The following is a 68,696-nucleotide window of genomic DNA, read 5'->3' on the forward strand; positions in this document are numbered from 1 at the left end:
CAGTCAGTCAACCAATCTATCTATCTATCTTTTCATCTTTCCATCCATCTTTCCATCTATCGGTCAATCATTCATTCATTCATTCATTCATTCATTCAATATCCCTTTTCGTCTCTCACATACTCACTTACTACCTCTTTCGTACTAGCGCACATCTATCCATGCCCTGCTCTGTTTCTTTCCCTCCCCCTCCCGTCGCCCTCGACTCGAGACAAACTCGACTTTACATAACCCATCTCCCATCTCCCCATCTCCTCTCCAACACCACCCATTCACCGTCACAGCTACCCGCTCGTTAGACTCCACTCCGGCACAATACTTATTATTTATTTCTAAAGCTCGCGCCCTCTGATCCGACCAGTCCTCGTCGATCATTTACCTCTTGCACGCATCTTCAACTTCTACCCATCCGCACGCTGCTTCACGGACTGACCCAGCCGTGCGCTCATAATTTTCTCTCCACGTCCACGCCGTCCCAGACACCCGCCCCTCATCCATCACATCACCCCGACTGCCAGGTCGTCGTGGTCGTGGTCGTCGTCGTGGTCGTCGTCGTGGTCGTCGTCGCTCCATGAGCTGCTTCATCTCTGCTCCCGCGCCCGCGCCCGCCCAACTGCAAGCGAGCTGTCGATCCCTTCTCGAGGAATCGCTGAAGAACTACGGTGACGGGCAGCAGACGAAGATCCGAGCCCGAGCGAGCCAGCCAGTCCCGAACTGATCAACCGAGGACCTCCTCTCGCCCCTCCGTGCCCTCCATCATCAACCCGGAGAGGGCTCCTTCCGCCGGGAAACGACCAGCTCCCCCCGATCCGCTCCGAAGCGAAGCATGACGACGACCATCGAGAATCAACACTTCGGCGGCATGACTTTCGACCACATGTCTTATCCCAACCCGCCCCAATTCACGAACCCGTGGACGACAGCATCCTCGCCCGCCCAGAACCAGAATCTCTACGCCTCCTCCCACCACATCCACGCCGGCTTGGGACTCGACATCAAGCCAGAGCACCAGCACCCGCACCCGCACCCGCACCCGCACCCGCATCAGCAGCAGCAGCACCACCACCCGCAGCAGCAGCATGCTCCCCGCCTGCACAGCAATGCCTCGCTGGCCGGATCATATGGAAGCGCCGTCCCCATCAACGCCGCCGCAGTAGCAACATCAGGGAGCCCGCTCTTGGCCGACGTCTATGGCTCCCAGGATGTGCTCAACATGTCGCAAGATCTGCTGAGCCCGTCTCGCGTGATCGGCCCCGGGTATGGAGAGAACCACCCCCCCCAACACCAACACCACCACGCCTACTCGAGCGCGTCGTCGCCGCCGCACAACGCCTACGCCCCGGCCCCGTCCCCGTACCAGAACATGGGATATGCGCCCGCGCCCGTCCGGTCCACCTACTCGGTTCCCCAGGATCACGCGCGGCGACCGTCCCAACCGTCCGTACCAGCCCCGCCCTCGTTCTTCGGCCGCGCCGAAGACGCCCACCGCCCGCGACTCTCGCTGGACGACTCCCTTATTGACTTCGATGACAGGGGTCTGCAGGGCGGGTCCCCCCGGAGCTTTGGCGACGCCATTGATGCCAGCCGGGGCATGATCGCCATGAGCCAGACCACCCCCCGAAACATCTACGAAGTCCAAGCCGGGCGCGCCGCCAGGGGATCAGGTGACGCGTACGGCTTCCCCACCACCCACTCCAGCAGCTCGTCCATCTCGTCGCCGGGCCACACCTACCCCCCCTACTTCGGGAGCGGCTCGGTAGACTCGTCCGTGAGCGATTATTCCAACGCCGGCTCGGACATCGAGTCGGTCTCGTCGCGGACGTTGCCGCGGCCGTCGGGGCTGCTGACCGGGGCCGGGGGGGGGATGCCGCCCGCGCCGGCGTCGATGATGGGACAGTTCAGCTCCAAGGTGTCGTCGAGCACGCAGAAGAAGCACAAGTGCAAGATCTGCGACAAGCGGTTCACCCGCCCGAGCTCGCTGCAGACGCACATGTACAGCCACACGGGCGAAAAACGTGAGTCCCCCCCAGCCCAGCCACCCCTTCCCCTGACCGCGCTCGCATCCTGGGAGCCGACGGGCAAGACTGACTCGCCTAGCGTTCTGCTGTGAAGTCGACGGTTGCGGACGGCACTTCTCGGTGGTCTCCAATCTGCGTCGGCACCGCAAAGTCCACAAGGGCGAGGCCCGATCCGATGCGGGATCCGAAGATCATCACTCCGACGACTAGAATCGCCCGTCGGGGTCTACTCCTACCCACCACCACCACCACCACCACCACTGTCCCCGTGGATGCCTTGGCCTTGCGGCTCTCTTCTTCTTCTTATTATTATAATTTTTTTTTTTTTCATAAAATTTGCATACACGAAAAGTCGGTCAGATGTTGGAGTACACTGCTGTTGTATACTCTTTTGTGGTAATGGTCGTTGTAGTGGTTACTGCTGTTATTGTTTTTGCTGCTGCTGCTGCTGCTGCTGCTGCTGCTGCTGCTGTTGTTGTTGGCTTACGGTATCTGTCAGCGTTGATATCCACTCTCGCAGGACCCCCGTCCACGTTTTGGGACCGGGTCCTGACTGTTTTGCTGCCGCGCTTCTAGAATGACGGAAATACTTTCTAATACCTTTCACCGAGAGGCTGCCACCCCGAGTGGGTTGGCGATATGGGAACTAGGGCCACTCGATCCCCGAGTGTTGCGATTGGCGTTTGGTGGATGGGGGGAAGGAAACGGGCTGCCAGATACCGCCACGGGTTTTGTGGCGAAGGTCGGGTTGTACAGTACAATGGTTGAGGCTGCAGATACCCCTCGCAGCCGGGACATGGCGACAGGCGACAGGACAGGACGGTACAGTCACTACGACTAGATTAATGATGGAATTGAGAATGGATACGAGAAAAGAAAGCATGTTCGTGACGCCCCTCCACCTCTCTTCCCGGTTTGGCAAACGCCCTCCCTTTCCCCCCTGTCCACCTGTCCAACTCGGACTTTCCAATATGAAAATGCTCGGACAAGCCCAGTCTTCTACCGCAATTCGACCCACCTCAGCGATACCCCCGCGGTCGTCTTTTCTTCTCTTCACACCCAACCGCAACACCCAAACCATAGATTTTTGTTGTTCTTTTGGGTAGTCGTCTCGTCTCTCGTCTCTCGTCTCTCGTCCCTCGTCTCTCGCTTCTCGCTTCTCGCTTCTCGCTTCCCGTTTCCCCCCTCTGCCAAGCCCAACCAACGCCAGACGACCGAGACCGACGCAGAGGGGCGTCGGCGGCGTCTGCGGCGTCTGCAGCCCAGGCTGGACTCGACTCTGGACTCGACTTGATGGCAGGGAGGGATATGGAGAGGGGGAGAGGGAGAGGGGGGGGAGAGGGAGAGAGCAAGAGAAAGGGGAGGGGGGGGGGGGGGGGGGGGAGAGGGAGAGAGCAAGAGAAAGGGGGGGGGGGGGGGGGGGGAGAGGGAGAGGGAGAGGGAGAGAGGGAGAGGGAGAGAGAAGGAGAGGGAGAGGGAGAGGGAGAGAGTAAGAGAAAGGGGGGGGAGAGAAAGAGGGAGGGAAAGAGAGGGAGAGTGTGGGGAGAGAGTGAGCAGAGAGTGTGTGTGTGAGAGGGGGAAAAGAGAAAGAGAGGGGAGAGAGAAGAGGGAAAGAGAAAGAGAGCGGGGACTTCATCTCCGTATTACATCTAGATTGCCGGGCTTGAAGGAGAGGAGAGTAAGGAGAGTAAGTAGAGTAAAGGGTAGTAGAGTAAAGTAGAGAGTAGTAAAGTAAAGTAAAGTAGAGAGTAGTAAAGTAGAGTACAGTAAGAAGAAGAAGATAAACGATTCGATCTGATTTGATTCGATCCGAGCTGCTTCGAGAGACTCGGGGCTTTTCATACTACATTATAATCGTCGGCTCGCTTAGGTGGGCCTCCTTTCAGCCTTTTAGTCTTAGTCGGTATAAGCGACTGCGGATCGGAAGCGAGTGCGGATTTTTTATTTTACTATTAGTTTTCGTATATAAAATACAATTCACAACATCACTTTTTAATCTACAACCGCATAACTTAATTGTATTTTATAATTAATCATAGGCCGAAAACGCACTCGTTCGAAAAAGCTTTTAAGGATTTATCGATACAAAAGCTACGCTCAACTAAGTAATCTTAATGCAATTGAAGATCTTTTGCAAAACAATAGCGAATCGTCGATAAGCTTTGAAAAGAAGAAAGAGATGCTGAATATCGTAAAAGAGTCGATTCACGCAAAGCTAAACGCGAGCGTAAAGGAACTATACGAAAACGCTTTGCTGCAAGTCTAATTATTAAAGACGACGATACAATACTCACTCTAATTCTCGATTCGGAAGAGATTTAATAGATATAACAACCTCTTGAACGTCAACTTTTGCGGCTTCGTAAAAAAAGTATTCTTCGATCAACTCTTTTTCAACTCGAACTTTCTTACGATAACGATGATCTGATAATTATAATCGATACTATTAAAGACCCTTTTTTAAAGCAAGATGTTTTACCTTTTTCTAGTATTAATATCGATAGCGATAGTTTCAATTCTAATAATAGTAAAGAGTTAAACGATTCGTTGCGTAAAGTAAAAAACGAATTAGATTTTAAAAATAGCAATCGATAGTTAAGTGATTTATTAGATAATACGATTTCGGATGTTTCGAGAGAAGATATAATCGCAGATTAATTATTTATATAAATATTTTTAAGTTATAGTAATAATTAATTGCTATCGTATATAAAAATTTCTAACACATTCGAAAAATCCGCACTCGCTTCCGATCCGCAGTCGCTTATACCGACTAAGACTGAAAGGATGAAAGGAGGCCCACCTAAGCGAGCCGACGATTATTCCTTTCTTTCTTTTTCTTAATCCGTACTGGTATTCGTACTCGTACTCGTACTCGTACTCTGATATGTCTATCCAGGCTCTTATCTTTTGTCCGTTGTACTGTTTGTAGCTAGCTACCTTAAAGGGTAATAAAGGGCCATTTCAACAGCCCTCTCATCCCTTTTTACAAAAGACGGCCATGAAACCGCTTAAATTCAGTCCTAAGCTCTTTTCCAAAATCATTCATCGAAAAGACCGTCCTGTTGAAAAAGACATCGTTTTTATCGCCGTCTTATAGCCCTTCCCCGCTCATATATATATTTTTTTTTTAAAAACAAGCTTATCAACAAGCTCGCTTTTCAAAAACCGAAAATAATCCGATAACCATTTTTTTTTAAAGAAAAAAAAAGATATATAGTTATTAAGTGAAAATTATCTTTTGAGTGAATGAAAATTGTTTTCATGATGATTTTAAAAAAGTTCGAGGCTAAGATCTTTCGAGATATTATTGCTACGGCTTGTGTATTAACGCTTTGATTTTTTTTTTAGAATCGAAATCGATGGGTTGAGCAAAAGTTTATCCGCGTGCGACGGCCGCTTTTGCAGCTTTTTATCAGGCGAGGGTGTGGTAGCTTCAGGACGGGGTGTGATACCGGTGGGTGGGTGGTTTAAGTAGTAAAAGGGTAGATTAGCACGCAAGTAATAAAAAGAGTATCTGCTTATTGATTTATCTTTTCAAAGACGGGTTTTAAGCTGAAAGACGGCTGGCTGTAAGACGGCGATAAGACGGTCTTGAAAACGGTTTTTTTTATACGAAAAGACGAGTATTTTCCCCGAAAAAAAAAAAACCAAGAAAAAAAAAAAGATTTCATCGAATAGAATAGTTTTATTTCAATTTACGATGTGAATAGTTTAAAATCGTTTGTTTTTTTCAAATTCTATTTAATCTTAAGGATAAGCTTAGAGTGATCTACGAGCTATGCGCACTGATTGAAATCGTTTTTGAAAAGAGATGGTTGTCGGACGATTAGCTTAGCTAGCTGATCGTTTAAATGCTTTTTGCATTCCTTTTTAAGGGAGCTAGCTAGCGAGCGGTGTTTATGCTTATGCTCAATTACTTATTTACTTACTCACTAACTCACTCCTTTCTTTACAATTAAAAAAGAACCAATAAATAAATAACCGATTATTTCGAAAGAATTTTTTAAAGAACTTTTTAAAGAATTTTAAGAATTTTTTAAAGAATTTTTTAAAGGAATTTTAAGAATTTTGTAAATTTAAATAAATATTAAGAATTTCGTATTTAATACGATTGAATAAGGGCATTTACTACAATCCCTTTTCCTTTCCCACCTTTCTCCTTTCCTTACCCCCGGGACTTAAAAAGAAAAGGAAAAAAAAAAACATAAAAAAAAAACAATAACACTATTGCATTATTGCACTGCTTACATTAAGCGACTCTTAGCTCGTGGAGCTCGAAAGATCTCTAAGGCTGCGCGTCGCTAAGAATATAAGTTGGTAGATCATCTGTTTGACTGTTTGTTTGTTTTGTTTATGACTATAGCTTTGCTTCTTTGAAAAAGAAGAAGAAAAGAAAAAAAGGGAGAAATAAAATAGAAAAAAAAAAAAAAAAAAAAAGAGAAAGAAAAAAAAGAAAAAAGAAAAAAAAAACAAAAAAAATAAGAACTTCTTACTTTTCCCCGCTACTCCCGCCGCAAGGTCATTCCTTACTGTAAAGTTGTATAAAGGTTAAAGAGTAAGAAAGTGCAAAGAAGAACGAACGTACTTGGTTAAGGTAAAGAGAAAAGAAGAAGGGAATAAATAAAAAACAAAAAAAAAAAAAAAAAAAACAATAACACTATTATACTATTGCACTATTGTACTATTGCATTGCTTACATTATGCGACTCTTAGCTCGTAAAGCTCGAAAGATCTTTAAGGCTGCGCGTCGCTAAGAATGTGGGTTAATGGATCATTTGTCTGATTATTTGTCTGTTTGTCTATCTGTCTGTCTATAGCTATAGCATTGCTTTTTTAAAAAAGAAGAAAAAAAAAGAAAAAAAAAAAAAAAACTCCCTTCTTCTTCCGCTGCTCCCGCCGCAAGGTCTTTCCTTACTGTAAAGTTGTATAATCGTACCCCTGGTCGGAGTACTAGTCAGAGGCAGGAATGCGGTTCCTAGTACCCTTCAGTAATACGGTCAATTTTCAGTAATACGGTCAACTTTTTCGTGATTCTTCTTTTAATATATATATCTATTACAACTTTTAAGAGAAAAATTATTTTTAAAATATAATATTATTCTTTAAAAATAAACCTACTTTAAGAAAAAATTTAGAAGCTGGTAGGATTTTAAAACGCGGTTATATCTATATATTAACCTCGTCGGCGGTATCTAAATAATTTTTAATTAAGTAAATAATTAAATAATTAAGCAACTACAAATAATTATATGTAACCTTTTAAAAAATCATAATTGATAGCTTTTAATTTACATTCTCTCTCAATTTTAATAGCTTAAAGCAATAATAGATCGATCGGTTAAAGGTTGTAATAAAATGGGCGGCTATTTGAGTAAAGATGCGAGGCTTTTAAAACGGTCGGCGCACTTTAAAAATTTAAAAAGTACGGCGAATTTGCAGAAACCGATCGAGCTATTATTGCGTTAAGCTATTGAAAATAAAGCAGAATAGAGATTCGAAGCTAGCGATTATGATTTTTTAAAAGGTTACATGTAATTATTTGTAATTGCTTAGTTTTTAGTTGTTTACTTGATAGAAAGTTATTTGAATAGCGTCGACGAGGTTAATATACGAATATAATCGCGTTTTAAAATCCTATTAATACATAAATTTTTTCTTAAAGTAAGTCTATTCTTAAAGAATAATATTATATTTTAAAAATAATTTTTCTATTAAGAATTGTAATAGATATATGTATTGAAAGAAAAATCACGAAAAAGTTGACCGTATTACTGAAAATTGACCGTATTACTGAAGGGTACTAGGAACCGCATTCCTGCCTCTGACTAGTACTCCGACCAGGGGTACGATTAAGGGTTGAAGAGTGAAGAAGTGCAAAAAAGAACGAACATGCTTGTATAGAAGAGGAGAAGAAAAGAAAGGAAAAGAAAAAAAAAGAAAAAAAAGAAAATAACACTATTGCACTACTTAAACTGCTTACATTATGCGACTCTCAGCTCGTAAGGCTCGAAAGATCTCTAAGGCTGCGCGGTGCTAAGAATGTAGGTCAATAGATCATCTGTCTGACTATTTGACTGTCTGTCTATAGCTATAGCATTGCTTCTCCAAAGAAGAAAAAAAAAAGAAACCCTCCCCACCTCCCCTCTCCAAAAAAAAAAAAAACATAAGAACAAAAACAATGACACTACTGCACCACTGCACTGCTTACATTATGCGACTCTCAGCTCGTAGGGCCCGAAAGATCTCTAGGGCTGCGTGGTGCTGGGAATGTGGGTTAGTGGATCATCTATCTGACTGTCTGTCTATGGCTATGGCTTTGCTTCTTTAAAAAAAAAAAAAAAAAAAAAAAAAAAAAAAAAACTCCTCCCCCCCTCTCCCCCGCTGCCCCCGCCGCAAGGTCATTCCCTACTGTAAAGTTGTATAGGGGTTGAAGAGTAAAAAAGTGCAAAAAAGAACATGCGTATATAAGAAAAGAAAGGAGAGGAGGGGAAAAGAAAAGAAAAGATACTGTCGAGAGCAGGATGCTTGCTTGGCTGCGGGCGTACGTAGCAATGTGCCGTAGCCCCTTACTGCAAAAAAAAAAAAAAAAAAAAAAAAAAAAAAAAGGAAAGAATTTTTTTTTACCCTCCCCCGAGGGGCACAGCAACTCAGACTGCCCCCTCCCCCCCCCCAAAACCCTTGTTCTGCTGAGCCCGGCTGCCAAAATCCCCTTCCCCCCGCCCGAAAGAACAAGACGCTAGGCGAGGATGCCTCTGGGAAAGAAGGAGGAACGACATGGCAGAGCAGAGCAGGGCAAGATCAGACCGACCGACGGAAGCAGCAATACGCACGCACGCAAGACTACAGTACGCGTGTGTGCCGTACGCCTCCAGCACGGAAGCACGGAAGAAGAAGAAGAAGAAGAAGAAGGAATGCGTCAAGTACCGTATCGATACGCGGAATGGTGGCAGTGCCGTCGACTCCGGGCCGAGATGAGAGACTCAGCGGAGGAATGAACGAAATGCCCGCTCGCTTCGTGTCAACAAATGCAGATGGATTTGAATCCGCCAGGTCCTGCTAAGCGTCCCGCACACGGCAATCAGCGGACACAGAGCGAGTGCGTTCGCTCGCTCTGTACGCCGGTTTGCTTTGGGGCTGCAAAGAACCCACGCTGGATGCGATGCCGAGGCCGAGCTCGAGGGCTGTACGGTGCGCAGGCAGGACCTTTCCCAGTTGAGATTGGGTTTGACGGCCTTGTTGCTGGTCGGACGGATGCGGGGATGCGGGGACGCGGGGACGCGGTTGTCCCTGGTACATTCGTTGTACCTTATACCTTGTACCTTGCACCTTGCACCTTGTACGGAGATGGTGGCACGGCAGGCCGGGCCGGGTGATCGGTTGCTTGCATTGCCTAGAGCACACACAGTCTTCTATTGGGAGGGGCAGGAGTTGCCTTCTCTTCTCTCCCCCGTGGGTGTGACGGGGACTGACGGACTAACGGACGGACGGTACGAAGTGGAAAGAGTCAAATCATGGGGCGGTTTGACGGTGGCTGGGAACGTCATGTCGTGGACCACCGATCAGGCCAGCTTCCGATATGTGCATCTCGGATGGCAAGCAGAGGCGCGGTGCGTTGATCTGATAATGTGCGGACGTGGGAGCACGAAGGACGGAGGAGGTATGCAGGAGACTCGATAGACTACCGGTAGTCTTGCAGAGAGACGTGTGTTACCGCCATTCTGCCCAGCAGTGCCTCTCTGATGCAGGGCTGTGTTCTGGCATTGGTGGACTGGTGGACTGGTGGACTGGTGGACGAAGACGATGGTAAGTAAGTAAGACAGACTTACCTCACGCATATGTACCTCGAGTCTTTCTGACTCAGCTGGTAATGGCTTTTCTGCACTCTGGGGCCGATGACTCAGGCAAGCCAGGCCAGACCAGCCAGCCCAGATCTACAAAGTAGGTACGGGGAAAAGGGCAAGTCTTACCTCTCGGATCTTCCTACCTGGACCCCACCGCTCAGCGTCCATGTCCGTCGGGCTAGCGAGCAGTGACTTTCAAGTCCCCCGGCTCGGGCCAGAACCAGAGCTCTAAGCTCTGAGCTCTAGCACATCTGCCGTAGACCCCGGCTACACATGCGGTCACGTAGAAACTGGCAAAATTTCAGTAAGCGTCTGCGAGAAGATAATACTTTGATTCCCTGCACTTCCCCGTAGACTGCTCCCCCTTCCCGCATGATACACTTGACTTGAGCCCTGCTAATGTACACCCAAAGGATACCGTCCCATACCCCCCCCCCCCACTCCCATTCAAATGAAGATTGCCAGCTCTGGTCTGTGCATCTTCTCGTCATCCAAGTTCGGGTAGTAAGGGACCATGGCATCTGCCACCTGGACGTAGGTGGATCGGTAGATCTTCCAGTAAGGCTCCCGGACCTTGCGTGCTGGGTGCATCAGTCCGGCGTAGATGTAGTTCATGACGATTCCGGGCCCAACCGCCATCCGGATAGCCTCAATAGCCTCGATGATGCGGTCAATAACATGGGGACTCGTCTCGAACAGATTGGGCCACAGGAGATTGAGGAGATGGACCATCGCATCCTCGCATCCGAGACCCACGACCCCGAGAGCGCAACTCTTGACGACCGCGGCAGCCGTTTGGCGATGGACCTGGTCACGGTCGATGAGAGCGTCTTCGAGCAGTGGTGTAACAGCATAGACGTAGTCTTTGGCCATTTCTCCAATGTATTCGAAGAGGAAGGAAAGCGACTTGAGAACACCGTTCTGGACGTTCAGTTCCGGCACTCGGTATTCGTTCATGAGCGCCGGCAGAACTGTGAACGGCGCACACGTCTCCGCAACGATACCAATGGCAACAGCTGTGCAGACTCGAGATTGACGTTCCTGCACACGGAGATTGTTGAGGAGGGTAGCCAACACATCCTGCGGACCGATGGCCTTGGCGATGAAACCGAACGTGTTGTTCGCTGCTCTTCGGATACCCTTCTTGTGAGCCTTCAACATGTCCAGCAGCTCAAAGCAGATTCGCATCCATTCGCGTGCGTTGACACTCTCGGGGCCACGGTCTGCAATCCGTCCGACCAAGTCGACGCAGTTTTCCTGGCACTTTTCGTGTCGATTTCGGAGGATAGGGGTCAGGCGTGGGAGGAGATCCTTGATTGGTGGTTGCATCTGATTGATGCCGACGACCGAAACAATGGACCGCAAAGCACCGAGGATGGACCCCAGAACCTCAGGATACTCTTCTCCAAGGTATTCGTACAGTACAACACCCAACTTGGCCATCAGCGCATCTTCGCCGCATTGCTTCATGACCATAGCGATTCGTGAGATCAGGTCGGCGGATTGCTGTCGAACGGTTGCGGATTTATTATTGAGGCGGTAGAGAATGGTGCTGACGATTTGAGGAAGATACTGCTTGCACCGGGTGCCCAATGCATTGACGACAGTGCCAAAACCGTTCAGCATCACGATATCTTCCACACTCTGCTCCTGGAACGAAACTAGGATTCCATCGATGAGACGTTCCTCCAACCGCTCCCCTATGTCAGCCGCCCCTAAGCTTGCAACGACTTTTTCAATGGTCTCCACGGTCATTTTTCGATAAGCCTCGCTTTCATCTTTGAGGTTGTTCACGATCCTTTCCACGATCTCGCTGACTCCAACCTTCTGACCCAGGTCTACCGTGGTCTCGACAACTTGACGGTAGTTGCGCTTGTCTAGCGCCATTCGTCGTACCCAAAAGCACTTAAAAAACTCGTCCAAAAGATTCTCTTTGAGATAACCCGATGTTACCCCATCGGTACTGGAACATTGAGACACCACCTTCAGAACCACCTTTTTCATCTCCTCGTCCGGGGATGAAAATTCCCGTAAGAGAATTTCCAAGATTTGGCCAGTGTAGTAGTTGGCAAATTCTTCATCCATAAGAGGTATAATGTACCCCACAGCTTTGAGGAAACCCGCAAGACCTCTCCCGCGCTGTCGCCTAGAGTATATGTCAGTGACTGCCCGGACTTGACATGGAGGGAAGACGAAGGGAAGACTCACTTGGCTCCGGTCCATAAGGGGTGCAGAATGTCCTCAAAGCTCTCGATACCGTAAGGGCTGGCGGCCTCAGCCAGCGCTGCGATAGCCAAACTGGTCACAGTTCGTACTTTAGTCTGGTCATCATTGAGGCAGCCACCGATGCAATCAACGAGGCCTTTGAGATGAGGGAGCACTGCACAGCCCATCAAAATAGGAATTTGCTGAACGATCTTGACTCCTGTGTGTCTTGCTTGCCATGATTTCTTGCTTCGACACACAGCTCTCAGGAACGGAAGAAGGGCGGGTATGCCAAGAGCGGAAGCGACGACAGCGAACGCTCTTGCCGTGGTGTTTCGAACATATTCGTCAACGTGATCGATATCCGGTCGCATTGTACTAATCATGTATGCAAGACCAGCGGCTTTGCTGAGGTTGGAAATGATTTCTCGTCCTTCCACTCTGGCATAGTAGTCTTGATCGATGAGCAATGGTTCTATGACGACCAGAATCTTGTGGACGTAAGGCCGAACAAGCTCATCAAGCTTGTAGAGCACGCGATCAATGACCTTCACAAGCAAATGTCTCTCTTGATCCTCCAAGGTTTTCTCCATAAGTAGCGGGAGAATTTGGTTGAAAAGGGGTCCAGCACCAAATTGGCGAGCGTTGTCCGTGAGTTGACGGAGGGCTGTCTTACGCATTGGTGGGGTGCCGTTCTTAACCTTCAATAGCAATCTCATAATTTTTCGCTCCTTTAGCTCCTCCACTGTCATGGTGTTCTCGTCGCTTCCATCCGTGAGTTTGCCAAAGTAGGCCATATCCTCGGCCTTGAAGAATTGAAGATCTCCAACCCCAGGAATCTCGTTAGGAAGCTGTTTACCACCGGTTCTTGCACTGTCCGGATCCTGCATCATGAATCCTCCGAAACCACCTGAGCCGGTTGCTGGAGCCGGGGTTGCCATGAGCTTTTGGGCGGCAGTTCTAATGGGTGCATATCCAGGCGGGGGCTCGAGAATCTTGTAGCCTTCGCTTGGTAGCATCAAATCCAGTTCTTCGTCTGATAGCCAGGCATTTCGCATTGAAATATCGGTTCCGAATGCGTTGGGCATAACAGGGCCCCCAGTCTGGGAAGGGTGCATTGGAGTAACCAGTCCCTGATTTCCAATAGGTGTTGCAGCAGGGGCTTGATCCCAGCGAGATCTCTTTCTGGGCGTCTCTTCCACAGCTGGTATTCCTCCAATGCTTGGTGTTTGGTCCCATCTTGAGCGCTTAGTCTTCGTCTCTGAGGGTTGAGAAGCAGTCTCCGTGGGTTCAGAGGCAACATCCCAACGTTGTTTTCTCTTGCGGCCAGCACTGACAACATCCATAGAGCCAGTTTCCCTGTTCTCCTTATCGCGTGGTGAGCCACTTCCATTTTTATTGAGCGTAGCCTCGTGGTGAACCCCTTCCCCGTTTGCCGCCTTTTCCTCGATCGCTCTTTGGACCCGCTCCTCCTCTTTCTCAAGTTCCCTCCTCGCCATGACCTCGCGATAGCTATCGCCATCTCCCGCGTCGCTCGCTTGTCTGTCGGCTGCGAAAGGATCAGCTCTGGTTGGGGTGAGGGCTCGATTGAACCGTTTTTTCTGGTAATCGGATTCGCGATCGGCGATTCGCGCGCTTTTCTCCCGACCCAGAAGGATGTCCTCTTCCTCTACTCCATTTCCGTGGGAGAACTCGTTCATCTGGCTGCTTGTAGCTGTATACTGGCCGACCAGCCGCCTGCTATTATCCTCTGCCCCTTCCATATCCTCATCATCGTCCCCATCAGCCACAGCAATAGAAGTATTGTAGCCAGCAAATTTGTCACCTCCATCGCGTTCGTAGATGGTGGTATCGAAGCTTTCCGTCAGGAACGCCTTGGTAGAGCCATCAGTTCGCTGATTCGAGGAGTCAAACGCCTTCGATCCCTTCTTACCCGCAGAGCTGAGGTTCCGCTCCGCCTGAAGCTTTCTAATCGTATCGAAGTCGGCGTCGGACATATTGGCTTGCGATTCGGGTTTGACGTTGGCTCGGGATCGAGTCGCGTGTCGTATGTCAAGGCCAATTTTGAAGTGGCAGGATACGGCTTAACCGCATATCACGTGCGTCTCAGATGAGTCAGATCATAAGGTACCGACAGTCCAGACTCGACCGAACAAAGTGTGTTTGGAAAGGCAGTAATTTTTATAGTTATCTAGCTCAATCTCTACATCTGAAAATTCCATTACTTTGTAGCTAGAGAGTCATACATAGTCGTCCGATTCATGGATTTCGATAGCAAGCTCCAAGGAATCTTTCAGCTCTCTTTCGACCATTAGCTGCTGAATCCCAATAGCTACATTTCATATAATCAATTAGAAGTTTACATCCAGGTTATTTTCTGAATGCTTACTTGGTATGAGGCATCCCCACGAGCTACCAGTGACAATCCGGATACAAGAAGCAACAACCATCAAAGCCCTTAGCCAGACATTACCCGACAAAACATGGCGACATAATGATATGTCACTGATAATCCTAGAATATGTAAAATCGGAAGATTCTTGGATGACCAGGAGTGCAAATTGAGATCCGGTAATGGTACCCGTACAATAAAGCACACTTCTGGAAGGTAATCTTAGGGTCACTGACCACTGCCCCATAATTGATTTGCAGAAATATGTGCCGAGGGGGATATACTCAAAGAGTGCCTTGGACTTCCATGCCGTCAAAGTTCGAAGCATTAAGCCTCGCTTGGTAGGAAGACCCCTCTATGTACTTGTAGATCAAACCTCGGTCATGCGGATCGAAAGGCAGCGACGTAATAGCAGATAAATGCCAGCAGGTCCCTTGCCGAGCAATATCTTGCATCTACAGCTTAAAGGGGACTTCCTCACCGTGAAGATAAAACGTAAAATTCCAGATATGAGCATAACAATGAAAGAGCAAATGGGACTCACAGCAGTCGTTGGACATCTCACACCAAAAGAGCAAGAGGCAGAGACGAAACGGCAATGGAAATTCACAATCAAAAAAGCTCGAAAGTGGAAAGAAATGAAGCAGAGAAGGCAGCAAACAAAGTCAAGCCACGGCTAGTGAGTGATCACCGAGGTCCGGGATAACTCTGAGACTCACTACATGTTAGTTCCGGCACCGGACTACAATGTACCAAAAGTCTGATGGAGATGCTTTTCATGTAATTTTTGAGGGATCTGGGTGTTTTGGCGTCACAAGTAAGGCCTCTTTGCTCATTCTGGTTGACAATCGCGTGAACCAAAGTGAAGTTGCAAAAGGTTTTGTATTTTAGGACGTCTCATTATGATCATTCATTCGTTCAACCCTGCTTGAAAGTTCTTCCGCTGGCGGTCTTCCGCTCTTTCTCCTCATTCTCTGGGCGTGCTCTACGTAGAACTATCTGAAGTTAGCAACATGCAAGACCGAGGGACAAACAAGACTTGCCTTGCAAGAAATCGGCTGTACGTCTGCGCATTCTGGAGTGGATGTATGCCTGTATTTGGTTAGAAATTGCAAAGTCGAAGTGTCGAAGTGGGAGTAGTACCTTAGAGGCCTTGATGTGATAGTGGAAGTAGTCTCGGAATGTTTGAATGTGGGAGATAACATCATCTCGTCGTTGACGAGTCAGGTGTCTTGGGAATAGAACTGCTCCAAGTCAGCTTCCGTAGATCGCAGCCACAATCGCTCCACAGACCAAAAGTGACATATCCGATCTCTCCATTTCCGGAATCCTTAACACCTGGGACGTTTTGGAGCTCTAAGGGCGGGTCTGTTCTGAATAAGACTTGCGGAGCATTTTGAATCGCTCTTCTCCGCGCATCGACGAACTCTTGAATGAATACCTTGCCAAAAACCCTATCGGTTTCCTCTCGGAATATGGTACTGAAAATGACGGTGACTCTGTCATGGCTGGCTTTAATAAAAATAGCTTCCTCGTCGCGATAATGGATAGCCATCATTTCGCCACCCTCCCGGACACCTTGGGGTGCCTCTTCAGAAGTGAACTTGGCAGCCTCCTCCGCCAGCTTGTGGTGTTCATCGAATGCATGCTCGAATGGGGCTGCCATAGCGTTCCGCTTCATCAAAGAAACCCGTCGAATCAAGTCGTCTCTGGCCTCTGTCTGCGGGATCAGTACCATTCCGGTGATTCCGAGTGCGCAGAAGCAACTAACCTTTCTCTTCAGGAAGATTCTCCAAGTCGACTTCCACGGAGAAGTTGTACCCGCTCTCAGGCGCAATGACATATGGACCATATTCGCGCTCCAGCACTTGTTGGGCCCCATACTTCAATAGCTCATTGTAACATCTGACTTGTATGGAGACAACAATTTTCGACTTCGATTCGGGGGTGGAGATGTGGAAAGTGACGCCGTCAAAGTCCGAGACTGTCTGGTCGATGTTTACTGGGACAGCACTTGCAGATGGGTCAGTGGAGGGGTCGACAGACGGAGGGGGGATGCAGCAGAATCACCCCGAGAAACGCTCTGTGAGCACTGATTGAATCAGAACATTCTGGTAGTCGAGAAGAAGCATTGTGGGCAGGTCAACAGAAGATTTCGTGACTTTGGTCCTGGTCCTGGATTCAGGCCTGTCGTGGAGGCTCTTCCACGATGCTTGGTGCCTGGTCTCGAGCGAGCTGCCGTGGGGCTACTTGTGGCGCTAAATTGTCCAGAGCCGTGCCAGGATCTACGCATTCTAGCTTATCGCCAGCACTCGGAAAATATTGTCGGGATCCCCAGAAAAAAAGTTCGAGGTCACCCGGATTTTTGCGCCGGGCACAACCACAATCCTCGACTTCCTTTCTTGCCCTACCCAGACCGTACATTCACACCTGGCACCTTGTGGCTACAGGATGTAAAGATGGTCAAATCATATTTGTAAGATCCGATTACGTGCCTCGGGCGCGACTGCCACTGAACTGAATTCTACACAGGAAATACGAACACTCGAGGACCTTCGGGCTGGTGAATTCTAGTACCTCCAATGTCGTGTGGTGCGAATCAGCGCGGAGTACTGGAATTGCGGTCGCTGCTGCGAATGAGGAGGTGCTATGCTGGGACATCAAGAAGGGCGAACTATTAAGTCGTTGGGCCGACAAGAGCAGCAAGGCACAAGTTACCGCCATCGCCCAGAGCAAGGTAGACAAGGACATATTTGCTGTCGGCTACGAAGACGGGAGTATACGCCTGTGGGATTCCAAGATTGCAACCCTTATCGTCAGCTTCAACGGACACCGATCCGCAGTTACATGCCTGGCCTTCGACAAATCTGGAACTAGGCTGGCGAGTGGGTCCAAGGATACAGATATCATTCTATGGGACCTGGTTGCGGAAGTAGGGATTGTGAGGTTACGAGGCCACAAGGATCAGATTACAGGCCTCCAGTTTATTCAACCGAAGGCACAACAGATCGCGGACGGGGATGGAGAAGCGGCCGTTGTTGCGTTCCAGGACCCTGCTGCTTCCGAAGGCTTCCTGTTGTCTACTGGAAAGGATTCTCTTATAAAGCTCTGGGATGTTGCCTCTCGGCATTGCATAGAAACCCATACCGCGCAATCCAATGGGGAGTGTTGGGCGCTAGGTGTATCGCCGGATGAAGCTGGTTGTATAACTGCTGGCAATGGTGGGGAACTGACGGTATGGTCTATCGACAGCGCAGGTCTGGCTGAATATTCGACGGCCTCAAGCGAGGTTGTAGAGAAACACTTCTTGAAAAGCAGGGGTGTGCTTCGTGGTCAAGCTAAAGACAAGGCGCTAGAAGTCAGTTTCCACCCACGCCAGGATTACTTTGCTGTCCATGGATCCGAAAAGGCAGTTGAAGTCTGGCGGATGCGATCCGAGGATGAAGTCAAAAAGGTCTTGACGCGAAAGCGCAAGAGAAGGCGCGAGAAGCTCGCAGCTATGGGTGAAAAGATGGATGCGGATGAGACTGGAGATTTATTGACAGCCGAGATAACTGATACTTTTGTTTCTCATGTGGTTGTCAGAACGGGTGGTAAAGTCCGATCCATAGACTGGATCAAGACCAAATCTTCAAAACCGATACAATTTCTAGCGGCGACAAACAACAACCAGCTAGAGGTCTACTCTGTCTCAGTCAAGGAGAAAACGAAGGAGAAAAAGAGCGAGGAGATGCCAGAGTATTCAAGATCACTAGCTGTTGACTTGCCTGGTCATAGAGCAGATATACGATCACTTGCACTCAGCTCCGACGACAGAATGCTTGCGTCGGCATCTAACGGCGGTCTGAAAATCTGGAACGTACGGACAAGAACTTGTATACGTACATTCGAGTGTGGCTACGCTTTATGTTGTGCTTTTGTGCCCGGGGACAAAATTGTGGTGGTCGGAACCAAGTCTGGAGAGCTGGAACTATACGATATTGCTTCAGCTGCCAATCTCGACAAAGTAGATGCTCACGAAGGTGAGATATGGTCATTGCAGGTGCATCCAGACGGAAGGTCGATCGTATCTGGAAGTGCAGACAAGACCGTCAAGTTCTGGAACTTTGAGGTTGTCCAGGAAGAAATTCCCGGGACAAAACGAACCACGCCGCGGTTCAGACTGGCCCATAAACGAACTTTGAAGGTCTCTGACCAAATTCTTAGTGTCCGCTTCTCTCCGGATTCGAGATTACTTGCAGTTGCGCTGTTGGATAACACGGTCAAAGTGTTTTTCGTGGATTCCCTGAAGCTGTTTCTAAACTTATATGGTCACAAATTGCCTGTTCTAAGTATGGACATCTCCTTCGACAGCAAGTTGATTGTAACTTGTTCTGCTGATAAGAATGTACGGCTCTGGGGTCTGGAATTCGGAGATTGCCACAAGGCGTTTTTCGCCCATCAAGACAGTATCCTCCAGGTTGCATTCGTTCCTCATAACCAGGATGGCAACGGGCATCATTTCTTTAGCAGTAGTAAGGACAAGATGATCAGATATTGGGATGGTGACAAGTTTGAGCAAATCCAAAGGCTTGATGGCCATCACGGTGAAATCTGGGCGCTGGCTGTCAGCAAGACTGGAAGTTTTCTCGTCAGTGCAAGTCACGACAAGAGTATCCGAGTGTGGGAGCAGACCGACGAACAAATATTCCTGGAGGAGGAGAAGGAAAAAGAGCTGGAGGAACTCTACGAACACACCCTCTTGACCTCCTTGGAGCCCGAGAAGGACAAAGACGATGACGCCGAGTTTGGAGACGTGGGAAAGCAGACAAGCGAGACGCTCACGGCCGGAGAGAAGATTTTAGAGGCCCTCGATCTCGGAATGGCGGACCTCGAGGTGATAGGAGAGTGGGAGTTAGCAAAACAAACCCAGCCCAATATCGCGCCACCCTCTCGGAACCCTCTGTACATGGCTCTGGGAGGAATCAGCGCTGAGCAGCATGTGCTGAACGTCCTACAAGGCATCAAAGCTGCTGCACTTCAAGATGCACTACTGGTGCTGCCTTTCTCCAAGCTTCCCAGCCTGTTCACCTTCATCCATATTTTCGCCACGAGGTCGATGAACATCTATCTGACATGTCGAATACACTTGTTTATGCTCCGGACTCATCATCGTCAGATCGTCGCGAGCAAGACGATGAGACCTGTACTGGAAGATATCAGGGTGAATTTGCGGAAGTCTCTGCAGAGGCAGAAGGATGAGATGGGGTTCAATCTTGCGGCGTTGCGGGTCATGGGTTCTCAATTGGCAGAGAAGGGAGTCAAGGATTATGTTGATGAGGACACTTGGGAAAGGGAGGCAGAAGGAAAGAAAAAGCGCGGTTTTGTACACATAGCATAGATAGCATAGAGCGCATAAATAGCGGAAGTACTTATCATGACCACAATTGCTGTTTGGGAGGGGAACTTTCTCGTTTGAGAATAATCACATTACATATGGCTTCCACCTAGATTCATTTCGGTTCTTTTATGATGAGCGAGGACAGGGAAAGTGTTCGAGGACGATAAGATTTGTATACTTCTCGGTGTCTTTTCCAACCTCCCTCTACCTCATCTCTCTCCCTCCCTTCTGGCCTCGGTTGCCGGGTGTCGTCGTCGATCCCCGCTAGCTCCCTTTCGACATTGAGCCGAGGCTCACAAGTTGCAGCACAAAGTATCTTGCGTGTAGCCCTGCCCACCTCAACCCAACTCAAGATGCTGGAAAGCAATAAAACCACGCCCTCTCCATTATCTTACTCGCAATGGCCGGTGTCGTAAGACAGCCTATCGATGTGCAATCGCTGGAGCGATACATCGCCCAAAATGTCCCTCAGATCAAGGTTCCCATCGATGTGAAGCAAGTAAGCCAACTCGGAAGCACTCCCTCATCCACGATGCTAACAGCCAGCCACGTAGTTCGGCTTTGGGCAATCGAATCCCACATACCAACTGACAGGCAGCGATGGAATGAAGTATGTGATGCGCAAGAAGCCCCCGGGAAAGCTGGTTTCGAAAACCGCCCATCAAGTTGAACGGGAATACAGGGTCATCCACGCTTTGGAGAAGACCGACGTCCCAGTCCCCATTGCGTACTGTCTCTGCGAAGATGACGGTATCGTCGGAACGCCCTTTTATATAATGGAGTTCCTGGATGGGAGAATTATCGAGGATCCGACTATGCCCGATGTGACGCCTGTTGATAGGAGTGAGATGTGAGTATCTCTAGCAAGAGGCGCAATAATGCTCTGGCTTTGGACTGGTAGCTGATAAGGTTCCAGGTGGCATGACGTGGTGCGAACATTGGCAAAACTACATCGCATCAACCCCAAGGATATCGGACTTGAGGACTTTGGGAAGCCATCTGGTTTCTACGATCGCCAAATCAAAACATTCGGCACTATAAGTAAAGCACAGGCAGCAGCGAGGGATGTCGAGACAGACGAACCCGTCGGGCAAATACCACATATCGAGGATATCCTGGATTTCTTCAAGGACAAGAGGTCCCAACCGAAAGACAGAGGGAACCCAATTCATGGAGACTACAAGATCGACAACCTGGTATTCCACAAGACCGAGCCCCGAGTCATTGGGATTCTAGAGTAAGAATACTCCTTGTTCTCGTATACTTACGAACCCTGACAACGTCTTAGCTGGGAAATGTCCACAATCGGCCACCCATTGTCCGATCTCATCAACCTCATCACACCTTACTACCTGAGAGACCAACCCCTCCACAGCCCGACCCCTTCTTTCAAGGAAGGTGCTACCGCAGGTCTTCCCACCGAACAGGATCTTGTGCGATGGTACGCCGAGGTCGCCGGCTGGGACCCAACACCTGACTTGCCATGGGGAGTCTCCTTTGGATTTTTCAGAACAACTTGTATTCTCCAGGGTATAGCAGCTCGCTATGCTGTTAGACAGGCGAGTAGTGCGAAGGCGAAGCTACATGGATTGGCCAGGCACTCGATGGGTGAGCTGGCTTGGAAGTATGTACAAAGGGCGAAGAAGGATTCGATGGATAGGGCGAAGTTGTAGATATGTATTGTGTGGATAGAGGCTTTCTTGGAGTACGCACAATCTAAAACTTCTGAACTTCTCCGGGTGTGTAATGCAACATTTCGTAAAAGTATCATTGAGTTCTGTGGGACCGGAGACAGAGGCACAGAGAGTTGTCTTATACGCTAGATGATTTCTAAAAAGAGGGCTCCGCTGGTGCTGAGCTCATATCAAAGAAGCGTTTGGCCACACTTGATTAAGATTGTGCCATTCGCAGTGGACCGCTCTTGCATGGGAACTAAATGATTCTCATACTCTATCACAATACCAAAAGCGAACTCCATCCATTCACAGCATCCTACTAGCGTGACATGATGAACTAACTGTTTTAGGGTATAGCTTTCTTCCGTACCTGCTTTAAGCGAACTTAGCGTCATTCTAAGCGAGCCGGACCGTAAGTAGGGTGTTGTTTATCCATTCACTTTTACTACCTACCCATTCAACCTCGACGACGTCGGCCTCACCCTCCCTCACCTGAACAAGTCAGAGATCGAAATCAACAGATCGGTATAGAAATCCTTTTAATTCAAGCCCATTCTCTCCACTCTTCCCGTTACCCCGGCGTCTCTTGAGGATATACGAAAGAGCAATTACTCTACTGACTTGCTCAGGATATTTCAGCCTCAAAATGGAGGTCCACAGTCCAACGGTTGCTTCCGATCCCTACAATCTGCAAAGAGGTACGTCCTCCATCCTTTGCACTACTGCTCGGGGCTTTCTGCTAATTGTTCATCTGTAGCCAGCACATACCCCGATGTCTCAGCCAACACCACCAGCACCAATTCCTTCCACACGGCCTCGAAGACGGTAAAGGCAATCGGCCTGTCAATTGGGGGTTTTTTTGGAGCACTGGCGTTCCTCGCTCTTTACGAATTCTTGGGATTAGGAAGACGACGACGCTAAGAGTGCGCAGGGTGCGGAAGGAGGGAAAGCACTTATCAATGGACATAGAAGTCTCGTCACAAGCTTTTCATTTGGACAGATTTTAGATGGGTCAAAATAACTCATTGAAAGGAAAAATCCAGCCCACTCCCAAAAGAAAGGATTGATAATGCTTCATTTCATTGTCGTTTTTTTCTTCTTCTTTTTTTCTCCGATTTCCGAGGCTACGCTGCCTGATGTATCGAGCCAGTAACATCAGGAAAATCCGGACTGGTCTTGAGTATAAGCAGTTTGTGATGCTCGCATGAAGATCCGCTTCGTCCTATTAAGAACCCCCACCAGGAAATTATTACCAAGCTACGCAGAATCCTGAGCTCCGTTCCCAACGCCGTGCCACCACATTCGGTGCTCCTGCATTGAACTGGTGAAAGACTGGGGGCGTATCATAGTTCGGGATTGTATTCAATTTTGGGGGGAATGACTTGGTTTCAGAGACGTAGAGAAGAGATTGTACCGTAGCTCGTACCAGGATGGAGATTAGCTCTACCACCGAAAAAGGGGCGGTATCTGCACGTTCGCGGCTTCGGGTGGGTTCTCCGCGCCACTGTTCCGCTGGCCTCCTTCCCGAGCAGGAATGTTTCCGGCGACTACTGGCGGTGGAGTACGTGCATTCGTCGGGGTGTTAGCCTCATAGGCTCGCATTTCTTCGTCCCACGATGCCGCCTGATACCTACCTGCCTGTGTATCTGAGGCTCTCCGACCAACACCGGACGCAGTTGGGGAACCGCCAACGTGGCGCGGCGCAGCGGCAGGACCAGACCCAACAGCCACAGGAGGCGATGCTTCCTCGGGAGAACTCGAAGTTGGGGATGAGTGGTTGTGGGATGCCTGAGAATGTGGAGTCTGCGGAGCTCGTGCGTTTGCGGAATCCGGTCGGTAAACTGCTAGTGGCCTCCGCGCAGTAGTCGGGTGCAGTTGTGGCGTTGCGGTTGCGTATGGTCTTGGAGGGCCCTGAAAACTGAAAGACTGAATGCTGGACCTGGCAGATCCGGTCGATGTTGGTCGGCTTGCGAGATGACCAGATCGCCCATTACCAAGTCTGCCTCGACCAGGACGTCTTCGTTCTGTCGTTGATTCGCCTTGAGCATGTCGATTTCCAACAGCGCCGCTATGTGCACCCCACGTATCCAAATGTCTACTCATTAGCTGCTCATACTCATAAGCATCATGAGTTCCACGAAAATGAGGGTTTGCAACAGGGACGTCAGAAAACGTAGGTGCCCTGCAAAAGTCAGCCACTTCCATTTCCCAATAAGACACCGGAAAGAAACGGACCTTCTTGAATTGATAGCAGTGTCTTCGGGAGAGAAGCCAACGTGCGGGGGCACGTCTTGTCTGACTCGTTGCTGACTCTGAGCTATCAGTCTCAGGCGCTCTCGCTGTACAGCTCGTATATTGGCGTCCACACTTGCCCTCTTACCAACCAGCTGGGAAGGCAATTGATCCCGGCAGTAAGGGCAGCTGTTGGAGTCTTCGAACCACTTCTTGATACATTTATCACCGAAAATGTGCTTGCACTTGGGCAAACGTGTTGGTTGTTCGACCTCGCCTTCCGGGTTGCTGATGCCGAATTCATTGTAACAGATATCGCATGCTGATTTTGATTAGCATTGGTACTTGGGTTAAACACGTGAGGGGTACAGGTAGGGAGGAAGAGCAGAGCAAGAGGACTCGTTGATGTAGGTCTGGGACGGAACAAGCCGGGATGGTTAAAAAGTAGGATGGTGCCAATGCTGGATGCTGTGAGGCATATATTTCGGAAAGGACGCTACCAAATTCCCAATCAAAGGGACTGGAGCAATGCAAGGCCTAATTGCACGAAGGATTCACTCCATGCCCATACACTCCGATACGCCGGAACTTTCCTGGTAGCCATCCATGAAGTGACGAGATGGTACCCGAATCGATCTGAAACAGGGCAAGAGAAAAAGAAAGATCAACTTACATTTCGCCTTGCCTTTCAAATCTTCAGCATTCAGGGTCTCAAGAGAACCTAAAGCCTCCTCCGTCGGAAGTCGTTTGGATGCTGAAATTTGCCCTCGCATAGCTGCTATGGCACGCTCATCGAGATTGCCCATATCGGCATAAAGCTCGTCTCTGGCGTGTCTTGTTAGAGCCAAACGGAAAACCGAGCTGTTTTCCCTATCCGAAGTCGATTCGGATTCAGATTCAAGAGTGTGAGGCTGTTGTCTGACTTGAGTCTCAAAGCGGCCATCTGACCGTTCCGGATCGCTCATGTGACGTCTGTTGGGATGTGGATAGGAATTCCTATTGATAGCCATACCGTTTGGGACATGTGAAAATATTTCGGCCAGGCTTTCTACTGCTGAAGTCGATGGCAAGCGGGTGGTACCAGCCGTTCCAAGCTGACTTGCAGCCCCCGTTGGCCGGGTGTCTTGTTCGGCAGGTAAGAGACTCGGACGCAATGCCGATACGAAGCTTTCTCTTGTGTTACGGGCTTGATTCGCCTGAGGAGAACTAGGGTAATTACCGTACCGGTTCCCGTAGCTCCAAGGTGCGTTCAAATATTGTCTTGCTCCGCTTGGTTGCTCAGGGAAGGGAGGCAACTGAGGCAGTGCCGAATCAGTGAAAGCAGCCGTTATATCTCTTTGCACGTCCCCGAAAGTCGGCGCCCTCCCATTGAAGTCCCCAAAGTTTGGCCTTCCACTACTACTCCAACCCTGCCAGTTCGTTCCCGGTACAAAGGCCGGCGGCCATTGTTGCACGTCCGGAGGAGAATAGGGTGGACGAAGTGGTACGTTGGAACTGCTTGCATGGGTCCTCCACATGGAAGAATCGTGGACGGGGTCGTAGCGGCGGCCTGGGGAGAAGTTGCTCTGAGCCTGAGGGGACGACGGGTTCTGACACTGATATCGAAGGAAGTTGTTGTTCCCTTGACTTGAAGCCTCGTCCATAGTGTAGTCCATGGGATCCATTCCCCGATCAAGTACAAAGGGGTGGGGTCGACAAGTCGATTGGGGCGGGTATCGAGCGGGTTTTCGTATGGGGAGCTCTTCGCTCTCTCAGCAGACCTCCGGCCTTTACACTCACCGTTGTAGGATCGAAAGGGGCGCAGCCGACGTGCTCTATAGAGCGCGAGACTGGACTGAAGATGGAGATGGGTCTGCGAGTGTCGGTGAGCTTGGGTGTGCGGTTGGCGGATTGTCGCTCTCGGCAGTTGAAGTTGAGGTGCAGGTAACGGGAATCAACAGGCCGGGGGGTGGTGGAGGAAGGCGAGAAGAGGACGAGTTGTCGAGGCTTGATTTCGATTATGGATGGTGGTAATCTGCAGAGAAATGAATGAATGTATGAATGGCTGAGCGGAGGGATTCACTGGGAAAGTCAAGCAGTCGCAGGAGCAAACGCCAAACCAAGGTCAGGTCGGGGCCAGGGCAGGCAAGGGAGGGGACGGTCTGACAGACGACTTACGGAAAAAGTAGCGGTACTCGTTCGTACCTCTACGGAGTGACCGTCAGACAGAGTAAGAGTAAGATAGCTCGCCGGGCCGGGCACTGCTCCAAGTGTAAGTGAAAGTGAAAGTGAAAGTGAAAGTGTCTGTATCGGTAAGTCTCAGTGCCAGTGTCTGTCAGATGCAAGTGGGTTGAAGTGGAGGGAAGTGAAGTCGTTCGGGCACGTGAGAAAGGTCACGGTCATGGTCACGGTCTTGATCACGGTCCTGATCACGGTCTTGATCACGGTCATACCTACTCTACTCGTTACTTTGCTCGATGCTTGATATCAATGATCTCCGTTCCTCTATGATGCATGTTATGGTATGTCGTCAGGCCAGAACGAGGCCAGCCAAGCTGCTTATCGATTATCGATTATCGATTATCGCATATCGATTACCGATTACCGATTGTCGATTGTCAATTGTCGATGGTCGATTGCTAAGAATGGTACGTGTCGTGTGGTCCAACTCGTGACCGAGTAATGAGAAACAAAGTCTTCTTTTTTGCTTCACCGCCCAACAGACTGTCTCTACTCCGTACCGAGAGATACTGTAGGGACTTCGGCTCTGGCAATGCGAGTCATGGTCAGATCCATTCCGTTGTCTATCTAGATAGGAGGCCCACCTAAGCGAGCCGACGATTATCTATCTATCAACAGCAGCAGCTTATCGCCACGGCTTCTTGGTTGACTCGAATATACATCTTCCATTGCGCCAACTTCTCTACTCTACCCTTTGCCATCAGTCAGTTAACAGCCAGCCAAGATCAGAAGCTTCACAATGCCTTAGTCTGAACGAGACCTTGGGGCCTCTTGCGCCCCCTCCCCACCCCACCCCCACGTGAATCATGTCTTCAATTCCTGGCATTCGCCTGACCCGGTGCTACTACTACTACTACTACTACTACTACTACTTTACTATCTATCTAGGACATACACATACGATGCAAACAAACCATTCTCACTTCTTAAGGCGGTACTTCCCCCCAGTCAACTCCAAGCTCCCATCCGCAACTTTCCTCCCCAAGAAGTCTTGCAGCTCCTCGTTGCTGTACGGGAACCCGTCCACAATGAGCACCTTCAACATCATCGCAATCCTCGGCAGCGGCATCTCCTTGGCACTATTGGTCAACATACCCTGAATAAACTGCCAATACATCCCCGTCTTCTCCTTCGCTATAGCATCGGTGGCCGCCAACCCAGTATCATCCTGGCTCTCGTCATTCCCACCCGTCGCCGCTGAGGCGGCAGCTTGTGCATCTGCCCGGGCACGATCTTCCTGGTTGAGGGTCTCAAGCACGGCGTATGTACCCGGCGTGATCTCGTGCAGCACAAGCTTGTCGGCCCAAAATCTCAACGCGCTTCGAACTAGCGCTTCGTCCATCTTGAGGCTGGTCACCAACTGCTGCACAGTCCTCTGTAGACCCGGCTCGATGCTGTCGAAGGCCCAGATGACTGAGGCCTGCCATGTATGGACTTCCTCGGTGATCATACGGTCTTCCAAATCCAGCTCAACTGTAGCCTGGCCCAACAAATGAAGCCAGGTCAGTTTGCGAGCCGTTTTGAGCGCTTCAAAGCCTAGCTCGTATCTCGGTAGAAGGAACTGGACTGAATCCGGAACAACGTAGCTCTCGTCCTGTAGCTGTGGCCAAAATAGCCTGGACAGGATCTTCGCATGCAAACATGGTTTGAGTTGGCCTTCGGGGTGAATGGGCCCATCCGACTTGGAGCTGGCGCGTTTTTGTTGGGCTACGGATATTTCTATATCACTTGGTTCCAGATGCTGTGTTTTCCTGATGTAGTTGTCCACTCTTTGAGAATCTTGAATATCCTTGAGCATGACCTCACAAGCCTGCAGCGGCGCTTCTCCAAAGCGGGTTTTCAAGAGCTCGAGGACTTTGACCTGTTACAAGTCAGTGCACATTTGGGAGTTCTGTTTGTCCAAAGCTTGCCTCCTTCTCGAAAGAACCATCGTGCCTCAAGAAATTCTCTCCTATAATATTCTGAAACTCCTTTATGAAGACGTCTTGAGATCCGAGGACTCCAATGAGAGTTCCTATGATATCAGCACTCTTAGACCTCTTGTACCCCGGGCCGGCATCGACTGGATCAGGTACCCAGTCCATGTCGTGCCAGTCGAGCTCCTCGTCGTTTGCTAGTGCCCCAACCTGGTCCGAGCCGCTGTTAAGAAGTTGTGCCAGCTCCACCAGCTTGTCGCTCCCATGGCCAATTGGGTTCCCCTGGACATCATGCGTATCCGAAAGCAATCCAGTAACGATGATCCGCACCGTATCTTCCCGTGAGCAAAGATAAAGCTGCAAAGGGTAAGCGACTCGATCCAGTAGAACCTTGGAGTGATCTAGAGAATGGAATGACCAGATCATAGATATGTAGGTTTGCAGTATCTGTAGTGTCGAAGTGCCTGGGTGCAGAAGTTTGCTTTTCAGAGTCTCGGAGAAAACCTCTGTTAAGCGTAGACGCCTCTGAGGGGTTGTGATGGCTGTTCGAAGGTCTTCCAAAGCTCCGTTGCTATTGGGCCAATTACCAACTATGTCAAACAGTTCCTTGGTCCGAAGCTCAGCAAGCATCCCAATCCCCATCTCCTTGAATTTTTCTTTTTCTGTCCACGAAACTTCCGCCTCGGGATTGATCATACGAAGAACTCGAATAGTAAGCTGGCTATGCCTACTCTCGATCCACTCACACAGGTCTGTCACGCACCACGACGGAGCCAGGTTATGAGCAGTCCGTGGAAGAATCGAGTTGCGGCCTACGGCAGCGACCAGTTTTCCCGAATCCTGTAAAGACCAGACGCCTTGGCAGGCCACATGCACGTACTCCATCGTAGCGTCGTTCATGATCTCGGCGAAGATGACCTGGAACCGCTCTCCGGCTAATCCGACCTTCTTACAAGACTCGATCAATCCAAGCAGCTCTCGAACCGACTTTTCCGTCTCGTGGCTTGCAGGTGAAATTGCCATTGGGACATGGCGAGGCTGGTCTCGTGAAAGACCGAGGATCGAGAAAACATATCGTCTCATGACCTTTTTCAGATCTTTCGACAAAGGTTCCATCGCCGAATTGCTGATGACGGCATCAAGGTCTCGCCAGAATTTGGCCATGATTGGAATCGATGTTCCCGGTGAAGAAAGATCGATTTGCTCCTTGATGAACGACAACCCGTGAACGTATTGCCGGTAAGCGGTTTCCAGCACCTTGACAGACTTGAGAAGAACCCTCTCTGGCGTATCATCTGGCGTATCATGACTTCTTAAACGTAAGACGACTGGGAGAACTTGGTGCAGAAAGTGGTGTCGGACTTGAGATGCATGCCAGGCAATAATATCCTCTGTCTGGCGTGCAAATGGAACGTTGACCTCGGGGTACAGAACATCTTCCAGAGCACTGTAAAAATCCGGGGCCATGGATTCTCTTTCGGGCTTGAGCGGTTCCAATATGCCTCTGCTCTCGGGGAAGGCAGGGAGGGAAAGCGTCCGGGTAAGAAGATGCCAGGAGCGATCCCAGCGAACTTGATCCTGAATATGGCCATCTGGACCAGTGCCTTTCGGATTCAGGGAGCCACTATAGATCGAGGGAAGTGATGAAGTATTTCGCTGGACGGGCGCTGGCGGCAGCACTCCAAAGGCCTCCCCAGGAGCTGTGAAGCCAGTCGCTGGGGTCGCAACGGGGGTTGGTTGTGAAATATCCGCCCTACCGAAGACAGAATTAAAGATACGCTGGTTGCGCGTCGGTGCCGGCATTGTCGAGACCGAAAGCGAAACCGAAACCGAAGCATGTAGTCGTGAATCTGTTCATGTCCAGCGAGGAGCTTTGTGGTGCCCCGGACCTCTGGAAGGGAAGGCGAAGGGAAAGAACGCGCTGCCGGGTGACGAAGCGCGTTCTGAATAAAACATGCTATCACGTGATATACAGCATTCAAAGGCTTTGCCTGCGGGTACTGAGTGAGTGAGGGCTATCACGACTATGGCCGAACGAGATAAGTAGCTTCCTGGCCGTAATTTATCATTTAATACAGAATTGGGATAAGAGTCTATTCCAATACATCACCGCCTCGTCCTATCCTGGGTATGTAATAAGTTCGCCTCCCTGGGACCGAGTAACGAGTAACGAGGAGAAAACTCCGGTACTCGATGCTATAGCTATTCCAGATTCCATCCACGTGTCTAAGCAAAAGAAATTCATTACGCATGTCCATCATATTGAAGTAATTCGACCTCCAGCTGCCGTCCTGCCTCTTGGCCGCATATTTATCACTGACTCCAATTCTCTTAGCATTTTCGTATTGGCCTCTGCTTTGGATTTTACCGAGTCCCTCTTCGCCCTGTCTTCTTTCATTCTCAGGATCCGCTCCTCTCTTGACAAAGTACTCCTCGGGCGCTGGCGTGGGATAGCGACGGCCTCAAACACCTCTTCGGCGTCGGAAGAACTGAAGTCCATACTGTTCCGAGATCTTGTCTCCCCGTTGAGAGCTTTCAGAGCATCTGACGCACTTCCTTCTTCAACGGCGGTCAGGCCACCCAGTGAGGTGGTTGGTGAAAGCATACCGCTTATGGAGGATACGCGACGCTCGTTTCGACCAATGTTGGACGCAAGTGCCGCTTTTCCTTCTTCCCATTCATGCATCAGAGACTTGAGATCGACTCCAATGGACTCATACTGGATCATCAGATTGGTTCCTACTTCCGACACGTCATCTGTCTCCTCGAGACTCGTGTTCGACTCTTCGCGAAGGACGTGCAATTTTGCTTGAAGTCCGCGGATCCCGGTTGATAGCGAATTGAGCTTACGTAGCTGGGCCCTACAACGTTCGCGACCCGGCGTTGTCGGGACTTGGGGGGTTGGAGAAATGGAGAAGTCTAAGGACAGATTAGTGGGTGCTTCAAGCTCTGGCCGCGAAAAACGTACTTTCTTCCTCGCTCAGAATTCGACGTAAACGATCCTCAGCATCACCAGTAACAAGAGCCACCCCTTGAATCTGTTCAACAGCTGTACTCCACCGATCAAAGTCAGGCTTTGCTCCGTCTGCATCCAGGGCCATCAAACAACAAAGAAATATCGTCCTTGAAGTACAAAACCTGGCGGCCAGGATCTTCAAAACTCGGACTGATTCGGCATCTTCAAACTCCTTCTCAGAGAAACCAGCCATTGCGTCTGAGAAATCACTGTCATTTATGTCGTAGATATCGAAGTATTTCTCGAGGTCCAACTCCTCAGCCAATAGCTTAAGAGCAACACAAGCTTGGTTATATCGTGGGATCACTGCCGAGAAGCAGCGAAGCAGTTGTTTTCTAAGCCGAGCACATCTTCTGGTTTGGCATCGTTCTTCTATTCGACTTACAGGAGGAAGGGGCGTACTTCTGCCTTGATATCAGTAGGGATCGATGTCACAGAGGATACGCTACGGCTTACAATCGGTACCCTCGCGATACCAATTCGACTTCTTGGACAAGTGTCAAAGCTGCTCCTATCGCAGAATCGAGTCTTTGCGCTTTCGCAGCAAAGCCCGATATTTCTGCCAGTGATTGCTGTCGCAAATATTGAAGCCACTGCCTACGCATGTGTGCGTACGACACGGCGACCACCAAGATTATCACAAAGAGGAGAATAGCCATACGTCCTCTTCTAGCCGAGGGGCTCCCATGACTCCTTGTCCAGTGTGTTAGCCATGCCAAAGCAAAGGCCATCGAAGAAGTAACGGCGGCGCCCACTAGAGTGATCGCGCTCAGCTGCAGAGCTTCAGGAGCTTGCACTGTAAGTTCCTGAGACTGCCCATGTAGCGCCTGTCCGATGTATGAGTGTGCATTGAGAAGCCGGGATGCGACTATGATATACCGAAAGCGTTCGAGGAATCTCGCATTGTCGGCTCGCCCAAGTCTAGAGTTAACTGCCTTCTGGGGCACAGATTCCGTTAGCCGGGGGTGATGAGGGGAGTTCTGGAGCCGTGGCATACAGAGCAGGTATTATGTATGGCCGCGACAGCGACGGCGGTGTGCTGGGGTGCTGAGAGTCGCAGAGGGGGCTGGAACTCTGGTCGGAACTTTGGTCGGACGGTTGGCCTACCCCGTGGAGCAAAGGACGGACTCGAACCGTCCCAAGGGACATCTAGTTCCACACTGGGTGTGCGTTCGGAAGCCTCTCCACCGTCGCCATGACCTGTAGGTGCCGACAGATCAGTAAGGTAAGGGGGCGGTCGGCTCAAACATTCTTACTTACCCTCGAGATACTCAGCGAGGGGCGAATCGTGGAATACTAGGGCCTCCATGAATACAGTACTCTACTATGGCAAGCTGGGGGCGTCCATTCCGATCGACGCGCTGCCGAGACGATCAGATGTGAGGAAAGGCAAGCAAGTTGCGGGATGGGAAATGATTGTTGCGCAGTAGAGCTGGAATTAGGGAGAGAAATGAGTTGGAGTCGGAGTCGGAGTCGGTGTCGGTGTCGGTGTCGGTGTCGGTGTCGGTGTCGGTGTCGGTCGAGATAAAGATGGATAGGGTCGATAGGTAGAGACAGGAGATGGGAGACATGTTGGAGGGAGAGCTCCCCGGGACCTGGAGCTGGACCTGGAGCTGGACCCGGACCCGGACCCGGACCCGGGCCCAGCCTTGTCCCTGGCTGGCCTCGACCGGCAGACCGGTAGCCCCGTACCGTAATTGAGCTCTGGGCAAAAAGACTCCACTTCCGCAATCAGGGAGTGACTGGTTCGAGGATCCGAGGGTCCGAGGGACCAAATTCAAAATGCCATCCCATCTCCAATCTGCACCTCCTGGTACAGTAACGAAAACGTGTCGCAGTGAAGATCAGGATGATCCAAGTTACTTTTGTTGTTGATGACTTGACCCGTTCCTTCTGCTGTTCTGCTCATGCTCTTTTTATCATCGATATCTTCAAGGTCGGTGGCGCGTCCACGTGATGTGTGTCGAATCACCCGCTTTTTAAGTAAGGGACTGATTTGCCTTTGCATCGCTTTCCCCACAGATGTCGCTCGGTACGATGACAGTGACAGCTGTTCCGGGGGATACGGAGTCAACGTTACGTTACTTCACTCAGGCCATCAGCCATCTACGCCGTGCGGAATACCATCCGGGCTTTACACTGTCGATAAACCCTCCGTTATAGATTGTGTGTTTGGAAGGACCAGTCAGGCGGACAGAAAGAAAATGATGTTTACTTATTAGGATCGGGATATGAAGCGGGACCTCGGCTGGGATACAGTTCTGTACTAAGGGGGTGAGCTTCTTATTTTCTACCTTGTTTACTTACGTAGGGGAACTTAGACGAACTTTTGCCTGAGGCATCATTGGGGTGGCCGCATTTCCAGAGTGGCGCACGGTGACCTGTTGACTTCCTCACCGTACTCCGTATTTACAACCCAAATGACAATTGACAATTGACAATCGACAACCGACAAATGACAATCGACAATCGATAATCGATAATCGACACAGAAGCCCCTTCAAAACCACAACCCTGATCCAGCCGGACTGCTTGCCATAGCTACAATGCGTAGCGAACGCGAGCTACAGATAAGCCCCATCGTGCAAGAGTCCGTCGTTCACAATACCAAGGTTCGTTTTGTCGCTGCATACCACCATCTCTTTCCAGCACAATACCAACCATCGGAATATCTTGAAATGAACGCCCTCTCGCTCCCATGCGCGCATTCATGCGACCTGAAGTTCTCCGCCTCCAGTCTCTCGACATTGCGCGACCAACGTAGCTGACGGGCCATCTCAACGGATCCCCACCGCCATAGACGCGCCCACAGCCTACTGCTCTGCCTGCCCACTTAACTACCATATCCAAACATCTGGTCCCTGCCAACCCGATCACTAACGTATGTCTTTCTCGACCACAGACTCTCACGACGCTGCACAATCTGACAGCCTCCCTCTTCGGCATCGGCGCCGGCATTCTGGGCCTCGAGTCCTACCCCGGCTTCCTCTTCTACCTCTTCTTCACGCTGCTCACCTCCGCACTCGTCTATGTGTTCCGCGTTCGGCCGGGGATGATGAAGGAGGCGGAGGCCCAGGGATCATCTGGTATCGAAAGGTATTTTAGGGGGAGCTTGGAGCTGTGGACGGGAGGCTTGATCGAGGGGCTGAGCGGCTTTGTCTTAACATGGACCTTGTTTTACGGTCTGGTCAGGGCGTAACGGAGGGAGGTCTGGGAAGGCTCCAGTGCGGAATCCCATGTCGTCACGGCTCGTTGGTGTAGGATTAGAGTAGGCAGCAGTGTGCCAGAGCAAGGCATCAAGAAGGGCTCTTGTTCAAGGTTGTCCAACCGCCTGGCATCAGGGTGGATGGATGGGGATGACTTGGCCGAGATGGATGTCGTACATCCTCGCTATGACACAGCTCTTACCAGACTGAAAGCCTCATGTGCGTGAAGGTGCTGCCATGAGCCTTGAGACAGGACGGTATCCCCGTGCGATCCGCTCGAGGGTTTCTAGTCTACAACTTCTATGATTCTACCAGCAAATCCTTCAAGCCCGGCGACACCTTTCTCTCCTCTTTCGGATCCATAATATAAGCCGTGACCTCCTCCGGGCATGACTAGGATATTTTCGCCCAGTTCTACCCATTCACGGCTTGTCAACAGCTCGAAGGTGACATCTGTAATTCCATCCATGCCAAATACAAGTGGTTCTGGTTCCGTATCTTCTTGGTCATTCAGGCCAAAAACATCAAGCTCTTCCCCTCGGGTTGCGGTCCCCAACTCCTTGTTTGGACGAGGTACCAGCTTTAGCACCCTAGCAGCTGCCCGGATACTAGCTACGTACACAACAACCAAGCTCCCCGGTGTGAGAGAACTGATATCGCTGTCTTCGAACGATGCAGTAAATCCGCTGGCAGCTTTCATAGTCTGTCCTGTATCGATCATGTGTCGACTTGGAATAGCCATAACTTGACCTTTTCTTACTCGTGGTGGCGAGGATCGAGTGCGCTCAAAGGCGCCATCAGAAACTTTATCCGACGCAATATCAAAGACGACTCCGACAGTGCCAACCTGTCCCGCCTCTAAGGTATGGACCGGCAAACGGAGGTTTCTCAAACTAACAATCTGCGCAGTAAGCCATTCTACTTTCGCTGTGGACGCCGAGGTGCCATGGCGGGAAGCTGTCCGGGGCAATTCAGCTGTTGAAGGATGCGAATGCGAATTTCTAAGGTTGTTTGGGGACAATCTTGTTTCCGCCTGTGGGGATGATGCAATTCCATCTTCTGCAAGGAACGGGCCGGCAACTACTACATCACCGACAGAAAACCTTCCGAATTTTAAATGTCCAGCAACTACCATGCCAGTGTCTTGAGACCTTTCAGAGGCAACCGTTTCTAGAGATGCTGGAAGTCCAAAGACATCCTCAATGTGGAACAGAGAGGCAGGCTGTTCCGGATTGAGGGCCTCACCAATGAGGTCCTGTGCAGTAGGGGTAGGTGGAATCGGAAGACTTTGAAGTAAAGCGTGCATGGATCGGATGCCTGTACCCTTAGCCGCACTTGTCATGACGATCGGAACAATCAATGTAGGGTCTTCCGCCTTGATCTTTTCGATGAGTCGCCGCACTGGATCGAAACTGTCTGGTTTACCTTAGTTGAATGCTGGTGATGAGAGCAGAAGAATATGTGTATAGCTCTTTGGATGCAAGAAGCCACTTACTACTTTGAGGAATGGTGTTGAGATCAGATTCATCGACGTTCTTTGCCTGGTCCGGGGGAAGGATGTAGGGTACTCGACCAGTAGCTTTTATGATGGAGAGTATTTTACTTAGTGTGTGCCTTAGACTTGATTTCGATGCGAGATCCAATTTGGTAATGACTTTGACGGGATCAGTACTGTAATCCGGCAATTCTGACGATTTGAGACTGCCTGAGAAGTTCGGCTGTCTAGACATGTATTGGGAGCCGGGGTCTTGAAAGGAAAATGAGAATGGAGTTGCACATACCCACAGCTAATGGTCGCTCAAGCTTCACGCAGAGCTCTAAGTGCGCTTTGCCCAGATCAATACCGAGCTCGGCTGCGCCAAGAATGTCGTGAGAGGCAGTCGTGCCGCCAGCACTGTTCGAAAAATTTTCGTCGGCAGCAATGCACAAGATGATCCATGAAGGTGCCCATCCGATGAGACCGCGGACGATTGTTCGACGGCTGGTGAGCAATTAGGGTCAGTCTTTGCCATACTTGGGATATTAGAGTCAAAAGCAGGATACTGGGACCCAGGAAAACCTTGGAGAGTAAAATGATAGTCATAAAATACTTACTATCGCCAATGTCCGGCCGAGTCAGAAATGAATACCAAGCGGCCACTCTTGGAGGAAAAATGTATATCTGTCCAAGAAGTAACATTCCCGGAAGCGTAGTTAATAACATTCGATCCCTTGTAACCAATAAGTTCTTGGGCTACGGAGCTCGTCAAACCTGAAGCGATTTCATGCCTATGTTTCAGAAGACTCAGCCGACTTTTACCTCTACCGTTGTCCAGAGTGGCTGTAGAGAGCGTGCCAAGCAAACTTGACTTCCCAGAATTCGTAGGCCCTGTCAGAGTGATTCGCAACTGTTCTGTCTCTTCACATTCTGCTTCTCGATCAAGTGACAACTTCTTCTCGAGCTCAACAGGATTCGGGGCGTTGTAGCGCATGTCACTGGTAGATTCTGATATTGGCTCTCCCTGCGACTGCTTATCCCGAGGACCCAAGTTGGGGGAGACAAGAGCCTCTGCAACCCAAAGTTGTGCTTGGTGGCGGAGTGTTTGGGAGTCTACCGTTGATCTAGTTGAGTTCCGGGTATGCGGTCCTTCTAGATTCGCAAGCGATATCTCAGAATCAGAGGAAGAACTTGACGACTCTTGCCATTCGCAATCACCAACGATGACCATTCTGATAATCTCAACATTGCAGCCGAGACTAGCAGCCATGACTCGAAGATTTCTTAGTGATTCATCCATTTCATCCTTAGTTAACCCTACGAAGGTTCCATCATCAGATACTTCCGCAGTCAGCAAATAACGGCCTTTTACACGTTTTGGGAGCAGCCGTGGGATTGCCGCCTGTTTGTGGGGGACTATCACCCATTAACTAACCTCCAATTTCATACAGAGCTCCTCGACTTTGCTCTAGCCCCGCAAGCAGCTTAGCTGGCTGCAGAGGCTCTACGAGGCTTTCTGTGTCTTCTGGTAGCTGAGGGAGGACCAGATCACTGGTAGAGAAGTCATGATATGGAGAAGATTGTTGAAGACTGGATAATAGTAGAGTCAGTAATCGCTGGCGCAGAAGGGTATCCGGAGAAGATATCTGACAATATCTCCGGATCAAATCCCAAGACTGAAAGGAAAGATGCGGGGGTCAGTGGATCCCTTACCGCCAAAGCAGCTGCGTTGTTAGTTGTTCTAAGCGATGCTGTCGCGATCTCGAAGGCGTTAGGACGGCTGAAATATGGCCCGATTCATTGGTCACTGGGTTGCCAGGTTTTCGGCCGTCCTGTTGTGGCCTCGAACTAGCAGATCCGGTTGAAGATCTGCTGTCTACATAGAATCAGCACGAGTCTATACATAAGACGCGGAAGGATAATGGTATTGGATGCTTCTCTGACTCAATCACTACATTCATTACACCTATGTATCTAGCAAAAAGAAAGAGTTAGGCACATAACAATAAGAGCTCATCCCTACAGTTTCTTCTCGGTCTAAGCAGCAAGTGGAGCTTGTACTCAGTAGGGCCTTGTTGAGGCTCCGCCTGGAGTCGTGTAACGCCATGATCCTCGAGCCGAGCAGACGAAGCTTGTTCTTTAGGCTGGGAAGTTGGCGTCGTGGGTCTAGGGCTGTCCGAAGGTGTCAGCCAAGGAGAAGAAACCCGAGCGAGTTCCGTCTCAAAGGTGAAGATGCTGGCCATGTTCGCTCGCCAGGTTTCAGAGTGGTAAGGGTTCCGGGATCTTGCCGCTGTATTCCAGTAGGATTTGCATTCGATAGTGGCCGTATACAAGTGTGTGGTCTAGACGGAAACATCTTGAGAAGTGCGATTGGGGGCAAGGCAGGCAGTGAAGGGAGTCTCGGACGATCTGGGTTGGGCTCCGACCTCAAAACAGTTGTTGAAACATTGTGATTGGCGTGCGTGGTTTGATGTCGCCAAGGGGTGCGTGCTGCTGGTGCTGGGAGATGATGCTGATACAGAGTGGAAGTTGGTATTGATGAAGACGACGACGACAACAAGGAAGAGGAGGAGAGGAGGAATGTTGATAAATGTGTTGCTCTGTAGTCGAAGGGCCAGCGATGGACGAGTGAAGGCGACGGCGAGGCTGACAGCGTCGGTGAGTAGTCATCCGTTCAAGTCACGTGCTGAGTGTGATCTTATTGTTCTTATTGGCCGATACACGCGGGACCCACTCACTCACCCGCCGGCCCGCTTCTTAAGCTTCTTCCATTCGGTACAGCTGAAACCTGCGTACGACCATCAAAGTATCATCCCTGACTCGATTTAGCACGGCTGGGCTCCACTCGACTTCAGCCCATACTCTCCCTACCACCGAGCACCTTGTTCGTTTGTTCACAAAACCCAGACCCAGAGTCAGAATCCCAACATATCCATCACCGCGACCTGATCTTCTCCCGACTTCCTTCATCGAGCAGAGTAAAACCAAAAAAACCTCTCCCCCTCCACTTCCACTCCGAAAATCTCAATCTCAATCCATTCCCCAGTCTCGCCCCCCGCCTCAGTCACTACGGTGCTGCACTCCAATATTTCCACTTCACTTCCTTTCAGCTGAAAGCGAAAGGTAAGCAAAGCTTTGGACCCGAGTTTCACAACGAAATCCAGCGACCACGATGAAGAAGTTTGGCTTCGGAAAGAAGAGTGGTGATGGAGGAGACGACGATTCCAACCGATCCGCGCTCTTTGGCGGTCGATCAAAGAACTCGTCCCCAGCCCCTGCCGCCTCGAACCCTTATGCCCAGCCAGCACAGGCTGCCGATCCCTACGCGCAGGACAACAACAAGTACGCCAACATGGGACCAGCTGCCCCTTCTGGTGGCTCGCCCTATGGACAAGCAGGGCATAACTACGGCCTGCCAAACGGACCAGGTGGCCGGGGCGCTGTAGGGACAGCGAACCAGCCTGGATATGGGGCCGAAAAGTATGGCAGCGGTGGTGGCTATGGCTCCAATCGATATGATGGATCTGGGGCAGGCGGAGACACTGGATCTATGCGCCCAGGTGGCTATGGAGGACTAGGAAGAATGAACAGCAATGACACTACGACGACAGAGGACAACCGAAACGCGCTTTTCGGTGGCGCTAAGGATCGATACGCTGAGAGGGGTGCCCTTCCTCCGAACACTGGGCGACCTGGGGCCGCGTACAAGTCTGAACCTGGAGCTCCTGGCCAAGGAGGAGGCTATGGGGCATACGGAGAAGAGAGGCAGCTCACGGCTGAAGAGGAAGAAGAAGAGGATGTTGCGGCTACCAAGCAGCAGATCCGCTTCATGAAGCAAGAGGACGTTTCGTCTACCCGCAATGCTCTGCGTATTGCCGCCCAGGCAGAAGAGGTCGGTAGAGCTACACTTGCCAGACTTGGTGCCCAAGGAGAACGCATCCATAATACCGAGAAGAATCTGGACTTGGCTGCAAACCATAACCGAGTCGCCGAAGAAAAGTCCAAGGAACTTAAGACTCTGAACAAGAGCATGTTCGCAGTCCATGTCTCCAACCCATTCACTGCATCTTCTCGCCGTGCTGCACGCGATCAGGATATCATTGAAAAGCATCGCCAAGAGCGTGAAGAGCGTGACACGACCAGAGCGGCTGCCTTTGGAACACAACAGCGAATGGAACGAGCATTCAAGGAACTGCAACCTGGAGACGTGGGCTATCGCGCTCCCCAGACCAAGGCCAGTCTCGCCGAAAGATCCAAGTACCAATTTGAAGCCGACTCGGAAGACGAGGAAATGGAAAATGAAATCGACAGTAACTTGGATGCCTTGGGACATGCTGCTGGGAGATTGAATGCCCTGGCACGTGCTACAGGGAAGGAAGTGGATGAGCAGAACAAGCACATTGATATTATTATTAAGAAGGTAAACCTTGCCGCTATTTTCTTCCTTGTCATCCAGCATTATCTGATCTGTCTGCAGAGCGACCGCGTGGACGACCAAATCGCCATGAACAGAGCCAGGTTGGACCGTATTCATTGAAGATTTCTGAACGAGCGTATATGGCCGTCATATTTGCATCGTTGTAGAAGTTGGCGTAATGGAGCGTTCGGTTTTGGCGTCTAGCCGTACATGATCGTTTGTCTGTTGACGTGGATACTTCCGAGTCCTTCGCAGCTAAGCGAGCAGCCTCCCTTGCTTGTTGATTCCGTTGGACAGTGTCCAAGGGAGGGAGGGATATCACCTGTTTGTGAGGTTAAGATCCATTCTGTATCTTTTACATATTTTGACTAGAATACATACACGGTCTGCGTGTCTCTCCACGTTGAAAAAATGTGCCCCATCTCCTCATCTGCCCAGTGTAAATTTTGTGCAGACTTACGACTAATCTCTCAATTTCCTTAATCCATGATCAGCAGCAAATGTGTATCACATCACTTATTACCTTACACAATACTGGACTACTCGAGGACACGTCTGACACAGCTGCCGTGCGCTAAGTATCTTGAAGGATGGTCATCACTACAGCGATCGGAATGTCATCCTGTCATCCCCTCGTCATATCATTCTTACGGTCCTGCTAAACATGCAATACACAGCCCGTATAGATAGCATTAAGTAATATCTGCTATCTGACCATCATACGACCTCTGCGGACAGATACCACGCAGTAAATAATCTGTGTACGTCCGGGTTGGGTGCTCACCATTCTTCTCCCAACGGATGGTGTCTCTCGTACTTCTTGCCGGACTATTTGACAACCATCAGCCGGTAACCTCTACGCAATCCCGGGAAAGCGTATCTCCATAATCGGTATGGACAGTTTTTCCTGGGGATGTGTCATCTTGGCCGGTTTCTACGCGCGATAACAGATAGGGATACAAGTAAACTCAATACTCAGTCGGCTGGGTTTTGAATCGACGAGCGAGTGTACTCGTCCTGTCTCGATTCGGCGGTGGCATTGTACATCGTTAAGGGACTAATGCACTTAGATAAGGATATCTATCATATTGCTAGTTCCGACTGAATACAGGCAAGTATCCTCGAGCATTTTGAGTTTAATTAAGTTGTCATTGGCTTGCATCGTTACAAAGCTCCCGCTAATAGCGCGAAAGGCTGGCTGGCACATGGACTTCCAAGACTTCTGGTCGTTTCTACGTATTACGTTCTCGACAGTATTTGTGATATATTTGGTTTCGCGCATTCATAGTTGGAGGACAGGCGAATTGAAGCTTGCCCAACAAGCAATAGAAGGGAGCACCGGGAAAAGCAGACGGACTTGGTGGCATCATTCAGGGTGCGTTTTGATAGTGAGATAATCATTGAAGAAAGTGAACATGGTCAAGCGTAGGCTGGAGGCTTTGGAGGAGGCTACAGCCATAAACGAAGAGATGGTGGGGAGAATGTGTAGAGAAATCCACATGATTTGAAGCGATGCCACATATACCAAGGACACGAGTACCATCGCGAACTTGGACAAGAGCGGGACTTCAGAAGATGAAAAAAAGATGCAGAAATTGAACTGCGACCGTTCGGTCTGTAACCGTTCGGGTGAGCTTATACGTCGGACTTCGTTGTCTAGGTATCTATGACACTCCTTGCCGCAACGCTACCCTTATCCTCCCTCGTTATAGGAGCACAAAGGAAATCTTGAATCAGATATCAACACTCTTGCAATGAGTATCTCTAAATTGCGAAAGCCTCTTCAATCCAGTTGGCTTGAACAGGGCTAACTTTCTTCGCGTAGTTCTTTGCCGTAAACACATGGTCCAGAAACATAATCGCCTCAGTCTTTTTCTGTCCATATAATACGCTGGATGGATGTACCGAGATCGCATTCCTTCCAGATGTCATGACGTAACTTCCGTCGGGAGCTAGCAGGGCTGTTTTGGAAGCAAATGCCTTCATGAAGGCCTTGAGCAGAACGACCATTCGCTCCGCGGAAAGTGGCTCGAAAGTCGTTGGCTCCGCCGGCAGCTTTGTCAGGAGTTTCTGCTGGTGGCAAATCTGCTGTAGTTGCTGGCGGATTTGCATTGCCATCTTCATTGCTCGTGGAGACAAGACTCGTTGACGGCACCATTCACCACGATCGGTTTTCTCGCAAGCGAACCTCCTGATGACTGCGAGTAGAGTGATTATGTCACCATCCGGAGACAGTATATCCTTCCGAGCGTCTGTGATCCTCTCCTGGTCTTCCTCGGATTTGGGTTGTATAAATATCTCCGAATCTGTCGTCAAGCACGAGATGACGTCTATAGCTTCCAGTAAAATGTTGGCTTCAGGGTCAGCGGCAGCAATGAGGACGCGGCTGTACGCAGCTGGCAGGGGGAAAGTAGCCATTTTCTTCCCGAGCGATGAAATATTTCCCTCGTCGTCAACGGCTCCCATCATGTGCAATTGTTTCAGGGCATTCTGGATCGCCATAGGGTCAGGGGAGTCCATGAGGGGGAATTCGGAAATATTGCCAACGCCTCGAGACTTCATTTTGAGAACGGCCTCAATGACATCACTGCGTAGAATCTCCGGAAGTTCGTCTTGGTCAAGCTTAAGATAGTCGTCCTCAGTGTAAATCCTGAAGCATTTCCCTGGGGCTTCTCGGCCGGCTCGTCCCATTCGTTGGATAGCTGAGACTCTGGATATTGGCTTTGACAGGAGAGACTCCAACCCCAAGCGCGGACGATATTGTTTCACCTTAGACTTGCCACAATCCACAACGAAGCGGACCCCGGAGACCGTCACCGAAGTCTCCGCGATATTCGTGGCGAGGACGACTTTGCGAGTAAACTTCTCCTTCACCTTCTCGAAGGCGTCTTGCTGTGCTTGTGCTGAAAGGGCACCATAGAGTGGCATCACCTTCATCCGAGGTTGGGTTTTGACAAGCTTCTCAGCATAGTTCTCGAGTTCGGTCCGCAAGCTCTCAATCTCGTCCTGACCGGTAAGGAAGACTAGGATGTCTCCAGGGAGAGGTTCAGTGACGTGCAATTTTAGAACTATCTGCAGTATCGTATGGAGATAGTCCAATGATGGAGAGACTTCGTACATGATGTCCACCTCATACTGCCTCCCCCGAATATATTGGACGGCCACTCCGTTTTTCTCATGGGCGGATTGTAGACTATCGTCCGAATCCTGGTTCCCCTTGCTAGACCGGATTCCAGGTGGTGACTTGGTTGACTTGTTTCTCTTCGCAGCAGGACCGTCTTCGAAAGTTTGCGACGCATCTTGTCCCGTTTCACCACCTTCAACCAGATCACTGAACCCACCCCAGGAAGAGAAGCTCTCGTTGGAGAGAAGCGAGTTCTCGGACTCTGCAGTATCATCAATATCGCTATTTAATAGGTGGGGTGCAAGTATCCTGCCATGGTTTTTACCTGGCTTGTAGTTCGGTTGAGATGCTGGTCTTGCAAAGAATGCTTCGATGCCTCCCAAGTCAAGCGTTGCACTCATGATCACAATCTTCAGGGGAATACCTCCCCGACCCCTCTTGTCACCATGGACTATGTTCCTCAGAAACCCAGCGATAAGGTCCACATCGATGCTCCTCTCGTGTATTTCGTCCACAACCACAGCGCTATATTTTCGCAGATTCGGGTCATGCAACATCTCCTGCAGCAGCATTCCTTCGGTAAGAAACTTTATCCTCGCGCCTGCAGGTACGAGGGAGTCGAATCGTACAGCATAGCCAACTTCTCCAGAAACAGCCCCTTTCGCAAGAGGAGTTCCCATCTCACGAGCAACACGCGATGCCAGTGTCATGGCAGCAACTCGACGCGGTTGTGTAATTGCGATCATGCCTCCCACAGAGATTTCTTCCGTCCTTCCCTCCTTTTCAATTTTCACTGTCTGCTTCTTGCACCAGGGTTCGGTGTACAGGAATTGTGGCACCTGGGTACTTTTTCCAGAGCCTGTTTCACCGTTGATGAGCAGGATATCGTTGTGCCTCAATGCAAAACGGATATCCGCCCTCTTGGACCATATGGGCAAATTCTGCCGGGTCTTTTCGAGTTGAAGAGCAGCTCTGCGGAGAGCCTGGCGATCAGGCTTCTGACTGTAAATTCCACCAGGACCATTGACCATCTTGCTAGGCGCTGCGGTACTTCTATTTGACAAGCCAGTAGTGGACGACGTCTTTCTGACAGTCCCCTCGGATCGGGGGGTTCCCTGTATCTTGTTCTTCTGCGGCGCGACCAAAGAGGTGCCGGTCTTGTCCCTGGGGGTATCAGTCGGGTGTGTGGGACGATTTTTGACGCTGTTGTGTTTCGTGCCGGATTCTTGCTTCGGACTGCCGTCCCACATGCGTTTAGTTCCATTCTTCAGATGGGTATTATGGGTTTGCTTCGATTGCTGAGACGAGGGATTTCCATATTTGATGTGTACTGTTCCCGGCATGGTTGCGGTGCGGTGCGGTGCATCGAGTTGAGGCTGTCTTGGGAGAGAAGGAGAGGGAGAAAGCTCAAAGGTGAGGTTTTGGATAGAGAATAATTTACTCGCTTATCTGGCTGGGCCGCCTATCAGCGGAGTAAAGTAGTTCCATCTCCAGCTGGGCCACCCCCACCGCCATCGGGCGCCCCAGAGTAATCGTCGGCTCGAGACTGAAAGGATGAAAGGAGGCCCACCTAAGCGAGCCGACGATTAGGTCGGTACGGTAGTTCTGTGGGGAGTAGATGTACGGTGCCGTTACCGCATACACACTTCTCTCTACTGTAAGGACTTCTCTCTAAGGACTTCTCTCTAAGGACTTCTCTCTAAGGACTTCTCTCTGAGGACTTCTCTCTAAGGACTTCTTACTAAGGACTTCTCTCTACTGTAAGGATTTCTCTCTAAGGACTTCTCTCTAAGGACTTCTCTCTATGGCACGTTAGGTACCTACTCTGTAGGACTCTGTAGGAAGGTATGCAAGATAGGTAGGGAGGTACGCAGTACTTAGGCTATTCCAGAGAGCCGGGTCGGCGGAAAGGCGGAAACTCTAAACTACGGCCTCTTCTCTCTCAACCCCACGTACAGGATGTTTACACGGTCCGTACATAGCTGTTAAGTCTACGGTATGGTAGTCTAGGGTATGGTATACTCAATAGGCGACCGTATCATCATCAGGGCCGCCGCCCGGCGGATGGTGACAACTCTCCCCAAAAGCACGCAATCCACCATCGGCATCAGCTCATCGCCCCCTAAACGATCGGCTTGTATCAGATCTGGTCGAGAAAATATAAGTCATGCCCGCGGTACGCCTTGAAGCATAAGAGGCGGTTATCCTTCATCATTCTTGAAACTCCATTTCCATCCATTGTCATCACCGGAAAAGTTGCAACATCATGGCCCCAACTTCTCTTCTCGACAGCCAGCCGACGGCACCTCACCAGCTGTCACGCTCTTCTCAAACCCAAAAAGCAGTTGATAGAAAGATTTTCCCTGACGGCATCAAGACCTCGGGCCAACACCCTCCCCTCTATGACCAGATCAAGCCATACTCGGCTTTCCCCAAGGAGATTTCCGGAGAGTCGGTCTGGAGAGCAGAGGACTACATAAACAACCCGGAAAGATCGGTCCACGTTTTCAATGACGAAGAAATCGCAGAGCTTAGTGCTGCCTCGGACAAGTTCATCGCGGACCAGACCCCCTTGACTGGCATCTCAAAAGTCGGCACGCCCGCGTATTTGTTTGTCCCTGAATGCGGATGACTGACTGACGGGTTCGTTAGGATAATTTCCTCATCCCCAAACTTTCCATCTTGTTGAGATCTATCCGTGCGGAAATCCTCAATGGCAAGGGGTTCATCTTGTTGAAAGGCTTCCCCGTGGAGAAATGGGGCAACCATAAGTCTGCCGTTGCGTACATGGGCCTCGGCACTCAACTTGGCTACTTCGTTAGCCAAAACGGCCGAGGTCATGTTTTGGGCCATGTGAAAGATGTGGGTGACGATCCATCACAAATACACCGAGTCCGTATTTACAGGACGAATGCTCGGTAGGTCTTTCGTATAATCCCCGAACATGCGAACCCATTGTCGCTTACGATGAGATACAGCCAATTCTTCCACGCAGATGATTCCGATATAGTGGGTTTGCTCTGCATTGCCCGCGCGCTAGAAGGCGGCGAGTCAGACATCGTGTCCTCCCACCACGTATGGAACACCCTTCAAAAAGAACGTCCTGACGTTGCCGAAACATTGACAAAGCCAATTTGGTACTTCGATCGGAAAGGAGAGACGAGCGTCGGTGAAGACCCTTATATCAAAACATCAGTCTTCTACCTGGAAACAGGGGAGAACGGGAGAGTGTACAGCAAGTGGGACCCGTACTATGTGAAGAGTTTGGGTCGCTTCATGGATGCTGGGATCATTCCTCAGCTGTCGCCAGAGCAAGTTGAGGCTGCCAAAGTGCTGGAGGAAACCTGTCATCGACTGAGACTACATATGGTCCTCGAGGTCGGGGATATCCAGTTCTTGAGCAACGAGCATGTACTCCATGCGAGAACTGAGTACAAGGACCATGCTCCGCCGACACCGAGGAGACACTTGATGCGATTGTGGCTTGCGACGCCAGAGAGCGAAGGTGGATGGAAATTGCCATTCCACGACTCCGCGGAGAAGAAGAGAGGCGGTATTCAAGTTAATGACCAGCCTCCTGTGTGCCCACTGGATGCCGAGTAAGCGAGTGTAGAGAGCCTGATGGAGCGCCATGTTATTGAATATTGAAATTGCAAGTTATCAACTATCAAGCATACTATGTCCGCATTACGATCCTTTTTTTTTTTTCGCGTGAACGATGGATAAAGTGACCGGTCGAATAACTGAAGTTGGCTTGCTGCTAGATAGAAGCAGAAAACAATAAGCAGCCCTATGAAGGAAATCGGAAAAGAAACACAGACCTGGCATTCAAGTCTCGATGCCCACCATGGCGTGGATCGCTTCGACTCTACAATAGCCATTGCTGACAGCGGACGTATAGATAGATAGCTAGAGCCATTGTTGCGAGGCCTCATTTCCCCACAAACCCAGCAGTCTGTGGGTGTTGTGCAGGCAAATCTCCGCTTGAAATGGTCCGTTACCATATAGGGGTTCGTAAACAAGTCATCATCCCAATTGCCGGATTTGTGGTGATTCCTCTTCGTGGCAAGTATACTTCTACCTCAATCTTGGAATCTCCTGGGCGATTATTGATCCAGCTCGTCATCCTCGATTTCCTTCTTCCGTATCGCCTGCATGAGCTCGTACAATTGCCCAAGCTGTTGGTCTTAAGTCGAGACATGTCAGAAAAGAAAAGCCAGCTGACCGACTCCTGAGGGAAGACCCACCACTCATCTTCTCAATCTTCGAAGGGTCCATCCGCTCCCCAGCCCAAGATTCGCCCTCTAGAGTCTGAGCATACATTTGCCACTCTGTCAAGAACCCGATCTGAAGATGTCAGCGGGCTTCGGCCTGGCCTCCCCGTTCTTTACTCACAATGTGCACTGGATTCTCGACATTCCTGTGAGCCCTGAATTCGCTCTTGACATATTCATCTCCGAGCAGCCGCATGTCTTTGGGCAGATGCTTGCGATGTGTACGGAGCAGTCTCCTGTAGAGTTGTATGGGTGGCAGCAAAGCCATTGGGACTGGTTTGAAGCCCTTCACAGACGCCACCGTTGTGGAAGAGGCCATCAGAAGTCGTGGGTTTATTCTCATGATAGGTCGTGAGGAGTTGTGCTGTATCGTGTTGCGGTGTTGATTTCACAATAGTGCTCTTCGTGTTTCTTCGCGATCGATGGATGACGCCTGGACCTCGGCTCGGCCCGGTGCGGAAGACAAGGCAACGAGAAACCCAAGTCAGCCTTGCATGCTTCTCCCCTTATTAAGTACTCTAAAGTCTTCTACACCTCGACGTTGGTATTGTCCTCGTCTTTGTCTCGACTTCGACCTCAACCTTGGGCTCGACCTCAAAATGCTTCCAACACCATCCACCTCACATGTGGCATTCGATAGAGTATATGAACCGGCTGAGGACTCATACCTATTGCTTGACACTCTTTCTTCCGATACCGAGAAGGCCTTCCTCCACGAGCGCTTCCAGGACAACCCAAACGCTGGCGGATCTCCCTCGCCGGCGCCGCTCGTGGTTGAAATCGGAATTGGATCTGGCGTTGTGCTCGCTTTCCTCCACGCACACGCAGAGACAATCCTTGGACGCTCTGATATACTCACGTTTGGTGTTGATGTGAACCGTTTCGCCTGCAAGGCAACCGAGCAAACAGTTAGAGTGGTGGAAACCGAGCATTCGGCCCAGGGCGTGTCCCATGGCTTCTACTTGGGTAATGCCATCGGAGACCTCGCTCTGTCACTGAAGCCCCGAGAAATTGATGTTTTGGTCTTCAATCCACCATACGTACCGACTGCAGAGCTGCCTAGCCTACCGGAGGAGTCGAGCTCGAAAGTTTCATCTCACGACAACGACTCGCATCTGCTGGCTCTGTCCTATGCCGGAGGTACAGATGGAATGGAAACAACCGATCGCCTGCTGGAAACTCTGGACAGTGTCCTGCATGCGAAACGAGGCTGTGCCTACGTCTTACTGTGTGCTCAAAATCAACCGGAAAAGGTGCAGCAGAGGATCAGAAACTGGGGAAGTGGATGGAGAGTAGAAAGGGTGGGAAGCAGTGGGAAGCAAGCTGGATGGGAGAAGCTCCAAATCATCAGGATATGTCGTATACCAACGGCGCGCGTAGAGTAACGAAATGAATCAAAATATGAAATCCAGCTCTGTCCTCTATGAAGTGTCGATTGCTTCGTTGTTTTGACCACAAACGCCAGAATACCCACAAGTCATCCGTGACATGGTAGAAACCAGAGTCCCCATGCAATCATGAGCAGTAATTTGTATAAGCCGCTGTTGCTTGTCGCGTCAGTCATCAGTCCGGCCCTTCTTACTCCCGCTTCCCATCCACCCTCTAGAAGCCTCTGCCGCCACCCCTTCCACGTCCTCCTCTGAATCCGCCACGACCTCTTGGCCCCCCGCGACCTCGTCCGCCTCTGGCACCGCCTCTGTCTGCAACCTCCTTTCTGGCTTTATTCTTGGGCTTCGGCGCATCATCGATCAGGAGAGTATCCAACGGCAAAGAGTCCGGGAGGATGTAGTATCTGATGGTCGATCCTCGCAGATTGATGGTGTCGAGAGAGATAGGGTCGCGGCCACGTTGAGTCATCTTTACTGTGCGCAGCGCCGTGTTCATCTGAGGTGAGACTGATGTGATGGTGCCGTGAATTATCGTTCCTACGACCACTGAGCGGGGAAAAGCGCCTGTGCAAAGCGAAACTCACCGTTTTTGAGCTCGATCGTAACCGTCTCGTTCGCACATTTCATCAGGAATCTACCAACGCAGCAAAGTCAGTCAGGAGCTTCGCATCGGGGCCTTGCAGGGAGAGAGCTCAGCTTGTGGCGCATAGAAGCTGTAGGGGGAATCGCTTACCTGACGAGCTTCATCTTGGAGATCCTGAATTGTTGACTCGGCGCTTTGTTCTGTTCCTCGTGGCGAAAGAGGGTTTGTGGCCGATGACTTCGACCGCTCACCCAAATATCGTCGCTTCGAAATTTTGGACGGATATCACGTGACTATATCTTGTCCCTAGACTAGACATGATGCGGCGGACGAGATGGGATGAGGGAGGGAATGGGTTAGGATTGTTCATGTCACAGTTTACAAAGTGAAAATTTGAATTTAATACAAGGCCCCGGACCTTGGGCACTGTCTTTCATTCAGATCAGACCCGCCCAGAGCGACTCCACCGTCTCTGAAGCTATCAACATGGACTTCGAACGGATTTGTGGCGCCTGGTGAACACCAACCGAAGAAAGTTCAAGAGCAGAGGGAGTCCGGACTTGGGGAGGTGAACTGTTGACATCGGAACCGCATTTGGGTATAATGATAAAACACCACCACCTCCCTTCCGTAGCCTGCCAAGTAAACCACATCTACCGGTACCTATCTCACTTGTCCTTCTCGATTTCTGACACCCTTTCCCACTCGTCTTCCGTGCTGATCTCTGACCGGCTGCGCGTCACGTTCCCACGATCCTTGAGCTCCCCACGCGGCTCCATGATCTCCGTCTCCTTGCTACCAGGCATTGTATTGCCCGTATCGATGACCGTCTCAGCATCCGTGTCACTCTCTGCACCCTGCCCAACATCTTTGGAACTCTTCTTCTTGCTGTTCTTCTCATCCTGCAGTGCTTGCGCTGCCTTCAACTCGCTGACGAACCAGTTTATTGACCACCAAAGCCCTGCGCTCAAGAAGGAGAGGATGACGAAGTGGATGCTGAATGTCGCGAAGAGTAGGAACAGTAGCACCACTTGCAGACTTGCGAATGCGACGTTTGTCGCAACAATTAGGCTTGGGGTTGGCCCCGGCGTAAAGATGGATTGTATGAGGTCGGTGATGAAGGCGGACATGATGATGGTTGGGTGTGGTTCCCTAAAGAAAAAGGCGCTGGTGATTTTGGAACTCGTAGCTCGCTGATCGAGTCAGTGAGTGGCCGATGTCATGACTGGATGGTTGAGGGATTTACTTAAACCAGATCACAGGATGCAAGATCGGTCGGAATAGGTGCCCGAGATAGATTACTAGAGGCAGTTTGGCATTGTCTTTGAAATCAGGCCCAGTTCTAAAAGACTGTCTCTGTCCCTTATGTTAGGTAGGTCAAGATTTTATACTGCACCTTGTAAGTTCAGCGCTTTTTCCGGAAATTTCGGCCGATTTTCCGTTGCGCATCACTTTTTAGCGCGCACCCTTACCGAATAGTATATATCAGATAGAAATAATCGAATAATACAATGACCATACCTTGGATTTAATAAGTAGATACTAGAAAATGAAGCGATTCTCACCTATTTTCTAATTCGTATATTAACGTATAGCTCCGAGGATTAGTAAGCTGGACGAACAGCAGATCGACTTCGCTATCTTCGAGAATAGCAACTTCAGCATGCAAGAATTGGCTGATTGGTTTGACGTCTACATTATTACGATCTAAGAGCGAAAAAAAAAGCTTTTAAGAAGAAGACAATAAATGGTATAGATAAGCTAAAAAATAAAGGCTTTGGTTTTGAAATCACCGAATACAATAATTCGCCAGGTTCTGTTATTATAATCTTTATGTTTTTATTACGCACGCTAAGCTTCTCGGCTAATCGTACCTTTGGTCGGCGGAGTATTACCTTAAGGCTTAAAGGCAGATAAGGGGTTATTTAAACCGTCAGCTAATAATCTGATAACGGTCTCTTTAAAAGACAATCTTAAGAGGTTAGCATAATTAATGAATCACTTTAAGTCGATACTTAAGATTAAATAGAATTTGAAAATAAATGATTTAAATAGGCTGCTCTATAGGGTGGGGGCCCCATAAGGTTTTCCTCCCCATTCCTTCCATAGGGTCTTGGCCGATAAAGGGCTTTTTTTTAAAAAAACCTGTTGTGCGGAACAAGCATACCTAAGGTTCTACCCAAGCTACATGTGATATGTCATGTGACCTCGCCTAGTAGCGCCCTTAGCATACTAGAGCTCTTAAGTATATGTATATAGATTTTAACGAGCTTTTTAAATAGAATATACTAAGCTTTATTTAATCAGCAGAATCTCTTTTTGATCTTAATGTTAATAAGCATTATAATTAAAAGCTATATTCGCACTCACGAGCTATTCAATTAGTCTTTAATAACCTCCGAATTAATCGGGAGCGGATTTTACAAGTCACTTTTACGTTACTTTATTATAATTTTCTTTTTTGCAATTTATCTTTTTCAATTATATGTATTCTTTACAATTAATACTTATTACCTTTAAGAACTTTAACTAATTTTTAAAAGCTTTAATTATAAAATCAATTGCTATAATAATAGACGACAAGATAAAAGAGGTTCTTATAATCAACAAGACGAACTTTATAAGTCGTAACGATTACTTAAGATGGATTACGAATTACAAATACTTTATCAAGTGCTTTAATATAAAATAATACGCAGCTTTTCGTATTAGCGTAAAAAAACTTGCTCTTTTTATCGAGTAGATTAGATTAAAAACAAAGTTTGCTACGAAGATAATAATAAAGCTTAATAACGACTTTTATTAAAATTAAAAACGCGAACGCAAGACTTAAAATGAATAACACTTAAGAGCTTTTGCAAACGATCTTAATAGACTTTAACGACCACGCGACGCTAAGTTCGAAGACGTTCGAAAGGCGTATAACGATAATATAAAAGAATACAATTTCGTAATCGTTAATTAAAAGATCTTAAGTAGCAAAAGCAATTAAATCATAAACTAGATCAAATAAACGGTTAAGAGTTTTATTCTCGAAGAAGCGATCTTAGCGGCTATAAAAGCGAACAATACTTTTATTTAATTCTTAATAGAAAATCTTTAAGAAATATACCGTTTATTCGATTCGAGCTTTAAGCTATCGATAATACGAGATTATAATAAATCTTTGCAAATAGCTAAATAAAAGAGCGTCTTTTTAACGGTCTAAATTAAAAAGCATCGAGCTATTTATAAGTTAGCGAAGATAAACGACTTTTACGAAACGACGAGCACACTCGCGATAAAAGCGTTCTTAAAGCTATTAGCGAAAAATGATTATTAACTTAAGCGTCGTTAAAGCTCGCAAAAGTCATTTGAAACGACGAGCTATTAAAGCTTCAAAAGCGAACTTTGCACGATTACTTTAACTAATACGAAAGCTAAGTTAACGAAAAGATTAATAATCCGAGCTTTAACTTTTTTAATATATTCGTTACTTTCGAAGACTAAACTACTCGCAGTACTTTTAAAAGTAATAAAACTAACGATACTGCTTTTAAGCAGTCTAATAAACGTTTCGATAGCTTTAAAAGACTTGCTAAAAGTTTTAAGTACTCGTGTCTTAAAAAGAGAACGCACTATTAAGATGCAATCAAATGCAAAGTCTTTTGCTATTATTTTAACGGTTTTGACGAAGATAGCTTTTTAAAGCTAATACGAAATGATATCGTCGCTATAAAAAAAAAGCTTTAAAAGCTTAAGTTTAAAGCGCTCCGAAAAGAGATTATTAAAGAAAGTTAAGCATAAATTCAAGTCGATAAGATCGTTTTAAAAAGCAAAGAGAAGCAATCGAATGATAGTGATAAATTAAAATACTTTAAAAAAGTATTAATAGTTATTATCGATCTTAAGCTCTTTAGCACGCTCGATAATCTTGTCTTTAACGGTTTTTATAACACGACTAATAATAAGCATTAGTTATTTAATAGTACTCTTTTCGATAATTACGGCGTTATTTACTTTGTTAAGGATAAGAATCTCTTTATATTAAAGTTAATTCAACGCTTTCGCTTAACCGACTTTATCGAAGCTAAAACGAGTAGTCTTTTAATCGTTAAGCGAAAGATTAGAATTTTTAAAAGAGCTTTAAACGGACTAAATAAAGCTAAAACAAAGGATTTAAAGTTAAAGAACGTCATTTCGAAAGCTCTTTTAAGCAAAGATAGCGTATAATACTCGAGATATAACGCAACTCTCCGTTATAAAGAAATTAAAAAGAGCGTTGTATTAAAAAAGTTAAAAAGGAAGTTCAACTTTACGTTTTTTAAATACAAGCTATTTAATTATTTTTTACTTTAATTGATTCGTAGCTTTTTTTGCTTAATAATGTTTTTTACAATTTAAAAGCGCTTATGAATACGCTATAAATTTTAAAAAAGCAATGTCTTTCGAGTTTTAAAAAAAGATTTATCGATACTTTAGTATTTACGGACAAGTTATCTTAATTAAAAAGCGCTCGAAGCGTTAGCTTACAACGTTAAAAAGATAAGACTTAAAAGAATTATTAAAGTTGAATATAAAGCATGCGCTTTTACGCACGCTTAACAAGTCATATCTCGTCGTACGTTAAATAATAAAGCAATTAAGCTATTTTATAAGATCGCTTAAGATTTATTCGATTTCTTTAACGGTTTTAACGAAAGCAAATAATTATTAATAATTAAAAATAAATACAATAAAAAGCTATTCGGCTTTATATTAAAAGATAAGTTGCAATTAACGGTTATAAAAGTGCTAAAAGAATTTAAAGCATAAACGAAACGCAAATTCGGTTTTTTAATAATTATTATGCGTAATAGCTTGTAATATCCTTAGCTTACCAGGGCAAAGGACCAAGTTCTTTGTAGTGTCACCAACAGGCTAATTACTCGATTTATTAATATCTTTATATATTTAAGTAAATTAAAAAATAAAAAATAAAAAATAATAGAAACTAAATAAATATAAAAGTAATTAACGCAAGGAATAATTTATTTAATAATTAATTATAAAAAAGAAATCTTTTTAAAACCTTCTTTTTATCGAAGAGACCTGAACCCCTTTACGAATTACTTATATTTTAATAATTTATTATAAAAAAGGAATCCTTGCAAAGTCTTCTTTTTACTAAAGATATTCTAGACCCCTTTGCGAATTGCTTACATTTAATAATTCAATATAAAAGAAAGGACCCCCTTAAACCCTTTTTTTACTAAAGAAATCTCATACCTTTCCACGCATTACTTATATTTAATAATTTATTATAAGAAGGAGACCCCTTTAAACCCTTATTTATATTAAGGAAATACTATATCATTTTGCGAATTACTTATATTTAATAATTTATTATAAGAAGGAGACTTCCTTAGACCTTCCTTTTTAATAAAGAAATCCTAAAACCTTTTGCGAATCACTTATATTTTAATAAATTATTATAAAAAAGGGCTCTTTTTGAATCCCCCTTTTGACTAAAGAAACTTTAGACCTCTTTGCGAATTGCTAATATTTAATATTTCAATATAAAGAGGAGACCCTTTTAAACCCCTTTTTTTAATAAGGAAATCTTAAACTTTTTTGCGAATCACTTATATTTAAAGCAGCAGCGTGCTTTAAGTATGGCAGCCTTACGTAGAGTACGTGTAGCAGCTTAGCTGCTTTACGTATTACGTAAGGCAGCGACGTAAGGCAGCGACGTAAAGCAGCGACGTGCGTTACGTGTAGCAGCTTTACGTAAGTTACGTATAGCAGCCTTACGCAAGTTACTTGTATAGGCTGCTCCATGGGGCCCTATGGGGCCCCACGGAGTTTTGAGTCCTTCCCACGGGGGAACCCACGGGGGTTACAAAATTCTGCCCCTCCTTATAAGGAAACCCTATAAGGCGTAAGGTTACTCTATAAGGTTTATATATATAAAAATATGCATATGTATAATTATTAATTAGGTTTATTAATCACATTTACTAATTACATTTATTAATCACATTTACTAATTACATTTATTAATTACATTTACTAATCACATTTACTAATCACATTTACTAATCAAAGACTTAAAGTATTAGTTAAATTTACTAGTTACAAAAGCCTAAGGGTTAGTAAAGACCCGTTCTTTAGCCTAAGTTTATTAGTTATAAAGAGTTGATAAAGACTCGTCCTTTTGCAGTTACGTAGAATACGTTTAACTCGGTTTCCGCTTTTAACCTAAGTTCTTGCTTGTAAGCATAGTTTAAATAAATCTCGTCTGACTTAAATAGCTCTTTTAGCTTTTAGCACTTATTGCTTCACTTAAATTTATTTTTATTCGAGAACTTGAAGGTGAAGCGTTTGTATGCTAAAGTGCTATCGATAGTGAAGGGGTATAGCATTAATAGCTCTTTTAAGATGCTTTTAGCTTCGGCATAATCGTTATCGAAAAGCTTAAGAGTAAGATTACTTAAGATCAATCGAACCTTAACATCTTTATAAATAAATTGCTTTCTAATTAAGTTAAAGAAAGAGATAAAGTAGTCGAAAAGACAAAAGACTTAAGCGCTTTCTTTTTAAATAAAAAATCAATTAGTGATTATAGTATATAAATATTATTATTAACTTTATTAGCACCGTAGTGCTTGATGCCGAATTCGTCGATAAAACCTTTGCGACCTTTTTATTCGTAATCGAGGCCGATTAGTTTTAGAAACAAAGCGGTATCCTTTTCGTTATAGCAAGTAAATATTGAATTAACAACGTTACTATTAGCATAAACGACTACGAAATCTTTATAGCGATTAAGTATCTCGTTGATTAGCTTGTTGCTATCGGTGTTAAAAGGGTTGACTTCGATTATAGCGTTATAAAGGAAGGGAATCGACATTGCTAAATAAAGAAAATAATTAGCTTGAAGCAAAGAATCAAAAAGCAAGGAATCAAAAGGAAAATAATTACCTAAGTTGAATGTGGTTGTAATTAAGTATTGAGGTTGAGAAGTTGAGTATTAAGGTTGAGAAGTTGAGTGTTAAGGTTAAGAAGTTGAAGTTAGGTGTTGAGGTTGAGGTTGGGAAGTTAAGTGTATTAAGAAGTTAAGTGTTGAGGTTAAAGTTGAGAAGTTGAATAAAAAGTAGTTGTAGTGATAATGAAAAAAAGAAAAGAAAAAAGAAAAGGAGCGAGTACTTATATAAAAATAAAAGTGTAGCTTAATCGTAATCAAGGCATTGCTTCGATTTATTAAAGGTGAATTATAATATTTAAAATAATGAATCGACGCGGAACAAAGAAAATAACGCGTTTTAAAACAATGAATCGACGCGGAATAAAGAAAATAACGCGTCGCTTAATAATAATCGATGCAATGCTTCGATTTAATAAAGGTGAATTATAATATTTGAAACAATAAATCGACGCGGAATAAAGAAAATAACGCGTCGCTTAATGATAATCGATGCAATGCTTCGATTTAATAAAAGTGAATTATAATATTTGAAACACGAACTCGACGCGGAATAAAAAAGGAACGCTTCGCTTAGTAAATCTGATTAGTAAATCTGATTAGTAAATTTGATTAGTAAATCTGATTAGTAAATCTGATTAGTAAATCTGATTAGTAAATCTGATTAGTAAATCTGATTAATAAATGCTACACGAAAAGAAACCTTGCATGCTGCACGTCTCTTTGCTACACGTGCTTAGCTCGGCTATAGCTCGGCTATAGCTCGGCTATAGCACGTGCTTTACCGTACGTAATCTGATTAGTAAATCTGATTAGTAAATCTGATTAGTAAATCTGATTAGTAAATGCTGTACAAAAAGAATTAACGTACTTAAGGCTGCCATACGTAACTTACGTAAGGCTGCCACACGTAACCTACGTAAGGCTGCTATACGTACCTTACGTAAGGCTGCCATACGTAACCTACGTAAGGCTGCCACACCTAACGTACTTAAAGCTGCCATACGTAACCCACGTAAGGCTGCTATACGTAACCTACGTAAGGCTGCCATACGTAACTTACGTAAGGCTGCCACACCTAACGTACTTAAAGCTGCCACACGTAACCCACGTAAGGCTGCTATACGTAACCTACGTAAGGCTGCTACACTTAACGTACCTAAGGCTGCTACACGTAAATTACGTAAGGCTGCCATACGTAACCTACGTAAGGCTGCCACACCTAACGTACCTAAAGCTGCCACACGTAAACTACGTAAGGCTGCTATACCTAACGTACGTAAGGCTGCCACACCTAACTTACTTAAGGCTGCCACACGTAACCCACGTAAGGCTGCCATACGTAACCTACGTAAGGTTGCTACACTTAACGTATTTAAGGCTGCCACACGTAAACTACGTAAGGCTGCTATACGTAACCTACGTAAGGCTGCCACACCTAACGTACTTAAGGCTGCCATACGTAAACTACGTAAGGCTGCTATACGTAACTTACGTAAGGCTGCCACACTTAACGTACTTAAGGCTGCCACACGTAACCTACGTAAGGCTGCTATACGTAACTTACGTAAGGCTGCTATACCTAACGTACTGCCACACGTAAACTACGTAAGGCTGCTATACGTAACCTACGTAAGGCTGCTACACTTAACGTACTTAAGGCTGCTACACGTAACTTACTCGTAAACTATAGTTCACGGGCTATATAGCTTTACGAATAACTTAACTTTACTAAAAAACTTAATAGTTATAAAAAGAATCAGCTCTTTTAAAGTTTAATAAAGGTAATACTTATAATTAAAGGAATTACGTGCATTAGCTAATTAAAAGGTTTTATAATCAAGTTAAAAGTCTTTTAATTAATATAACATTTTAAGCGAAGCATGCTAATTAACCCGTAAACTATAGTTTACGAGTGAACTCTTCTTTTAACTATTATTACCGGTGTTTTTAGCTAGCTAGCTAAAGTCGATATAAATATATTAATAATAATAAAAAAACTAAAGATATCGATAAAAAAAAATTCAATTAATCATTGCAATCAATTATAAACAAGTAAATACAAAAACTTAATAATACAAAAAAAGCAATTTAATAAATAAAATCAAAGTCGCTAATTATAAAACCTAGCAAGAGCGATACTTTTTGCAATTAAACGCTTGATTCTAAAAGAAGCTTCTTTTCTTTTATCTTATATTAATCCCGCTTTATTATTTTCTTTTTCTTTTATTCGTTTGCGCTTTAAAGTTGATAATAGATTTGTAATTCGTTCGCTTATAAAAGTATTAGATTTAAGATCGTTAAACTTATATATAATAATTAACTTACTTTGATTTTGAATAACGATTAAAAGAGTTTTAAGTTTCGAAATATTAAGTTTCGAAGTTTAAGCGGCATTTAAAGTTCTATAAGATAGCGAAGCCGAGTCCGGTATTTTATTAGCTCCTTTTTTATTTATTATCTTTTTATTACTTTACTTAAAGCTTGATATTTCTTTCGCGTTAAAATAATTTTATCGAGAAATATTATTCGAATCGTTTTGATCGTATAAATTTGCTATCTTTAATATTTAAGTTAGAATTTATATTTAAATAAAAGCGTATATTATATAATATCGTACTTCGTTGCACTTTATTTTTGTGGTTTATATAGCGTTTAAAGCTAGTCGATTCGTTCGTACCGTTCGAATTTGAATTTTTTAAATCGTTTTCGTTTTTTATATTATTAAGAACGTTTTAATTTATATTATCTTAAGTTTGCTTATCGAAAAGTGTTGCACAGTATGGTCCTTGCCTCACGTGGCCTAGCACGTGCTCCCTTGCACGTGCCTGCCAAGCTCCTTAGAGGCCACGTACCACACATGTACATATCTACAGTTGCTCCCGTGCTCCCTTGAATAGACCAGACACTTCTATCGCCATCTCTTAGACCTTGATCTGCTCCACTTATCTAGGTATACGCCCTCTGTCACTATAGTTAAGAGCTACACGCTTCTACGAGCTCCTTTTAATTATCATCAATACGGTATAGACTGCCTCGATGGTTGCAGGATTATCGTCTTTTTCTTTTCGGTCGGTAGAAGTTGTTTTCCCTTCTGACGCTCGGAGCGTCCAGTAAGAGCTTTTCAAACCTCATTTTTTACCTCATTTTACACTCTACTTCGAGCTATTCTACGACATGTCACTCTACAGCGCCCAACACCTTACGGATCGAGCGTTATAGGTCGATTGGTTTATCGACTACAAGGCCGTTGCGATAATGAAAGGCGTTTGGAAGCTTGCAGACCTTTATTCGAAGGAAACCCAGCCTCATATCCCTTCCTTAGAACCGCCGGCACTACCTACGATTGACGACCTGATCATCAGGGAGAACGAGCGGAGGGATAATCTTATAAAGGAGTAGGAGGAGGCGCCTCTGGCTACTCGTGGGGACCGCCCAATGCTGGGGGGTGCGAGTTTTCAGGACGTCAAGGAGGAGTTTGCATACCGGTCGAGAGAGTACTCTGGGAAGGAGGCGCGCTGGAGCGCCTTGAACTCCAAATACCAGTACATGCTGGAGTAGGTGAATCAGACGGTCCCAAAAGAGCTGCTTCAGCCTCATAAGACTCGTCTGATTAAAGAGGAAGAGTTTTCACTCCAAACACTGGTGAGGTCTTTACGGGACTAGTACGCGGAAGACGACGAATCGACGAGGGAGCATGTGCGAGACGAGTACCGTCGAATACTCAACGAAGGAGCTGCGGGGACTATTGAACCTCAGCAATGGATTCGAAATTGGGAGCTCGTGCATTCTAAGGCTGTCGCCTTAGAGCCCGAATTGCAAGATGTTGTCGGTTCTCTTGCTATAAAAGATTTCTTGAAAGTAATTGCTCAAAGGTTGGACCTTGCTTAGGGCAGTCGCCATCTAGGTCTTGTGGTCGACGCTATTAGTATAGGAGAAGCTTCTAAGTTGAAGAGCTTAAGAGACTACGCAAAGATGTTTGAAGGGCATCTACAGCAAGGAGGAGCTCGTGAAGGTGTGTTCGCTATACTCAACGAGCTCCCGAAAGGAAAGGTTTGCCCTTGCATGCGTACTCACTCTTGGCAGCCTTCTTCTTGCGACCTATTGAGGCTTGCTTCTACTGGTCAGAACCCGAGGAATCTCACAGTGTCGGAGCCGAAGCTTCAAGCTATTAAAGAGCGATTCTCTATGCCTAGCTACGAAAAGCTGAAGGCGAGCTTGGAGCTCCTATGGAGGGAGAATGGAGCTTCTACTAGCGAGGGCAGGTCCAAATACCCTGGAAGTGTAGCTGCCTAGGAAAGGCCACCTAGGAGCAGGTCTATAAGGGATTGGAGCCGCTCGCGCACGCCGGAAGAGTGGATTGGGCCGTAGCCTTAGCGCTGCTGGAGGCTTATTGAAGCTTGGAAACCGTGTGGAGCTTGCGAGGAGGAGGTGTAGTGTGAGGAATTTGGGACGCCTGCCTCAACTACAAGTTCTTTTATTTGAGTCGCTCCTAGGGGGTGGAGGTTTAAGTTGGCGAGTCTTTGCGACGGCAGGCGGACCCACCTTGCACCTTGCCTTGAGGACTATTGGCTGTTGCCACTTTGGGGAGGCTCGTTGCAGCTTACTGGCGCTGGCGTGCTCTTATTTCGTCTGCCCTTTGCTTGGGAGCTTGTAAGCTCCGTTCATCTTTTGGCTAGATTTTCCTTGGGTTTTTTCTTTTGTTTTTTTTCCTTCTTTCTTTGGGCGAGCCTTTGTCAGTTGAGCAGTCGCTTCGCAACTGGGGGGTGTGTTGCACAGTATGGTCCTTGCCTCACGTGGCCTAGCACGTGCTCCTTTGCACGTGCTTGCCAAGCTCTTTAGAGGCCACGTACCACACATGTACATATCTACAGTTGCTCCCGTGCTCCCCTGAATAGACCAGACACTTCTATCGCCATCTCTTAGACCTTGATCTGCTCCACCTACCTAGGTATACGCCCTCTGTCACCACAAAAAGTAAATCCGTAGCTACTTTCGATTGATTTACTTTGCTTGGTTTTCTTTATAAAAAATATAATCGATTTGCTACGACTTTGCTTTAAGAAGCGGAAGAATGCGCTTTGTATAATCTTATATGATAATTAATAAATCGATTAGTAAATCGATAAAAGGTAAAAATATCGCAAGTAAATTAACTTACTTTTTGAATGCCTTTCGTAATTTAAAGACTTTCCGTACCGTAGCTATTGCATTTTAAACGAAACATTTTTATTAATATTTTAAAACTTATTTAAGTTCTCTTTTATTTAATATAATTAATAAATATTTATAAAATCAATATTATTTAAACTTACGTGATTCTCGCACTTTAGCTTTTAATATTATCAACTTAACTTTTCGTTGCTTAAAATTTATTATTCGAAAATCTTAATCGATCGTAAAATTATCGCAAGCAAAGATATATTTAAAATAAGATAAGCTTTGAAATTAACGATTTTGCTATTTTTAAAACTTTTATACTTTTTATTCGAATTCCTTTTTAAGCTAAATCTTATTTAAATCATTATAATTTATTAAAATCGATTCGAATAAATGCCGAGCTTTATTTAAGCGAATATTACACATCTTAAAATATAAAGCAGTTATTTTTTTTGCGATTATTAATAGCGATAAATTATCGCGACGATAATCGCAAATATCTTTTGCAATATTAAATACTTTTTTTACGTAAACACTAATTAAAAAGATACATAGAAAATCTTTAGCTATTCGAGCTAGATTAAAGTATCGAGGCTTAAGGTTTCGCTAAGAAGTTAAAATCTTTCGTCCGTCGACCGCTAAACTTAATTAATAAAAATTAATAAAATTAAAGTTTTAAATTAAAATTTTAAACTTACGAGCTGAAAAATAATTATGCATTTTCGACGACTCGTGATTTATATCTTCGAAAAAAGCTTATAAAAAAGAACTTAATATTAATTTGCCGCGAAGTAATAAAGCGGCTATCGATTGACGATCGATTGCTTTGATATTATTAATACGTTGAGTTATAAATATTAAAGACTTATAATATTCGTTAAAAAGCTTTTCGAATCTCGCTCGATATATTGCAAATCAATTTTTACTTTCGTAAAGCTAAGAAAAATTTAAGTCGAAAGTCTTTAATTTAATAATAAGATATAAGATTATCGCGAAAGTAAAAATATTCTTTAACGGCTTTTGCGTTTTCTTATAATACTTATTTAATTTCTCGATAGCATTGATAACGCTTTCTTTTAATTGCAAGATCTATTCAAAATCATTACGATCTTTTTTCGAAATCTTTATATATTTAAACTTTAATCGTGCTTATGCTTTATTTAAACGTTCGAATATTTTATCGAATATTAAAAATCTATATTAAATAATAAAAGTAAGCTTTTCACTTAAGTGCATAATTAAAAAGTAAAACGGTCGAAAGATATCGATTAGTTATAAGATTTGCTTTTATTAAGTATTAGATAATTTAAAAATACTTATCTTATCGATCTTTATATAATGTTTTTAAATAACATCTTTGAGAGTTATAAATCGATTAAGCATATAGAATATAAAATCTTATCTTATAATAATATTTAAAACAAGCTTTAAGCTTTTCGTTAAAAGATGCTTTAAATCGTCGATAAAAGCTTTTATCGTTTTATTAAATCGCGATTTTCGAAGTTAGTTAGCCGTAATATATTTAATAAACTTCCGAACTTAAATACGTTAATTAATAATTAATAAATAAAATTAATAAATATTTTTTTTTAAAAAAAAAAAACTTATAATCGTAAGTGTATATGCAATTTTTCGTTTATCGCGTTTTTTTACTCCTTTTAGCTCGTTTATATTAGAATCTTCTTTTTAATGCTTTTCTAAGCTTTCGTTCGTTAGCGATAATCGCGATTCGAGCAACGCTTGAAAAGATAATTGCAAGACGTAAGTTATATACGGAACGTATAAAATCTTTTAGCTTATAAAAAGCTTTTTCTTAAACGCATTTTCGACGCATTTAAGCAATTCTTTTATTATTGTATTATTCGAAGATGCGTTATCCGTTATAATCGCGATTATCTTTTTTATTAAGCTTAATTTAATAAAGCGTTCGTAAATAATTTCTACTAATTCTTCTTTTATACCAGGGCAGAGGACCAAGTTCTTTGTAGTGTCACCAACGGGCTAATTACTTATTAGTATATTATTAAATTAGATTTTCATAAAATTAATAATTAGCCCGTTGATAATATTATATCGGACTTTATGTTTTGCTAAATATCAAACTTATTAAATAGATCGTAAAATACAAGTAAATATATATAAAAGTATTATTATATTAAAAACTATCGAGTTTATAATTTATTATAAAGGGGAGACCCTTTTAAACCCCCTTTTATTACTCATCTTTTCATTTTTATACCGGGGAGACCCCGGACCCCTTTTATTACTCACAATTATATATTTACTTATATTACGAAAATATTAGAAGTTACAGAAGTTATAGAAGTTATAAAAGTTATAGAAGTTATAGAAGTTATAAAAGTTACAGAAGTTATAGAAGTTATAGAAGTTATAAAAGTTATAGAAGTTATAAAAATTATAAAAGTTATTATCGAGTTTATATTTTATTATAAGGGGGAGACCCTTTTAAACTCTCTTTTATTACTTATCTTTTCATTTTTATACCGGGGAGACCTCGGACCCCTTTTATTACTTATATTTATATATTTACTTATATTACGAAAATATTAAAAGTTACAAAAGTTATAAAAGTTATAAAAGTTATAAAAGTTATAAAAGTTACAAAAGTTATAGAAGTTACAAAGGTTATAAAGGTTATAAAGGTTATAGAAGTTATAAAAGTTATAAAAGTTATAAAAATTATAAAAGTTATAAAGGCTATAAGATTATACAAGTCATAAAAGTTATAAGAATTATCAGATCTAAGAATATGCATTAAAAAGGGTCTAAACCCGAATCTTTAACCTAGCTATAAGAGGTGCACCTAGAGGAGGGGGGAGGGGAGGGGGAGGAAAGTCTCGAGCAAGAGAAGAGGGTCCAGGTCTACGTTTCTTACGTAAGCTCTTCTTAGACGCAATACACTTTCGAAGAGACCACCGACAACGAGCATACGCATCTTTCGAATTAGATATTTATGCTTTACCGGCCGAAGAATATACTTAGCACTCTTAGCGAGCAGCAGCGCACGCATCGCAAAGCGGGTTTACTAGCTTACTTTTATATATTTATATTAGCTTAAAGTTGCTAGAAGATAAAAAAAGGTAATTCTTATAATTCGGTCTTTATAATACGGCCGACGTAGCCGATAATAGCACGGCGAAGAGAGAGGAGCTTTGATAAGTCCGATTGCTTATACGATTATTATATGCTTATAGCGGAAAGCGTATATAAGTCTTTGTTTTTCTTTTAAGTAGTCTAAGCTTAAAGGAGCCGCGCAAACCCGGCAATCGATTAAGCTTGTTTAAGCTAGGCTTTAGTAAAAGGGGTCCTTTTATTAACGGCCGGCAAGGACGCAAACATTTATTAATTTAATCAATAGGTATTAATAAAGGATATGAAAATATATTTACGCTTATGCTTTATTATAAAAATAAGATCGGTTTAAAGCTTGTAAAGCGAAGGGTAGCAAATGGCGTAGCAAAGAAGGGCACGGCGGCGGCGAAGAATATAAAAGCCGGGGCGCTAATAAGAATCGATAAAGCAAAAAGGACGAAGATAAAAAAGGAAAGAAAGCGAGAGATTATTAGCTTATTTATATCGTCGTCGTTTTCGAATCTATATATATATATATATATTATTAGCGTAAATAGCTTAAATGTATCACTTGATCTTAAAATGACTTATATTGCGAGCTTAAAATCTTTTATTACCTTATCCTTTTTTATCTTTCTCTTAACTTCTTTTATTACTAAGTCTATAGCAGCAAAAAAGAGAGAGAGAAGAAGAGGCAAGGCAGCAGCGGAGACGATATAAAAAAGGGAAGAAGAGAGAGAAAGAAAGCGAAAGATTATTAGTTTAATCTTATTATTATCGTCGTTATCTTAATTAAATTTATATATAACATTAGCGTAAGTAACTAGAATGTATTACTTATCATTTATACCGCGAGCTTAATTAAAGCAATAAGCAAAGCAAAAAGCAAGGCTTATTAAAGGGAGGAGAAGGGGTATAAAAGCAGCCATTGCTGCTTGCGAAATAGTTATATTTGCCGCTTATAAGCCGGATCCGGCCGACCTATCCGCCTTATATAAGGTCCGTTTCGAAGGTTGCGCTAGCGGAGTGAAATCATATTGCTAATATAATTGTAATCGTAGTTGTAGCTGCAATTAAAGTTAAGGTTAAGGTTAGAATTAAGGTTAAAGTTAAAATTAAAGTTGATATTAATATTAATATTAAAGTTAAGAAAAATATTTAAGTTATAATAAATATTTAAAAATGATAAACGAATTCACTTTTTAAAAAGGTTCGTGCTTAACTAAATTCTTATACTTACCGTATTCGTCGGTATAGCAGTATATCTATATTATATTTTATAAAGTAACTTATAACTCTTATAACTCTTGTAACTTTTGTAACTTTTATAACTTTTATAACTTTTATAACTTATATAACTTTTATAATATAAGTAAATTTTCGCTTTTGCTAAATCCATCGGCTTAGCATACATAATTATATAAAATTATTAAGTTATAAAAGTTATAATAGTTATAAAAGTTACAATTAATTCGGCGCAATTAAAATTACAATTCAAATACATTATTTACTTTTAATTAATTGCTAATAGCTATACAACCACTTTTAATAATAAACTATTAGTATATATCTTATAATTCGTTAAGCTTATACTCCTTTATAACTATTAATCAGTGAGCTTTAAGCTCGATCTTTGCGTAAGCTTTTAAGCTTTAAATAGCTTTTTTTATACGCTTATCTGAAACACATAAGCGCTAAAAGGTCCGCTTATTGCGATAATAATAATAAGTATATAAGTTATCTAGCTCTTTTTATAGAAATAGATTTAAATAGCTTTAATAAGGTTCGTCCGCTAATTTCGCCGTATATTCCGATATTATTACATTTGCTAAATTGCTAATTAAACACTTTCAAGCTATATCCCGAATAAAGTACTTTTTAGCTAGCTCGTAGCGTCGTTAGTAATAGCAATCTAAGCAAGTAGTAAATCGCAAACTAATATTTAAGATAAAGAAGTATAGCAATAAGCGGAAGCTGTTGCACTTAATGCACTCGATTTTGATAGGTCTTTTAAGTAGCTAAGCGAATGCGAAAGGCGTAAGACGCGGTAGAGATTGATAGATCGTATTTATACTTAGCTTAAAAGTTGGAAAAAATAAAGGAAAAGGCAAATCTAGCGTTAAATTTAATGCTTTCGCTTTAGCTTTGATCTTATTCGATTGCTCGATCTGCTTAAAGGCGCGGTGTACTTCGAGATCGTCGTATATTTTTTTGTTTTTATACGTCGTGTATATAAACTTAAAAAGATCCGTAAGTATAATATCTTAGCTTTTCTTTTTGCTCACTTCGCTTTTTTATTTGCTTTAAGCATTATCTTATATCTTATCATTGCCTTAAGCATTATTATTAGTCTATTAGCTGCTTTAAGTATCGATGAGTCTTTTAAAGTTGATTTCATTTATAATGCGAGTTATCTCGTCGTCATTATTAAAGAGATCGGGTAACTTATATCGATAGCGTAGCAAGCTAGATAATAGTGTTATAAAAGCGCGTTATAAGGTTGCGTAATAAAGGTCTTTTAATAAAAGAGTTTTTAGTGATAGTATAATAGCCTCCTTTTTAATATCCCTTTCTTCTTTAATGTCGCCCTTCTTTTCAATGTCGCTTTCTTTATCAATATCGTCTTTTTCCTTAATATCGCCCTCCTTTTTAATGTCTTTCTCTTTTTTAATGTCCTTTTTTTCTTTAATGCTTTTTTTCTTAATTTTCCTTTCTTTAAGCTCTTTTTTTTTAAGCTCCTTTTTTTTAATATAATTAATAGTACTCTTTTTCTCTTGCTTCGTATTTATAATAGCAATAAGAAAAGCGATGAATAGTTGATTGTTATGTATTATTTGATTTTAGTATATCGTAAAAGTAAAATGTTTGAATGCAAAAAAAGTATTTTATTAAAATTAAATGCACGTAATAATAAGCCTTTATTTAAATTAAGCGAGGAATAAAAGCTTTTTATTAGTTCTTATAACTTTTATAACTCTTATAACTTTTGTAACTTTTATAACTTTTATAACTTTTATAACTTTTATAACTTTTGTATAATATATAAATATATATATTTATACGTTTTATAACCGTTATGCAAGCTGCTTTCGATACATATGATTTGTATCCCGATCAATATTAGTATTAATAGACTTCTTTTTAAAGCGGTAAAAATTAAACACATTCTTAAACATAACCTTCGCTAAAGTCTTCACTTTAAAAGCTAATATATAGTATAGCTTATAAGCAAATTCAGCTTTAGCCTAGCTAATTACTGCTTTAATTAAAGAAATTCCTTGACTTTTATATACCGTGATTGCGTAAGCTACGCGAAGAGAGAGCTGCCGACGATTATAAAGCTTATTATCGTAAAAAAAGTCTCGATCGACGGTAAATATTAAGAACCATTTAGTTTCTTCGAAAGTAAGACTAGTATAATCCTCGATCTTTATTATAATGCTTTGTAGTAGTTTTTCACGTGGTTTAGCTTTTGCCTTTTAAAAGATATCTTTAACTATTTTTATAGACTTATTAATTATTTTTATTTTTATTTAGAGATTTTAATTCAATATTACTTTGGCTTTAATATATATATTAATGCTTTGCTTTAAGCCTTTAGCTTTTTTCTAATTAGCGTTATAAGCTTTTGCGCTGCCCGTATTTTTTAATTTGAGTTTTAAGATAAGCGCGTCTAGCTTTTTTAGCTGCTCGTAGTTGTATTTTTTAACTTTCGCGTTCGTAAAGTAAATACGGAAAGCATCTTTGAAAGAATCTTTATTAGCCGGCCGGATATTCATTTTAGCTCGAGAAATAAAGAGTTCTTAGCTATTTATCGAAAGGTTATCTTTTCGGAGTTTTAAAAGTGCTTTACGAAAATTAATAGCTTTTAAAAACTCGCTTTCTTAACGCATAATAATTTTAAATCGAATGGTTTTATTAAATAATCGATAAAAAGATTGACCGATCTTTTGTTTCGGCGAAAGGTTGTAAGTTATAAATAAAGACTTCTTTTTAATTGGCGGTAACTAGTAAAAATCATTATAAAAGTAAATACTTAGATCTTTAAATAGCTTTTAAGATTCAAAGAAAATCTAGGCATAGCGCCGTTGAATTCGAGCGAAATCTTTTAAATCAATTATTAATTTTTTAT

At 45.5% G+C, this 68,696-nt stretch overlaps 18 protein-coding genes across 18 annotated transcripts; 8 read left to right on the plus strand and 10 right to left on the minus strand.

The window, feature by feature from the left end:
• Positions 1-826: 826 nt before the first annotated feature.
• Positions 827-2,228, plus strand: L3040_006458 (uncharacterized protein; the record flags this gene model as incomplete). The annotated part of the gene is made up of 2 exons (XM_066154122.1): positions 827-2,015; positions 2,098-2,228. The coding sequence occupies 2 exons, from the start codon at positions 827-829 to the stop codon at positions 2,226-2,228; spliced, it is 1,320 nt and encodes a 439-aa protein (XP_066011106.1).
• An 8,081-nt stretch (positions 2,229-10,309) lies between these two features.
• L3040_006459 (uncharacterized protein) lies at positions 10,310-14,064 on the minus strand (the record flags this gene model as incomplete). The annotated part of the gene is made up of 2 exons (XM_007289250.1): positions 10,310-12,008; positions 12,071-14,064. 2 exons carry the CDS (start codon positions 14,062-14,064, stop codon positions 10,310-10,312), a joined length of 3,693 nt encoding a protein of 1,230 aa, XP_007289312.1.
• A 1,313-nt stretch (positions 14,065-15,377) lies between these two features.
• On the minus strand, positions 15,378-16,591 carry L3040_006460 (uncharacterized protein; the record flags this gene model as incomplete). Its single annotated transcript, XM_066154123.1, has 6 exons — positions 15,378-15,454; positions 15,503-15,551; positions 15,603-15,703; positions 15,753-16,175; positions 16,231-16,472; positions 16,530-16,591. The coding sequence occupies 6 exons, from the start codon at positions 16,589-16,591 to the stop codon at positions 15,378-15,380; spliced, it is 954 nt and encodes a 317-aa protein (XP_066011107.1).
• A 327-nt stretch (positions 16,592-16,918) lies between these two features.
• Positions 16,919-19,839, plus strand: L3040_006461 (uncharacterized protein; the record flags this gene model as incomplete). Its single annotated transcript, XM_007289252.1, has 2 exons — positions 16,919-16,935; positions 16,992-19,839. 2 exons carry the CDS (start codon positions 16,919-16,921, stop codon positions 19,837-19,839), a joined length of 2,865 nt encoding a protein of 954 aa, XP_007289314.1.
• A 400-nt stretch (positions 19,840-20,239) lies between these two features.
• Positions 20,240-21,512, plus strand: L3040_006462 (uncharacterized protein; the record flags this gene model as incomplete). Its single annotated transcript, XM_066154124.1, has 5 exons — positions 20,240-20,338; positions 20,394-20,449; positions 20,522-20,689; positions 20,756-21,076; positions 21,128-21,512. 5 exons carry the CDS (start codon positions 20,240-20,242, stop codon positions 21,510-21,512), a joined length of 1,029 nt encoding a protein of 342 aa, XP_066011108.1.
• A 649-nt stretch (positions 21,513-22,161) lies between these two features.
• Positions 22,162-22,436, plus strand: L3040_006463 (uncharacterized protein; the record flags this gene model as incomplete). Its single annotated transcript, XM_007289254.1, has 2 exons — positions 22,162-22,213; positions 22,273-22,436. 2 exons carry the CDS (start codon positions 22,162-22,164, stop codon positions 22,434-22,436), a joined length of 216 nt encoding a protein of 71 aa, XP_007289316.1.
• Positions 22,437-22,958: 522 nt separating this feature from the next.
• L3040_006464 (uncharacterized protein) lies at positions 22,959-26,129 on the minus strand (the record flags this gene model as incomplete). The annotated part of the gene is made up of 7 exons (XM_066154125.1): positions 22,959-23,697; positions 23,751-24,069; positions 24,421-24,914; positions 24,972-25,342; positions 25,527-25,761; positions 25,905-25,933; positions 26,124-26,129. 7 exons carry the CDS (start codon positions 26,127-26,129, stop codon positions 22,959-22,961), a joined length of 2,193 nt encoding a protein of 730 aa, XP_066011109.1.
• Positions 26,130-26,886: 757 nt separating this feature from the next.
• Positions 26,887-29,686, minus strand: L3040_006465 (uncharacterized protein; the record flags this gene model as incomplete). Its single annotated transcript, XM_066154126.1, has 2 exons — positions 26,887-27,828; positions 27,878-29,686. The coding sequence occupies 2 exons, from the start codon at positions 29,684-29,686 to the stop codon at positions 26,887-26,889; spliced, it is 2,751 nt and encodes a 916-aa protein (XP_066011110.1).
• A 454-nt stretch (positions 29,687-30,140) lies between these two features.
• Positions 30,141-32,208, minus strand: L3040_006466 (uncharacterized protein; the record flags this gene model as incomplete). The annotated part of the gene is made up of 6 exons (XM_066154127.1): positions 30,141-30,802; positions 30,852-31,167; positions 31,285-31,303; positions 31,356-31,837; positions 31,897-32,099; positions 32,160-32,208. 6 exons carry the CDS (start codon positions 32,206-32,208, stop codon positions 30,141-30,143), a joined length of 1,731 nt encoding a protein of 576 aa, XP_066011111.1.
• Positions 32,209-33,445: 1,237 nt separating this feature from the next.
• L3040_006467 (uncharacterized protein) lies at positions 33,446-34,098 on the plus strand (the record flags this gene model as incomplete). Its single annotated transcript, XM_066154128.1, has 2 exons — positions 33,446-33,511; positions 33,802-34,098. The coding sequence occupies 2 exons, from the start codon at positions 33,446-33,448 to the stop codon at positions 34,096-34,098; spliced, it is 363 nt and encodes a 120-aa protein (XP_066011112.1).
• A 293-nt stretch (positions 34,099-34,391) lies between these two features.
• On the minus strand, positions 34,392-37,825 carry L3040_006468 (uncharacterized protein; the record flags this gene model as incomplete). The annotated part of the gene is made up of 7 exons (XM_066154129.1): positions 34,392-35,521; positions 35,601-35,759; positions 35,887-36,086; positions 36,200-36,923; positions 37,018-37,172; positions 37,296-37,458; positions 37,606-37,825. 7 exons carry the CDS (start codon positions 37,823-37,825, stop codon positions 34,392-34,394), a joined length of 2,751 nt encoding a protein of 916 aa, XP_066011113.1.
• A 929-nt stretch (positions 37,826-38,754) lies between these two features.
• Positions 38,755-40,119, plus strand: L3040_006469 (uncharacterized protein; the record flags this gene model as incomplete). The annotated part of the gene is made up of 2 exons (XM_007289260.1): positions 38,755-40,002; positions 40,060-40,119. 2 exons carry the CDS (start codon positions 38,755-38,757, stop codon positions 40,117-40,119), a joined length of 1,308 nt encoding a protein of 435 aa, XP_007289322.1.
• A 1,644-nt stretch (positions 40,120-41,763) lies between these two features.
• On the minus strand, positions 41,764-44,466 carry L3040_006470 (uncharacterized protein; the record flags this gene model as incomplete). The annotated part of the gene is made up of 2 exons (XM_066154130.1): positions 41,764-43,385; positions 43,449-44,466. 2 exons carry the CDS (start codon positions 44,464-44,466, stop codon positions 41,764-41,766), a joined length of 2,640 nt encoding a protein of 879 aa, XP_066011114.1.
• Positions 44,467-45,389: 923 nt separating this feature from the next.
• Positions 45,390-46,726, plus strand: L3040_006471 (uncharacterized protein; the record flags this gene model as incomplete). Its single annotated transcript, XM_007289262.1, has 3 exons — positions 45,390-45,713; positions 45,776-46,041; positions 46,102-46,726. The coding sequence occupies 3 exons, from the start codon at positions 45,390-45,392 to the stop codon at positions 46,724-46,726; spliced, it is 1,215 nt and encodes a 404-aa protein (XP_007289324.1).
• Positions 46,727-47,229: 503 nt separating this feature from the next.
• L3040_006472 (uncharacterized protein) lies at positions 47,230-47,740 on the minus strand (the record flags this gene model as incomplete). Its single annotated transcript, XM_007289263.1, has 3 exons — positions 47,230-47,309; positions 47,371-47,470; positions 47,519-47,740. 3 exons carry the CDS (start codon positions 47,738-47,740, stop codon positions 47,230-47,232), a joined length of 402 nt encoding a protein of 133 aa, XP_007289325.1.
• Positions 47,741-47,996: 256 nt separating this feature from the next.
• On the plus strand, positions 47,997-48,782 carry L3040_006473 (uncharacterized protein; the record flags this gene model as incomplete). The annotated part of the gene is made up of 1 exon (XM_007289264.1): positions 47,997-48,782. The coding sequence occupies one exon, from the start codon at positions 47,997-47,999 to the stop codon at positions 48,780-48,782; it is 786 nt and encodes a 261-aa protein (XP_007289326.1).
• A 217-nt stretch (positions 48,783-48,999) lies between these two features.
• On the minus strand, positions 49,000-49,532 carry L3040_006474 (uncharacterized protein; the record flags this gene model as incomplete). The annotated part of the gene is made up of 3 exons (XM_007289265.1): positions 49,000-49,322; positions 49,370-49,419; positions 49,519-49,532. The coding sequence occupies 3 exons, from the start codon at positions 49,530-49,532 to the stop codon at positions 49,000-49,002; spliced, it is 387 nt and encodes a 128-aa protein (XP_007289327.1).
• Positions 49,533-50,036: 504 nt separating this feature from the next.
• L3040_006475 (uncharacterized protein) lies at positions 50,037-50,817 on the minus strand (the record flags this gene model as incomplete). The annotated part of the gene is made up of 4 exons (XM_066154131.1): positions 50,037-50,398; positions 50,497-50,561; positions 50,615-50,710; positions 50,765-50,817. The coding sequence occupies 4 exons, from the start codon at positions 50,815-50,817 to the stop codon at positions 50,037-50,039; spliced, it is 576 nt and encodes a 191-aa protein (XP_066011115.1).
• Positions 50,818-68,696: the final 17,879 nt, after the last annotated feature.

The sequence above is a fragment of the Drepanopeziza brunnea genome (assembly GCF_022702325.1).
Source record: "Drepanopeziza brunnea f. sp. 'multigermtubi' strain 214-2 chromosome Unknown ctg11, whole genome shotgun sequence".
Lineage (NCBI taxonomy): Eukaryota > Fungi > Ascomycota > Leotiomycetes > Helotiales > Drepanopezizaceae > Drepanopeziza > Drepanopeziza brunnea.